The sequence below is a fragment of the Zea mays genome, chromosome 4 (assembly GCF_902167145.1).
Source record: "Zea mays cultivar B73 chromosome 4, Zm-B73-REFERENCE-NAM-5.0, whole genome shotgun sequence".
NCBI lineage: Eukaryota > Viridiplantae > Streptophyta > Magnoliopsida > Poales > Poaceae > Zea > Zea mays.
This window is the reverse complement of record NC_050099.1, coordinates 190,858,715-190,929,565: the sequence shown is the minus strand read 5'-3', so window position 1 is coordinate 190,929,565 and position 70,851 is coordinate 190,858,715. Positions and strand designations below refer to the sequence as shown.

General features: G+C 47.8%; 5 protein-coding genes and 1 long non-coding RNA gene across 8 annotated transcripts in view; 4 read left to right on the top strand and 2 right to left on the bottom strand.

Annotated features, from left to right (window-relative positions):
* Positions 1 to 327, top strand: part of LOC100276760 (uncharacterized) — a 3,606-nt gene extending 3,279 nt beyond the window's left edge. The window contains exon 9 of one of the 2 annotated variants that reach the window (XM_008678755.4): positions 1 to 327. This exon is cut by the window's left edge and continues 186 nt beyond it. The gene's annotated coding sequence lies outside the window, so the exon portion shown is untranslated. The other variant, NM_001150475.2, reaches the window with a different exon arrangement.
* A 7,142-nt stretch (positions 328 to 7,469) lies between these two features.
* LOC100382573 (NAC family member) lies at positions 7,470 to 9,111 on the bottom strand. The gene is made up of 3 exons (NM_001175305.1): positions 8,818 to 9,111; positions 8,327 to 8,676; positions 7,470 to 8,217 (listed from the first exon to the last, which is right to left on the bottom strand). Exons 1-3 carry the CDS (start codon positions 9,017 to 9,019, stop codon positions 7,654 to 7,656), a joined length of 1,116 nt encoding a protein of 371 aa, NP_001168776.1. The 5' UTR covers positions 9,020 to 9,111; the 3' UTR covers positions 7,470 to 7,653.
* A 5,152-nt stretch (positions 9,112 to 14,263) lies between these two features.
* Positions 14,264 to 18,046, top strand: LOC103654307 (putative disease resistance protein At1g50180). The gene is made up of 3 exons (XM_008681141.3): positions 14,264 to 14,703; positions 15,195 to 15,415; positions 15,601 to 18,046. The coding sequence occupies exons 1-3, from the start codon at positions 14,452 to 14,454 to the stop codon at positions 17,840 to 17,842; spliced, it is 2,715 nt and encodes a 904-aa protein (XP_008679363.2). The 5' UTR covers positions 14,264 to 14,451; the 3' UTR covers positions 17,843 to 18,046.
* Positions 18,047 to 21,146: 3,100 nt separating this feature from the next.
* LOC109946078 (uncharacterized) lies at positions 21,147 to 25,606 on the bottom strand. The gene is made up of 2 exons (XR_002269241.3): positions 25,157 to 25,606; positions 21,147 to 21,587 (listed from the first exon to the last, which is right to left on the bottom strand). It is a non-coding gene; the product is annotated as an uncharacterized lncRNA (long non-coding RNA).
* Positions 25,607 to 27,392: 1,786 nt separating this feature from the next.
* On the top strand, positions 27,393 to 28,303 carry LOC103654308 (uncharacterized). 2 transcript variants are annotated; one of them, XM_008681143.2, is made up of 2 exons: positions 27,393 to 27,554; positions 27,637 to 28,303. In XM_008681143.2, exons 1-2 carry the CDS (start codon positions 27,429 to 27,431, stop codon positions 28,177 to 28,179), a joined length of 669 nt encoding a protein of 222 aa, XP_008679365.1. In that variant the 5' UTR covers positions 27,393 to 27,428; the 3' UTR covers positions 28,180 to 28,303. The 2 variants fall into 2 exon arrangements, with proteins under 2 accessions (XP_008679365.1, XP_008679364.1); XM_008681142.2 differs by having other exon boundaries at positions 27,634 to 28,303.
* A 35,315-nt stretch (positions 28,304 to 63,618) lies between these two features.
* Positions 63,619 to 65,772, top strand: LOC103654306 (uncharacterized). Its single transcript, XM_008681140.2, has 2 exons — positions 63,619 to 63,829; positions 63,927 to 65,772. Exons 1-2 carry the CDS (start codon positions 63,662 to 63,664, stop codon positions 65,442 to 65,444), a joined length of 1,686 nt encoding a protein of 561 aa, XP_008679362.2. The 5' UTR covers positions 63,619 to 63,661; the 3' UTR covers positions 65,445 to 65,772.
* The last annotated feature ends 5,079 nt before the right edge of the window (positions 65,773 to 70,851 follow it).

Below are 70,851 nucleotides of genomic sequence, written 5' to 3'. Positions count from 1 at the left end.
GATATATATTGTTTAGCTTCCCATTTGGAAGGGAGTACGCCTTGTGTATTTTTTTTACCGAGCCAACTGTCACTCACGATGTGCTAGAATTTTTTGGTGTAATATTTGCGTTTCGCGCCTATGGACAACTAATAAGCTGAGGCATTGCAGCAGATAAATTCATGTGCTGCGTGAGGCAGGCTTGTGTTGTGTACCAGACGCACAGCATTGTTGCCTCCAGCTAGTGCTTTCTGTGTGAAATAAACCTGAAACCCAGTCCCAGGCCACCGCACCAATAAAGATGGGTACTATGCATCAATCAATTAGAATGAGGTCTTGCTTTTGTTTGATCAGAATCAGATAAGATATTGCTGTGTTGATGATATGTGTGGGCCCGAGCTGGTCGCCGTTTGTTTCCCTGCTAATGGATCAGCAGGCGCTATAGTTCCAGTTGACTCCAACTACAAATATGTTCCCACATACTCCCAATGCTTGCAGCCTCTCCGACAATTTGTGACTAAGCAAAGTTGTTGGAGACTACTAGGCAATGTATACGTATGCATGGTCGGTGGGTGCCGACGACGACGACGGTGACATGCATGCTGTGGCCATACGCAGGCTGCCAGATCAGCGCGTGTTAGGCTCTGACTCTGAGGAACCGCGTGCAGTGTGGCCGGGTATACTCACATCCATAGCAGTTTGTTTCGCCTTACAGATTATATAATCTGAATTACAATCTAAATTATATAATTTAAATTATAATTTAAATAGATTATAATCTATATATAGCTTTTTAGTAGTCTAGATTATATAAATATAGATTATTTATAGAGACAACAGTATCTTTTTTTTTTTTGAGGTGGGGAAAGAAGGATGACATATATTGTAATTTCTATTTACATAACCATTGGTAGTGCGTGTTTTGCCAAAAATAATCTCAAATAAGTTACTCTCAAGGAGATTATGAGATTATCGTAATATAGACTTTAGATTATATAATATAAACCCATAATCTAGATGTTTGTTTACTTGCTAGATTATTTGCGCTGGATTATATAATCTGAAGAGATTATAATCCAAAACAAACAGGGCCTTAGCCTGCATGGTATACTCACATCCATAGCAGAGTGCAGTACGTATATCCCAATGACGACCCAATCCAAAGCCATATGGATGTACGCTGGCATGCACGCTTTTTGCAGCTGCCACACGTATATCACGTCATACATACATAACGTGGACTTGGGCTGCCTGCCTGTCTGGATGGACGATGCGCCGCCGCCGTCCAACATGCCATGCCGGAGCCGGCCGGACGGACGTGCACCGACCTCCGACGACTGGGACGGACCTGCTGGATGCTGCATGCACGTGATCTCCTGACATGATTAGCTGTGTAGCACGCCATGCATATGCATCGATCGATCGGCATCCAGCAAGGTTACAACCCATTATTCCATCCTGACTTGTGCGCCAAGGTTACAACAAAGAGGGCATGTAATTTCGGATGTACCAAGATTGCAACTTTCTATAGTAAAAATTTTTAAAAAAAGAGGGCATGTAAATTAAAGATGTATCTGGTGATGATCGACACCAAATCTACATACAGCACGTACGCTCCAAATAAACTGTATGTGTCACGTATAAAAGTATTTATGTGTTTATATATATATATATATATATATATATATATATATATATATATATATATATATATATATATATATATGTTAGGATTTATGGGCTTGGCCCAATTAAGTTATTCAAATAAATCCCAGGAAAATCTCAAAAGCCCATATAAGTGGATGGCAAAGGGATAGGTGGAACCAATAGCACCATATTGCTAGCTCTTGTGGAGTAGAGCTAACTTAAATATGGAAGCCACACTCACTCACCAAGTCATGGATGAGAGGAGAGAGTGTGGAGAGCCACACGCGCGCGCGCGCTCGCTCGCCTCGCTCGTGATCTGCTGACCTCGTCAACCCATCTGATCCTGGCGCGCGCCAACAATCAGTAAGTCTAATCAGTACGCATCATCTGATTTGGCTTTTATTTCAGTTCTTCTGATTTGGTCATGATTTATATTCGGAATTTAATTTGGAATTTGTCTAATTACTCAACAATCCAAAAACCTTATTGTAGACAATTTCCTAGTTTTTCTATGGCTGCTTTTGCCGACGCGCTGAAGCCAGAAAAGTTTAATGGTATGCACTTTAAGAGATGGCAAGTCAAGGCCACGCTCTGGCTTACTGCTATGAATGTCTTCCATGTTAGTAAAGGCAGACCTGAGGGTCCACTGACTCCTGAACAGGAGAAAGAGTACGACCATGCCAATACTATGTTCACGGGAGCCGTTCTTAGCGCCCTTGTTGACCGTCTGGTTGATGCGAATATGCAGTACACAGACGGGAAACAGTTGTGGGATGCACTTACTACTAAGTATGGTGCATCAGATGCTGGCAGTGACCTGTATATCATGGAGAGCTTTCATGATTATAAGATGGTTGATAATCGCTCTATTGTAGAGCAAGCTCATGAAATACAGTGTATAGCCAAGGAGCTCGACCACCTTAAGATAGTCCTTCCTGACCGATTTGTGGCCGGATGCATTATTGCAAAGTTGCCTTCTACATGGAGGAACTTCGCCACAGCTCTGAAACATAAGAGACAGGAGATATCAGTTGAAAATCTGATAGCGTCTCTGGATGTTGAGGAGAAAGCTCGGGCTAAGGACACGGGATCTAAAGGAGGCGAGGGCCACTCCAGCGCCAACATGGTTCAGAAGAACCACAACAAGGGCAAAGGAAAGCCAAAATCTAACAAGCCCAACAAAACTACCAACTTCAAGAAGAAGAAGAACAAGGCTGAATTGACATGTTTCGCATGTGGCGAGGCGGGTCATTTTGCCAAGGATTGTCCCGATCGAGCGGATCGCCGTGGCAAAAAGGGCAATGTCAACACAGTGGTCGCTAGCAATGAGGAAGACAAAGGGTATGGTAATTTACCTTTCATCTTCTCAGTATTTCAATCACCTAGCTGGTGGCTTGATACTGGTGCTAATGTTCATGTGTGTTCTGACATCAACTTGTTCTCTTCTTATCAGGGCGCCCGGGATTCTTCCGTGCTAATGGGGAATGGGTCACATGCTTCTGTTCATGGCACTGGCACGGTGGATCTGAAGTTTACTTCGGGAAAGATCGTGCAGCTGAAGAACGTGCATCATGTCCCTTCTATACACAAGAATCTCGTTAGCGGAACCCTTCTATGTAGAGATGGGTTCAAGGTAGTTTTAGAGTCCAATAAATTAGTTGTGTCCAAGTCTGGACAATTTATTGGTAAAGGCTATGATTGCGGAGGCTTGTTCCGCTTTTCTTTGTTAGATTTCAATAATAAGTCTGTGAACCATATTTGTGCTAATGTTGATGATCTTGCGAGTATTTGGCATTCTCGTTTGTGTCATATTAATTTTGGCTCTATGTCTCGGCTTGCAACCATGAGTTTAATTCCGAATATCACCATAGTCAAAGGTTCTAAGTGCCATAGTTGTGTGCAGTCGAAGCAACCTCGAAAGCCTCATAAGGCTGCTGAGGAGAGACACCTGGCACCACTAGAACTCATACATTCTGATCTTTGTGAGATGAATGGTGTGTTGACAAAAGGTGGTAAGAGATACTTCATGACATTGATTGATGATGCGTCTAGATTTTGCTATGTATACTTGCTAAAAACTAAAGATGAGGCTTTAGACTACTTTAAAATCTATAAGGCTGAGGTTGAAAACCAACTAGAGAGAAAGATCAAACGTCTTAGATCAGATCGTGGTGGTGAGTTCTTTCCCAAAGTCTTTGACGATTTCTGTGCAGAACATGGCATTATTCATGAGAGGACTCCTCCCTATTCACCCGAGTCAAACGGGATTGCTGAAAGGAAAAACCGTACGTTGACTGACCTGGTGAATGCCATGTTAGACACTTCTGGTTTATCTAAGGCATGGTGGGGGGAGGCAGTCCTGACTTCATGTCATGTTCTGAATAGAATTCCTATGGGCAAAGAAGAGAAAACCCCTTATGAGAAGTGGGTTGGGAGAAAACCATCACTTTCATACTTGCGCACTTGGGGGTGCATGGCGAAAGTCAATGTACCAATTAATAAAAAACGCAAGCTTGGTCCAAGGACAGTGGATTGTGTCTTTCTTGGATATGCTTCGTGTAGCATAGCATATAGATTTTTAGTAGTTAAATCTGAAGTTCCTGATGTGTATGTTGATACTATTATGGAATCACGTGATGCTACTTTCTTTGAGCATATATTTCCAATGAAAGACATTCATAGCAATTCTAGATACTCTTCTGAGATAATTCCTGAACATAATACACCTATTGAGAGTTTTGAACAGCCACATGAAATTGTCCTAGAGGAGGATGACAATGATGCTCCTAAAAGGAGCAAGAGACAAAGGGTTGAAAAATCATTTGGTAATGATTTCATTGTGTACCTTGTGGACGATACTCCTACTACCATTGCAGAAGCATTTGCATCTCCAGATGCAGATGATTGGAAAGAAGCAGTTCATAATGAGATGGACTCTATTCTTTCAAATGGTACGTGGGAAGTCACTGATCGACCCTATGGATGCAAACCCGTGGGTTGTAAGTGGGTGTTTAAAAAGAAGCTCAAGCCTGATGGTACAATTGAAAAGTACAAGGCTAGGCTTGTGGCTAAAGGCTATACTCAGAAAGAAGGAGAAGACTTCTTTGATACTTACTCACCTGTTGCTAGAATGACCACTATTCGAGTACTACTTTCTTTGGCTGCCTCGTATGGTCTCCTTGTTCATCAGATGGATGTAAAGACAGCTTTTCTTAATGGAGAGCTGGACGAGGAAATCTATATGGAACAACCTGATGGATTTGTAGTAAAGGGTCAAGAAAGCAAGGTGTGCAAGTTATTGAAATCTTTGTATGGTCTGAAGCAAGCACCAAAGCAGTGGCATGAGAAGTTTGACACTACTCTAACGTCTGCAGGCTTTGCCATTAATGAGGCAGACAGGTGTGTATATTATCGCTGTGGTGGGGGCGAAGGAGTTATATTGTGCTTATATGTTGATGATATATTGATATTTGGCACAAACATTGATGTGATCAATGAAGTCAAGTCTTTTCTATCAAAGAGTTTTGATATGAAAGATCTGGGAGAAGCTGATGTGATTCTAAACATCAAGCTGATTAAGGCAGATGGTGGGATTACTCTCTCGCAATCTCACTATGTTGAAAAGGTTTTGAAGCGATTTGGCTTCTCTGAGTGCAAACCTTCTTCAACACCTTATGATCCCAGTGTGACACTGCGAAAGAACAAGAGAATTGGTTTAGACCAATTGAGATACTCTCAGATTGTCGGTTCACTCATGTATCTTGCTGGTGCAACAAGGCCCGATATCTCGTTTGCTGTGAGCAAATTGAGTAGGTTCATGTCAAACCCCGGGACTGATCATTGGCATGCACTTGAGCGGGTTATGCGCTACCTGCAAGGTACAATGAGTTATGGAATTCACTATTCTGGTCAGCATGCAGTACTTGAAGGATATAGTGATTCGAACTGGATATCTGATGCAGACGAGCTTTATGCCACCAGTGGTTATGTCTTTACTATTGGTGGAGGTGCGGTATCATGGAGGTCATGCAAGCAGACCATTTTGACGAGGTCAACCATGGAAGCCGAGCTAGCTGCACTTGACACAGCAACCGTTGAGGCAGAATGGTTGCGTGAACTCTTGATGGACTTGCCGGTGGTTGAGAAACCAATACCAGCTATCCTTATGAACTGTGACAATCAGACAGTGATTGCTAAAGTGACGAGTTCTAAGGATAATGGAAAGTCATCAAGACATGTCAAAAGACGATTGAAGTCTGTCAGAAAGTTGAGAAACTCCGGAGTTATAAGTGTGACTTATATTTCAACAGATAAGAATCTGGCAGATCCTTTTACCAAGGGACTACCACGTAATGTGATAGAAATCGCATCGAGAGAGATGGGTATGAGACCCGAATAAAGTTGCCATGGTGGAAACCCAGTCTATGTGATCGGAGATCCCGTGAATTAGGTCCTGGGAAGAACAAGCCATTGGTGAACTGAGGAGAGTAACCTTTGACCCTCTCTAAGTAAAGATGCAATACTCTCAAATGCTGTAAGGCAGGTTGGCTTTGTGCCTTAATGTGTTCTGTTGGCTTGTATTAGCGAAGATGTTGTCCTGCAGAACATTCTTGAAAGAACACACCTATATGAGTTAGACTGTCTAACGTCGCAGTCTATGAGATCTGGGTGATCTCTAGTAAACTCATGAAGAGACCTTGGAGTACGACGTATATGCTCCACCCGAGAAGGGGACTACTGGTAGCCAAGTACTAGTCATGACTTCAAGTGAAACCCATTCACGCAAAACTTGCAATTCAAGGCATAGTCCATTGTCCAAGTTGTGGGTTGGTGTAACTTGGAGTTCTAGGCGGAAGTTCAACTTAACAGTCTCTGCTGAAAAACTAGTATATTAAACAGTAGTGAACAGTGGCGAAAACTGCAGATGGGCATTTGAGATCTGGTGGGGGATTGTTAGGATTTATGGGCTTGGCCCAATTAAGTTATTCAAATAAATCCCAGGAAAATCTCAAAAGCCCATATAAGTGGATGGCAAAGGGATAGGTGGAACCAATAGCACCATATTGCTAGCTCTTGTGGAGTAGAGCTAACTTAAATATGGAAGCCACACTCACTCACCAAGTCATGGATGAGAGGAGAGAGTGTGGAGAGCCACACGCGCGCGCGCGCTCGCTCGCCTCGCCTCGCCTGGCCTGGCCTGGCCGGGCCGGGGCGGGGCGAAGGGTGCGGGCGCACGACATGCGCGTGAATGGTCCGCCGAAATCCGGCCCCTCGCCTTGCGGGGGCGCGGCTACCTTTTGCCGTTTGATTTTTTGGTTTCTTGGCTGTTACGCTTATCCTAACCGATCCCTATAAAATCTCAACTGATTGCGAGATTTTCGTGGGCGGATAAGCACTGGGGTCGCGGACTCGGCCCTATAAAAGGAGCCCGGCAGCCAGCCTCCAAATCATCCCAGATCCTAGTTCGCTTTCGCCTCTCTTCATAGCTGAGCCGCCTTTTAGTTCCCTTCGTCCCGACCGCAGAGGTGCATCTGCGATCAGGAGAGCAGGTCTCCGGAACCCTTCGTCTTCTAGATCCTGCACCGGGAGAGGGCGAATAAGGTTTTTGGGAAGCGTCTTCACGCGACTGCTCGTGATCTGCTGACCTCGTCAACCCATCTGATCCTGGCGCGCGCCAACAATCAGTAAGTCTAATCAGTACGCATCATCTGATTTGGCTTTTATTTCAGTTCTTCTGATTTGGTCATGATTTATATTCGGAATTTAATTTGGAATTTGTCTAATTACTCAACAATATATATATGTGTGTGTATGTATGTATGGGAGACACACAAAAACTAATTAACAAAGAGAACATTATAAAAATCCTCACCAGCAAAGCAAGCAAAACGTCGTACGGAATCCCTAGCTAGCAGACGTACTATAACGAACTACTGAATCGATCAAGCAACCAACAAAACTGCCACGCACAACAGTTAACTGCTAAGCAAGTACTCTCTACTAACACGACTGAAATTCTCAGCAGCATCAGTACTGGCTTGTACGGTAACCTGCAGCGTAGTAGTTTCCCCCGTCGTCGTAGTAGTTGTAGTTCCCGGCGGGAAGCCTCTGCTGCTGCAGCACACCATGCTGCTGGGAACTACGCTGCGCAGCTCCGGCGCCCGCCGCCGACGCACACGCACTCGGCAAACCAGCGGCGGCGGCGAACCTCGTGGGTGCGACCATTTCCTGGTGGTGGTGGTGCAAGCTAGTGTAGTAGTAGCTCCCTCCCACCATTATTGCTTGCTGCTGGTCTGCCGGCGGCGCGTGACGACGGGGCGGCGGCATGCTCCTGCTCCTGCTGGATGAGGTGCAAGCGGTGGGACCGGAGGAGTTGAAGTGGCAGCTGCTGGAGTAATCCAGCAGCACGGAGTCAAGGAGGAACTCGTCGTCGTCGCCGCCGCCGCCGGCCTCGACGGAGCTGACGTTGGGCGTTCCGGCGGCGGACGAGTATTGCTGCTCCTCTCCTCCTCCTCCTCCGCCGCCCTTCTTGGCGGCGCTGGCATCATGTCGGCCCCCTTTGTGGTGCACCTTGCACACGACCCATTCATCCTGAACACAATATATAAAATAAAGCCGGAACAAAAAAAAAAAGACACGGTTTTAGTTTTCAACACGATCGACCAAGTAATTAAGCAAGAGGAATCGTCGTGTTTGTTACCTTGGGGTTGAAGCGTAGTAGTAGGTCGTCGTTGGTGGTGCGGTGCCTGGAGTACTTGCCCTTGCCCTCGATGAGGCGGAACTCGTGCATCACCCAGTTGGTCTTGGTGCCCCTTGGAGCCCTGCCCGTGTAGAACACCAGCGTCTTCTTCATCCCCACCAGCTGCTCACGGCGGTCGACGTCGTCGTGCCCAGCTGCTGGCTTGAAGAAGATCTCCCTGTCCTTGCCCGTGGCCTTCCAGTATCCCTCCTTGGTGGCGCGGTTCGCCCGCGTGCCCGTCGGGTATTTCATGCCCTTGCGGCAGAAGAAGTACCACTCCTTGGAATCCTCCTCCCCCATCTTCGCCTTGCCTATAAACGACGCAATTAATTTACTTGCAAGAACTACGGTACTTCTCATCATCCAGCTTGTATGTTTGTATGCTCAAATCATGCATCTGTATATATGTATGTATGTATGTATGTGTGTACAGTATAGCTATAGCAGCTTACTTGGGAGATCCCATGGTTCGCACTTGTTGAGGTCCACCTCCCCGATGGCGTGCGGCGCGAAGCTAGGGTTGAGGAGCTTCTGCAGGAGGTAGCTGGTGATGACCTCCTCGTCGGTGGGATGGAACCTGAAGCCAGGAGGCAGGAACAGCAGGTCGATTCCTCCTCCACCATGCTCTGAAGATTTCACACTAGGCTCCACCATGGCCGATCGATAATATCTTCAATAATTGATGATGATGATGCCAAGAACTACGGTACTGCTGCTGCTGCTGCTAGCTAGCTTGTGGGAACAAGAAAGATGGAGGGAATCAATAGAAAGGGGAGAAAGGAGAAGGAGGAAGCCAAGTTTTATAGTGCTGCTGCGCGGGTTAGAGTTAGACGACCAGCGGTAGCTGATCCTTCCAGAGGAAGAGGCCGGTGGCCAGCCTAGCTAGCAGCTCCTATGTATGTATGAATAATGTCTTGCCTAGGAAGGAAAGTCTTCACACGGTTTTGGTTATTAGGACAAATGAATTAATACGCTATTAGTGAGCTCTAGGTCGTCTAATTAATTGGCTAGCTTAGGTCTAGTTTAACTAATAAGCTAGGCGTCATGCTACTTGGACATCGGATCGGGATTAAGATGTGTCAATGTGTCATCAGATAGTATGTTGTGATTTACTTTGGCTTTTACAGTTTTTTTTTTGAATAAAATAAAAGCATACTGCAAAGGTGGTGTGATTGTGACAGCGTAATTAATTTACAGCTGGGGGTGTGGGTAGGGAAGTAAGTACTAACCGAGTAATTGTGGCAACAAAGGCTTGTGAGGTAGGCCACTAGCTAGCTTGACCCATATAAAAAACATTACGCATGTAGTGCATGCATGATACATACAAAGTATTTATTGGGCGATTAATTGATTTGTAAACCAAAAATCTATTGATGAATATTCCTCACATCATTGCAATAAATAGATGGTAGCTTATATAATGTATATAGATCTTGTGCCGCGTATCGAATGCCTTTAGGAATTCTTATAGGATGCCCACAGCAGCAGATCGTGTAGAATAGGGAACATATGTGTAGTAGATGATATTGTTTGCGGAGAGGAGCTTGAATTCACACACAGTGGCGTAGCTAGAATTTTCCGTGAGGTATGCCATTAGAATTTTTTATAAATAATTTAATTTAATATATAATAATTTAGTATATAGTTCGAAATATAACACTGTAGATTTAACATTTAAGTCTATAAATGTATATATTAGAATGCAAATATAATATATATCAGTATTTTTTATATGGATCTTGGTGGGCTGGTGGTCCGGTGGGCCGGCTTAGGATATGCCGTGGCCCACCCGGACCACCCATTGTCTACGCCACTGTTCACACATGGTAGAATAGGGAATTCACACACATGGGATAAAGAATGAGATAGGAGAGCGGCCGGAGACAACATGATATATAGCTAAAATGTGTCGGAGGGAAGTTTAAAGTATATCTTCATAGTGAATCTATTTTCTTTGTCGTAAATGCCGACACTTTGCTCTATAAACTTGCGCTCGAGAGCATAATGCCTTTTTTTCTGACTTAAAGGACAATTGACATCGAAACCATATACTCCATCTCCGTCCCAAAATATAGTTCTTTCTATCCCTCTTTTTTTTTCCGTCCACACTCGAATGGATGATAATGAATATATACATGCATGCAAAGTACATTTATATAATTATTAATGAATGTATGTTTAGTCTAAAACGAATTATATTTTTGGACGGAAAAAAGTAGTACTGTAGTCTTTACGTACGAGATGCATGGATGTGTTATCTCTTTATTTATGGGGTTAGTTATTCAGTTTGCAGCTTATTGAGAGGGGTAATGTAACCTTTCGTCGGTATATATACATCGGTAAACTCGACTGAATACCGCATAATCCGAGAGACGACTAAAATATACAACTCCGTTAGTCCCCCCCCTTCCGCCCCTTGAATTTTTCCTATGCACAAAAAAAAACTAGTTTTGCCACGGATGCTGGGTTGAGCTTGTCTAGGTCATTCACGCATAATTTTTAGTCAAGTTATACCGGCCGGTAGGAGATGTTGATTTTTTTGTTATATAAAAAAACATGATTAGATGCATGGTTGGGCATGCAACTGGGGGGTTCGGTTTCTTGGTAATGGCCATCTATTTTGACAAGTCAGCTTATGTAGAGTTTGACAAATACATGCATGGCTGACAGAGTGACGACAGATTGGATCTTTATTTCCCTCGTACTGTATGGTCAGAGAGAGAGAGAGAGAGAGAGAGAGAGAGAGAGAGAGAGAGAGAGAGAGAGAGAGAGAGAGAGAGAGAGAGAGAGAGAGAGAGAGCTAGCTAGCCAGAACGACGGCCCCTGCTGCTGTCGTTCATTCACACCACCATGCACGCATGGAAGAACGTACAGCCTCAGCTCACCGTCGGCGGCGTCTACTACGGCACGTGCATAGCTAGCCAGCTGGTCCAGAGTGCACACAGTGCTTGCACTGTACGCACGCACGCGCCGTCCATCAGCTGCCACGGTGATCTGGCTGGCCCCGGCCAGCCGGACGGCGTGGTGGTGTACCACGCGACACGGCGTGCTAGCTATTGGATAGATTTGGCGGCTAGTAGTAGCTGCGAGCCGGCCGGCGCCGGATCGGAGTCCATAGCCGACCTTGACCGCCGTCCGGCTTTGCTAGCTAGCTAGACACAGACTGAAGAAGGTAGTCCAGGATAAGCTAGCTCATCATCTCCGTACATCTTGTGGAAAAAAAGTAGTTAGTGGTTGTTGGTATATATAGCTTTTGATGACTTGTGTCAAGATGTGAAACGTCTATAGAATAATAGAAACGGGGCAGGTCGTCACGCTACTGCTCTTTTTTTTTATGACAAAAAAGTCCAGTGAACAAAAAAAAAAAAAAACTCCAGCCAGCTCTCTCCCTTGGGCTCCAAGCTTGCGCCGCGCCCACGCCCACGCCCACACTCTCTCGCGCGTAGAGATGGCAATGGGTACCCGCGACCCGATACCCGATGGGTATTTACTCTATTAGAGTATGTATGTGGGCTAAATATTCTACCCGTGGGTCTGTTATTGGGTAAAAATCTTCACCCAATGGGTAAACGGGTATTAGAACGTTCCACCTTAACCCATACTCGTTAACCCGTGGGTATAAAATACCCAATATAAACTTAGCCCAAGCATGAACTTAGACTTTAGTCATCCATCTTTTTTACTATTTAATAACCTTTTAGGCCATTATGTCATAGAAGGCTTAACGACAATTTAATGACCATGTAATGAAACATGTAATTCACCCAATGTGTGTTGAATGGATGGTTAAATGATGCTACAAATTTTGTAATGATATTTAGATGGATATACTTGATATTTGTATAATATAATATTTTGATAGATGTTTAATTTTGTGGGTACGGGTGACCCGATGGGTGACCCATACCCACGTGGGTAAGGGTATGGGGGTAAATTCATATCCACCAGTGTATATGGGTGACCCGGTGGGGTTATTTTTTTGTCGTGGGTATGGGTATGGGGTATTAATACCCGGTGGGTATTTACCCATTGCCATCTCTACTCGCGCGCGCGGCAAGTGCGGCTGAACGCTGATTCTAAGAAGGACTGATTTTTTTTGGGTCCATACAGCCCATTTGTGGCCTAAAACTGAGCCGCTGCTTTACGGGGCCCATACAAGTCAGCCCATTTTTTTAGCATTCGAGTTCAAGGGCAAAGCTGTCTACTATGACTTCCACGCTGGATGCACCAATTACCTTACCATCCTATCTTATCTTATCTGTTTTCTCATTGCTCGTTATCTCTAGTGTCTACTGCACTGCTGCTCGGCAGGCTCGTCTCTGCCTCCCTCCATAGCATGCTGGTCCGGTGGTCCCTAGCCGGCTGGCAGCTGCCTCCTGTGGCCCTGTCCATCGCTCGTCGGCGCGCGAACGTACTGTTTGGTCCAGATGTGATTTCTTACCGGTGATAATGGTTCCTAGTTATAATTGGATAGAGTACCTACTAAAAAAAGCTCAACGACAAAACATAAGTATCGGTATCCATTACCCTATATAATCAGTTTGAGTTAAATTTCGGTGAACCAAACCTCACTGTGGTGAAATCCAACTGGCTGAAAGTTGAAAGCTTGACGAGTGAGCGGAGGAGAAGACGACAGACAGGAGTCACGGGCCGTTACCGGGGGTGTTTCGAGCGTACGACTACGTGAGCTGAAATGACCAAGAGAGGTCGAGAGAGCTGTGCAGAGGGGGTAGCATAGCTGGCACATGGCGTCCACTGCCAGCTACGTCGTACGTACCTGCTGTGCCCACTTGGCTGCCATGCATCATGCATGCACATGCACGCGCGCACCCGTTCACTTTACAAAACCGGATGTAAACGTTATCTTTTAAAGAAAATCTCTTCAATGCCATCCAAACTTATACTAATCCCTTCAATGCCATCAGATTTTATAGCTTCCCTTCAATGCCATCAAATTTAAATTCTAATCCCTTAAATGCCATTGCCGTTAGTTTCAGGTTAACGCCGTTAGTTCTATTTAAAACAAATCTCTTCAATGCCATCAAAATCTATATCAATCCCTTCAATGCCACTAGAAATTGGTTTGATCTATTTGGATTTTAAAAATTCTAGAATAAAAAAATATGGACCAATTCCACACTTTTTAAAAACTTTAGTACATATTTTTTTGTAAACACCAAAAATTACTCCGCTATATCTGTTCGGTCTATTTGATTCCTAATATTTTTTTCAAACTAACAACAAAACACTAATGATAACAGATGGAGATAAATTTTAAAATCAATGTGGTATATTTGCGTTTCAATTTTTTTGGGTTCAAAAAATTTTCTATTCTCAAAATTTTAAAACCCGAATAGATCGAACCAATTTCTAGTGGCATTGAAGGGATCGGTATAGATTTTGATGGCATTGGAGGGATTTGCTTTAAATATAACTAACGGCGTTAACTTGAAACTAACGGTAATGGCATTTAAGGGATTAGAATTTAAATTTGATGGCATTGAAGGGAAGCTATAAAATCTGATGGCATTGAAGGGATTGATATAAGTTTGGATGGCATTGAAGGAATTTTCTCTATCTTTTACGGCTTTTCACGTCCACCATCCACCACTCAAAGGCTCACAAATACAGATCAAAATTTACAAAATAACCCTTTAATAATTTGTTTTTCTTATATTTATATGGACCAACATCTGAATTATGTGAGGGGCTGTAAAATAGATTCTTTACATCCCGTATATGTAAAGAATTTTTTTCCAAGCAAAACGTGCAGGCTGCTGGTCCCTTGCCCGGCCGGGTGCTCACTGCTGCATCTCTCTCTGCATGCAATCGTACGTATACGGTGCGCGTGTTTAATTACTCCCCTGTACCACAAAACACAAAATAAATGTGTTCTCAGCTTCCTATATACACCACTCCTGAGTCCTGCCTCAGACGGACACGGATCACATGCTTTCTCCTATACGTACGGTACGACGGTACGTACACAGTAGTGTACAAGAACACGAGAAGTAGCATGGCTTCCGAGGAGTGCACAGGGCCAGCAGCAAGATAACAGGCGCGTACCAGAGTCCAGAGAGAAGAACATGGCGGAGACGGCCATCGCGGCGGTGCTCTCCAAGTTCGGAGGGCTCGCGGCGAGCGAGGCCAAGGTGCTGCTGGAGGTGGGAGACGACATGATGCTGCTGCGGGACCGCCTCGAGTGGCTGCAGGCCTTCCTCCGCGACGCCGACCACAAGCGCCGCACCGGCGACGACCGCCTCACCCGCGTCTGGGTGCGCCAGATGCGCGACGTCGCCTTCGAGGCGGAGGACGCCGTCGACGAGTTCTTCCGCAAGGTCTCGCTCCTTTAATTAATTTAATTCCGCCCCCTCCTCTGCTTGCTTAGTTGCTTGCATTGCTTGCCGTACGTAGTTCTTACCACCATTAATTTCATCTATTCATCTGAAGAAAAAGGTCGTACGGTAACCTTCACTTACATATATATAGTGGAGAGAAATAAACCAAAGATCACGTGAAATAGTATCGGTTTTGTTTCAAGAATTTGTAGCAAAACGTGTGTACTAGCTAATTAAGTTTATATGCTCAAAATCTTATGTTTCCAACATTATTGTTAAGGAAACTTTATGGGTTTTTTAAGGTGGTGCCCTTGTTTTGGTTGGTGTCCTTATTTTTAACATTAGTCATATTTTTTTTGCTTAATTTTGCTCTTCAAGTGCTATAGACTAGAATACAAAACTGAGCAAAAAAAATACGACTAAAGTTAAAAATAAGGAAGGTGGCAAAACTAAACATCTACATGAATTTCTGGTGAACATCTAATTAACAGGTTGACATGGAAGGCATGGGTTACCAACGCTGGATCACATGGCTCAAGAAATGCTTGCTAGGCTGCTGGGCCGAAATCATTCTCCGGCATGAGTTGTCTGGTCGCCTCGAAAAAATTAACAGCAGGCTCCATCAGATCTCGGAGAACCAAAAGGAGTACAAGGTCGAGCCTACACCATCAGCGACAGTACTCACGTCTTCCACTACAGCCACTTCAGCATGGTATGTATATATGTCCATCTTTAATTTATCACTTCACTTCAGCATGATTTGTCAAACACTTGCTTTAACCTTTTCTTAAGATGCCTAAACTAGAGTCATGGAAAACTTAACTTGCAATTGCATCATGAGGTAGCTAAATGAGCCAGCTTCCATTACTAACAATACTACTCAATGCATGAACACAGGCGGGATGGTTACAAGAACGCCGTGGGTTTTGAGAAAGAAGTGGAGACACTAAAGGAAATGCTGCTTGGTAAAGGTCGCCCTCAGCTGACGTTTATCTCCATACTTGGAGAGAGCGGTGTGGGAAAGCAAACGCTGTCACGTATTCTCTTGCATGACATGGAGAAGAACAAGCAGTTCGACGTCCGAGTCTGGTACAACATGCCGTCGGGTTCCACCACGGAAAACCTCCTCAAGCAAATCTACAAAAAAGCAGGAGGAGGAGGACAGCGGCGGCATCAGCCGTGCGAGTGCGAGTGCGACGACGACGATATCGAAGACGTGCTCCGTCGTCACCTCCTAGCCAACAAGAAGTACCTGCTGATTCTCGTTGGCATATCCTCCAAGACCATGCTCAACTGTGTCAGGGCAAGCCTACCGGACGACAACAATGGAAGCAGGGTAGTGCTCGTATTGGACATCGAGAACGAAGAGGTAGCGTGGCATGCTAATGCCATGAACAAGACGACGGGCATCAGCCACGGATTAATCCACCACTTGAACCGTCTGGACCAAGACAAGAGTGTGGAGTTGTTCTGTATGAGGGCCTTGAGGACAAATCTGTCAGATGAAACCACAGTGAACAGCATGATGAGCAAGTACAGGGAAGTTGTGTACAATATAACTTCCGGCTACCCTCTGGCTATAGTGGTTTTGGCCGGACTCCTACGGTTCAAGGAGAAGCCAGGGCAATGGAACGCGGTGCTGCAGCAGCTCAGGACGACGTCGTCTGGACCAGCAGCAGCAGATCAAGAAGCGCATCAGCAAGACGACCAAGGCGGCCATACCGAGGAGAAGACGATGAGCGCCCCTACAAGTACAACACAAGCAGCCAACAACCAGCTGTCCACAAGAACGTCGATTGAGAGGGTCTTCTGGGCAAGCTTTGAAGACCTTCCCAACGCCCTCAAGTCATGCTTCCTCTACTTGGCTGCTTTCCCCAAGGGCACCTTCCTGTCTACTGGCAGTATAGTGCGGTTGTGGATGGCCGAGGGATTCATTAGGCCACAGAAGGGCAAGACCATCGAGGAGCTGGGCCACGACTATTTCAAGGAGCTGGCCTTGAGATGCCTCGTTCAGGTTTCAGGGATGAACGAGGTTGGCGGCATCACCAATGTCATTGTTCACGGAAGGCTCCATGGGTTCCTGCACTCGGAGGCTCGTGAGGCCGGCTTCATCGACGTCCATGACATGAACGACGTCTTTGTCCCACCATCGGTGCGCCGCCTCTCTTTCATGAGCTTCCAAGACGGATATACCACATTCACTAACAGGTTCTGTAAGTTGCGCTCCTTCATATGCTGGGCCAATGAGAAAGATTCAGACAATAGTATTGGCAGCAGAGGCCGCGTGAACAATGAGGAGGAACGATGGCATGATCTCAACTTCCTGCATGGTTCAGATTTGCTTCGTGTACTCTACATATCAGGACTAAGGATCAAGGAGTTGCCGAATGAAATTGGCAACAAGATCCACTTGCGGTACTTACGTGTAAACACCGAGCACCTCAAGGAGCTCCCGGCCAGCATTGCGAGGCTGCCCAACCTGCAGACACTGGATATAAGGGACACCGAAGTCGAGGAGATCCACCCGTCCTTCTGGGAGATAAAGACGCTGCGGCATGTGATTGCCAAGAAGCTCACGCTCCCGCCATCTATCAAGGAAGAAATGGGCGAGCTGCAAACGCTGCGTGGTGTAAAGCCCAGCGAAGAAGAATGGGATCAAGATAACTGCCCACTGCTCAAGATGTCCAAACTCCGGTCGCTGGAGCTGCACGGACTCATTGGCGCCAGACACGGCGCTGCGCTGATCACTGCCCTCGGGCAAATGCATCTCCTTGGCCACTTGAAGCTCAAAGGCGACAAGATCTCTTGCTGCGTCTTCACCGGAGAACGCCTTCGATATCTTCAGACTGTAGAGCTGGATGGAACTGTGCAATGGCCGCCTGTCGCTGAGTTTAATGATCTTCGCTTCGTCCGTCCAAACCTTGTCCAGCTCAGCCTGACAAATACAAACGATGCGCCGGAAGGCATCCAACAGGAACTGAGAAATGCAGGCTTTGTCCGCTCCTACCAGCAGCTCCAACCTGTTTATCGGCTTTCATACAGACAAGGAGGCGCGCTTGCGACGAAACCGGAGCAGCAGGGTGAAGCAGGGTCCAACAAAATGGAACAGCAGCACCAAGGCGAGGAAGCTGAAGAGTGATATGGTGTCCTGGTTTCTATATCTCTAGTTGAATGTTTCTGTTTCATGAGACAATCTGTTTGTATTTTGTTGTAATGACTTGTTTGCTTCGGATCTGTGTATGTTTTATGTTCTGTTTTGTTGCTGTTGTAATCATGAACTGTTTTGTAAAATAAAATAAAGAATGCTTTTGAAACCTCTAAAGCTAATAGTTAGCTGCTAAAATTAGTTGTAAAGGTTCCAAACATCCCTAGCTAATTGTTAGCTAACACACATCTAACAATTTATTCCTTATCTGGCTCAACCCAGCTAACAATTTATTACTATTAGCTTTAGATGTTCTAGATAACAAAATGGACTCATAAATGCTAGGTTTATATATATATATATATATATATATATATATATATATATATATATATATATATATATATATATATATATATATATATATATATATCTATACTACTCCTTAAGATCCTAACGAGGGCGTACACCGCATCACCGTGCCCCCGCTCGCTCGCCCGTGCCCCGCTCGCGCGATGCCCGCCGGCGTGACAGCCGCCATCCTCCCCGCCCCACACGCGATGTGCCGAGATATCCGCCCCACGACTCGCGAGTCCATCGCCACCGACGCCCGATTCATGGAAGGAAAAGCATCCTCCTCCCACCTTCCTCTGCTCCACCCTCCCTCTCCTCGCCTCCATCGTCGGTACCGGACTCCTTCCCTTCCTCCTCTCCTTCACATCTCTCGCCAATATGCCTGCCGCTACCTCCGCCGTGTCGTCGTCCCCGCGTCCGTTGTCAACCTCCGTCGCGCGCCCCCTCCCCTCGTCGTCATCCGCAACCCCGCTCCCCCTCCCGTGATGGGATCTGGGAGCAGCAAGGCCACAGAGGTAGCGGCAGATCCATTGACCGATCCTCCTGCATCAGATCCGTTGACGAATCCATATGAGCATGCTCTCCCTCGACAGATCCGTTGCCGGCGATGCGGGAGGTCCCGCCGCCGCTGATGTCGTGACCACGCTCTCCCTCGACAGCCTTTTCCGCCTCCATCAATCCATCATCAACATGGACGACCGCTCCCCTGCCGCCATGCTCACCATGGTAAGGGCATCGGCGCCTAGAGCATCCACATGTTCATGATCTTCTCCCCCGCGCGCCCCGACGTGCTCCCCTCCACCGACCTCAGCGCGAGAAAGGGCGTCCACCGTAGTCTCACCATGCCCCCGCCACGGCGGCAGCCCCGACACCTCCTCCCGCGCGCACATCTCGCCATGCCTGCGCGCACCTCCAGCCATGTCCAAGCCGTGTCCACATGACGGGGCTGCGACACCTACCTCCCTCTCCCCCCACCGCACCCGCACGCCCATCCTTCTATCCTCACCTGCGGCCAGGATGGAAGCCGTGGAGATGGACGAAATCCAAGCCGAAACCACTAGCCCTTCCATCCTGCCGCTATCTTACCATCCTCGGTAGTCTCTTCCCATCGACGACGCCCTTCAATCCCCCATCTGGTCGGTGCTATATGTTAATACAAAGGAAAAACACAGGCAAGCACAGAAGGAGGTCTTCTAGGTTGAGCTCAACGACATTCCATTAATCCCCCATCTAGGCAGACATCGAGAACGACGACGAGGATTACTTCGCCACCACCAAAGCGTCGCGCCCCGTCTGGATTTGGTTGAGCTCCTCGCCGCTTTTCAGGAGGTCTGTTTTCCCCCCACCTTCTCTATATGCCTTGTGATTTGGTTGTATGATTTGGTCTATGCGTTCAATATTAGCTACCAGCAAAACAATCCGCCTAAGCCGGTATAGCAGTTCATTCACCAGCATTTTCCCTTGGAGAAACAAGTTCTAGGAGGATCATCATCCTGATTGTTTGGGATGCCAGTATTGTTGACTCCAATCAGGCGCAACATGTCGTCGGGTTCTATAGACTCCAGTGTTTGTTGTTCTAAGGAGCACTTGATTTCCAAAAATCAGTACCAATCAGCAAGTAGATAACCTAAGCAAAACATTTTGAGAGAGACGACTCATTTTCATTCAGCCTCAGCTGTTCTTGTTTCCTTTTCTACTGATTCTATCCACTTAAAAGAATAAAAAAATAAACACAAGCTATTTGCCACGAAATCAACAACAAAAAAGAAAGCTGCAAACTGTACGTTGATGTTTAGTCTATGCGCTTAGTTAGGATGAGCTTAGTTTGGGTTGGCACAAATTGGAAGAGCAACAGATCGGTTTTGTCTTACTGAACTATTGGTCGTGTCGTCAATGTTGAACCACAAAGGCATGCACAGAAGTAGTAGTTTAATGTATCATTACAGTACAAAAGTAGTAGTTTAATGTATTCGCTAGACCAGATTATGCTACAACAGCAGTAACACCAAACTGTCATCCAAATGATCGATCCCCTTCAGATGCTCCCAGGGATGGGGTGAATTCGGTATCACTTCTACTCATTAGTTACTCCATCTTAGATCAATGGTTACTCTGCGCATCTAATAGTCAGCTCCGCACGATGTTGTTCTGGAATGGAACAGCAGGCGGGCAGCATTGGATATGAATTCACTCTCAACTTATTAGGTTCCCATTTTAGTTTGTGTTGTTTATCTGTGTCAAGAGTCTGTCAAGATCATGGTTGACTGTTGTTTGCATTGTAAAATTCACCTAGCAGTATTTTAAAACCTCCTGGAATTGTTCCATGCTCCCAACACATCTGGAACATGTTAAAGCAAGTTGTGGGCTTGTGGCTGAATTTGCAAGTGATGGTAGATGCCTTGATTTTGAGTGTAGTGTTGAAAAACGGGGGCTAATTAATAATGACCAATAAAAACAAACATATTTGTCTCAATGGAAGTTGACATCTCTTATTTTTTTGTGCAGATGAAGCGTGTCTAGCTACTTGGGCTCACAGATTCTGTCAAGATCATGGCTGGCTGCTGAGTTGTTGTTTCTCCGATAGGTGTGCGCAAATGGCTCGTCGGTGCTTCCTGATTGGGAGATGGAGGCCAACATCATGGAGTTCTACGGTAACCCACCCACTTTCTTCCTTGAACAATTGCCCATAAGAGCATCTCCAAGAGAGTGCCTTATAATTATGCCCTTAATTTTAAAACATGTCTAATCTAGAGAAAATAGAGCCGAAACCAAACGGCAACCTCCAACAGTGTGCCCTTTAATTAATCTAATTAGTTGTTTTTGCGCCAGCGTGAGTGTTTTGGCGCATGTTTGCTGGCGCGGACAACTATTTCTCACCATTTGCCGTATGCATCTGCGACAGGAATTGAATGTACACAACAATATTTTAATTGGTAGCACCAACTGAATCTGAACCAAAATATTATTGTTTGCAGCATGAACCTTATTCAAGTGTGTTTCTCTGAAATTGTACAAATGATCCTTATTCCTTTTCTGAACCTTATTCCGTATGTATTGCTTCCGATGTTCCATTATCTTAAATAACAATTCATACTCGCAACAATACAACCAATGACTTAGTTGCGGTAGGAAGAAAAAAGTAAACGAAAAAGCAGACCAACAACATGTTTGGTTCTGCTGCACCTAACGATATCATTCAGTCAAGCACTACTTGCCACAACTATTCATGCTATCAGATTATTCAGCTCAAGCTATCATTTAGAACCAATAGCATCCAGACTCCAGAGCTATTCAGGCTGCTGCATCATTCAGTTCATGGACATTACAATAGTAATTGAAGAAGCTGCCAACAAATACAAAGCACCATATCTCTGCAACCATATCTCTGCAAGACAAATCAAGATAATACACTGTTAAAAAAAGTTGTATAAGACCATTAAAGTATGAGCATTTAGCTAAGAGTTGCTCTGTGTTTTTTTGTTTTACCCATGATAACCGTCAGTACAAGTGTACAACAAATTTTATAGTAGTACTTTGGAGGACAAACTGGTGCCGGCCATTTTAGATATTCGTGCCTCTCAAATACCTTAAGATGGCTTGAATTCTTATTGTTCATATACATTATCGTTTTTAGGCACACAATAATGAACCTATACAGATTGTTTGTGGTTATCATGCTCTTCCTCAACCACCTCGTGGTGGTGAACTTATATTCCACACCCTTGAACATGTCCAACCTGTGAAATACTCCTGGCCTAGATTACCCTTGTTGGGTTTTGCAGAGGCGATTTGGACATTTAAGGTAGATATACTTGACCTATCATGACTCTAGCCTGCAGTATCATTCCTCCGTTTCCGTAATCTTGAAACTTGGAATGTAGATCAATTTACATTTGGCGACTGCAGAAGAAGCTCAACACTCAAGACCTTTTCTTAAGATATAATATTTACAACCAAGATTTTCTTCTGTCTTTATTTTTTTGCTGTTTGTGAAATTCCACAGATAAGACATGTATGCTCTGCCGTGAGTTATTTTTCTCAATCAACAGGAAGAAGTGAAGTGAGAGGTTTCATTAGTTCTTGAACCAACCAAACATTTTTGAACTATAAATATAGCAGGGCACTATAATAAAAGTTTATTAGAACTAAAGAAACAATTGCACAAACAAAACAAAAAAGGAGAGCAAACAAAAAAAGAATGTACAAAGCCTGAGCAGGGTGAGAAACAAAACTTTTTGAAAGGAAGCTGGTCTTTTTGAATCACAAAACACTATATATTTTGCTATGTAAAATATAGGTGATTAAGACCACATTAAATATAGGTCACATCCATGCAATTCTGTTTGTTCAATACGACCATTACTAACCCATTTTAAGATCATACATTTGGTATATGGGGTATAATATAAATGGTAATTGTTGTCTTGACTATTCATTTTTGCATAAAGTTATTTTTTCCTAAAGGTGTTAGGGTTATTCATTGGAGTTCTGCTGGAGAAGCAAATTGTGGTAATATGCCCAAATCTGGTATGTTTTTTTGGAGCACTGTAACAATGTGATTTAGTTCCATGCCATCCTTGTCCCCACTAATCTGAGTGCTTCTTTCAAATGCTTAATTGCAGGGTGTCCTGTCTGCAATTGTTTTGTTAGTTATACTGATGACAAGGTCGTTCCAGTGGCAAAGTCTATTGCTTCTGTAAGTCCTGTAAGATTTAAGTTTATCTTAAAACAAACCATCTTGGGATGATCTAAGTGACTTCATATATAGAGAATAAACAATACCCAAATTTGACTTGATAAGGACACAAACTCATTTCCTCAATTTCTATCATGTACCCATTTTTGGAAAAAATATCACATTTATAACTCCTAATGTTCACTTGTAGTTTCTTTCAGGAAGACGATACTAATATGGATGTTGATGTTGTGGCTCCGATTTCAATCAAACATGGTCTCCTTGAGATTGAAATATATTGCTACTTGCTTGTACTGATTTTTCTTATTGATTAGAAGAAATACGATGAGGTACATCGAAAACGCGGATTTTCCTTATGTTTGACGTGTAAAATAATATTTTGACTGCTTTTGTATTAAGGCTAAAGCATGTGCAAGTGTGAGCATTGCTCGCCTGAAGAACTGTTGATGTCTTGGCATCACGTATGTACTTTTATTACTCTTATGTGTACGAGCTTACTAACAGACTTGCTGAAATCCGTGGGTGAGTCTAATGTTTCATTCTTGCCAACGGTTCACTCCCAGTACCGGTTTAGTAGATTGCATCCTTTACCTTGATGAAAGATTCTGAACAATTAGATCATCCCAAAGAGACTAGTGGAACACGTATTTGAGGATAGATAGAAGGAGAGCTTGAAAATAATGACCAAAACAAGTAGTTTAAAACTTTGAATATCCACAATTCTTAATAAATCTTAACAAATATCAAAGTAACATGTTGAGACGACAATTCCTTACAAGAAGCCAACAAAGGGAAGCAGATTGGTCAAATTGTCTCCACTACTTAGAGGAAAGACTGAGAGAACTTAATGAAGAGAAATAATAATTGAATAAGTACTAGCAGCTAGACAAACATAGAAGATCAACCGAGTATACTATATTGGACCTTGATAACTTAACCTTGGTTTGTGGTGGTAAGACTATCCTTTTTCGTTAGTCAACCTGTTGTTCGTGTAATTTTAACTTGGTTCCATTTCTCTTCCTCTTCAAGAGATGTTGAAGGGCATGCATGAAATGAATAAATGATGGCATCCTGTGATTTACCTGCTATCAACGCTCTGCCACACATCTTGGCTATTCATCAGTCCTATAAATAGAACAAAATAAGGTTCTGGAACCTTCGATCTTATGGCCATCAAACTGATAATCCTTGTATATGCGCTTGTAGTTTTTCTATCCTTTTGATATTCTCAACTTTGCTTGCATTTCTATTTATCCTTTTGTTATATATAAGCATAGGAACTAATCGAGTTTACTTTATCCCTCCAATTTCCTTTCCAAATTGGGGTGTTGACCCTCTTAAATTGTGTCTGTCGATGTGTTATTTGTCCACAATTAAATGTTATTTGTCCACAATTAAACGTGCTAACACGAATAAAGTTTTGTGTCAGGTTCGGTATATTTAACCCTCCAATTATGATCACTTGGGGAGATATACTCTGCTCTTGTTTATGGAAGCTTTATATTATGTATTTTTCTCTACATAAAGGTAAGCTATGTTAAAAACAGTTTTGCTTATGTCATCGTCAAGGACCACATTCTTCTTGAGATTGTACCTGCATTTGATTCTCTTTTGTAGCTTTGTACTACGGGTCACCATAAGAATTGGACTTTAGGTTATGATATTCTGATTGTGAACATGAATTTAGAGTCCCACCAAAGCATGTGTAAATTGATGCTTTATAGTAGAGATTGGTTGTTGACACAATTTGTGAAATTTATGAGATATTGAAGTCGATGATAATATATGTGTTGTTTGCTTTCATGTAATCATTGTGCACAAACATTTTATCAAATAATTTATATGTCGTCGTAACGCACGGGCATCGTACTATAACAATATAATATATATATACATAAGTTATCGTGTTATTATACGGTTCCGTTGCAACGCACGGGCACTCACCTAGTATATATATATATATCAATTCCATTCTTAAATTCACAACATCCCGGATGAAAATATGAAATTGGTAAATAAAAAAAAAACTCAATCGATGGGTTCGCCCCTTGTATCTCATATACTACCATTTTAATGCCATAATGGTCCCCTTCGTTGTATAATTCTACAATACTAAAAAAGTCGACAAAAGACACATACATTTATGACTCAGAAATGTCAAACGACAAGTGACATGATCCAGGATTAAGGAATTCAACGTTGAAATAAACATGAGAACTTGGGATGGGGGATTGGGATTTGGGAAATTTATTTATTACCTTCTGTTGCTGCCTTGCTAGAGATTGGAGTTGGATCTGGCTTAAAGTGGACCTGTCTTGGCCGTGTACTGCATGCTGGCTGACGGCCGCCGAGCTTTAACTTGCTTCTGTTCTGTGTGCGTGTGCCGAGTGCCGACCGGACCTTGCGGCCGCTCCCACGCCATGCCCGGGAGCTCGATTGTCCACCTCCAACAGTAGCGCTGCCATGGGCAAGAGGACGACAACATGCTCCAATCTGATGCTCCACTGCCAGGTCCCTTCTTGATAAGATGCTCCAGCGGCCTGCGGTGCTGCAGGGTTCGAAGCAGTACGACCAGGAGCCAAGAGGAGGAAGGAGAACGATAGACAGAGAGCGCCGCGCCGGGGGGCGGCGGCTTGCGAGTCGCAGACGGCCGGATTACTTTGGGCTTTTTTGTTTTGCCTTAGTGGGCTTTCTGCTTGACAGGAACTAGGGCACTAGATTGGGCCAGGAAATAAAAGGAGGGGTATAGGTGGTTTTCTGGGTCACGCCCAAGGGCCACATGCTCCTATCAATTTTGTTTATCATCTGTTACTCTCTCCTCGGGGACTCGATGCGGAGGTGAGCAGGTGCCAGGTGGCCCTACGTACATACGTGCATATTAGATGTCGTTAACATGATAGATAACTGATAATGTTAGCTAACCGTAATAAAATATTACACTAGGAGCTAATACCAACCTATTCAGACTTGTTACCACGATACTCGAGTGTGAATAATTATCGTTGACATTTATGTTACATTTCGTGAACCAAACAACAACTTTTAAAGCATCTCCAAAAGACTAGCTAAATGACTCATCAAGCCAAATTTTGGTTAATCAACAACAAAATAACTCTCTAACAAACTAGCTATGTGACTCGACAAGCAATCTAACTCTTCAAATTAGCTCCCTCACTAGCTAAATTTGACTAGCCATCCGACTAGCCAAAATAGATAGATAGTCTGTTAGAGTAAAATGTTATATATAAAGTGTAGTTTTTATGAAAAGATAAATAGAGAGTCAAAAGAGAGCTAAAAATAAAGAGTCTTTTAAAGATGTTCTTAGTGGGTGGATACTATATTTTGTTGGGAGCCTACACTCATTTATATGTTAGAAGAAAAATCGTACCACATGTCAGGTGCTTAAGCAAAAGGCCAACTCATACATGTCATTGATGCATGCATGCTAGTGAAGTCTGCTCGATGGACGCTCATCAACCCCCAATTAATTAGCTCGGTTATTAGTTAGTCAAGTGCAGTGCAGTGAAGTTGTAGATATTTATATGACCGACCTCGCTCCAATGCAAGTCTCGTCGTTAACAATTTTAAACTGACTCTATATTATATATATATAACTGTATAATATATATACTGATTCAATATATCACACTTGTGAGTTGTGACTGAGTCGCTACTATATATGAAACCTTGTAGCTTACAAGGGGCGGCATCATCAGCTTTATATATATTTATTTATATACGTCCACTTGGATGCATGGTCTCTGAACTCTGATCATTCATGTGCACACATGCATCACATCACGTGAAGTCTGGTTGACGAATTCAGCGCTCATCAACCACACCCAATTGACATTAATTATATAGGCTTAGTGAAGTGCACTCCTATCAATATAGTATATTTTTAAACGACTCCATTTGCAAGTCTCCATGGTAACAATTTTAGTATGACTCTCTATAACTCTATCTATATACTGTATATAAAAAGACAATATAAGTACTGACCCAATCTTAATTGGATTCATCGCAAATCTATATGCTGTTCGATACTATATCCGGTTTCATATGTAGATGAGTGTTGAAAAAAAAAACGCTCTACCCTATTTTTACATATAAAACTGGCATGACGTACCTCTGATCCGCCCCTTTTTGTCCATGTGTACGTCTTAGTGCCCCTATTTTTACAGCTAATTCACATCATCACATGGACCAAATAATTATCGCCGACCAAAAGTAGCTGACGGGGATTAGCAGTTAATTCCTATGGGCCAGTCATGCCCGATGGAAATTAACGTTTAAATCCCCATAGAGTGAGCCAAGCCGGCAGGAATTATAGAGTCGACATGAATTAATTAATCCTCGTGGGCCGGGCTGCTGTATAGCCGACAAAAATTAAGTAATTCACGTCAGCCGACGACGTGAACTAACTAAACCAAGACTAGTAATTCCCGTTACCTTTAGTGATACGTCTTAGTGCTGGTATATAAGTACTGGCTTGCTGCGTTTGAGTGTGCCAGAACACGTACACTTGACATGAAAATGGCTCTTCTAACAAGCAGATGTGCCCCTCGGCTGCCTCTGCGGATCTGTCACACTGCTAGGGCTAGGGGAGGGCTGCTGGTGCCGCCTCAGCTGCTGCTGCCTCGTCAGGATAACTGGGTTAGTCATACATGCACCGCCCAGTTCTCTGTATTTCCTCGAGATCGCTTAATTGTGCAGTTCCTTGCTTTGTGCAAAGAAGAAGAAGCTGCTACCACTGCAGCGCCCGCCCGCCCCTGCGCACCCGCGGCGGCTGTTCTGCTCGTTCAGCGATTTTCTGAAGGCAGCGGAAGCCGGTCCAGCGCGTCATGGCGCGCTACTGTCGTTCGCCGTGGCCCGGAACAGGCTCCAGGACGCCGTGGCGGGGAACCACCGGGACCGGGCGCTGGAAGCCCTTGCGGAGCTCAAGGCGTTCGCCGGCAGCGAGCACTACTACGGCGACGGCTACAGAGCGACGGAGCTTCTCTTGGCGGCACTGTCGCCTTTGGCTCGGCTGTGCAAGGGCCAAGGACTAGTAGTCGACGACGACGGCGCCGTGGTGACTAAGGAATCACTGGCGGTGGCATGCCTGCTGCTGCGGAACGCTTCTGCGGAGATCGGCGCCACACTGTGCGAGGAAATCTCGCAGGAGGAGGACGTCAAATCCAGCTTGGAGAGGATCCGAGACCGAAGTGGTTGTGATTGTGACGAGGTGCGCGAGCTAGCAAACGAGATTCTCGCACGGCTACCCTCAACTCCAAATTAACTAGGCTCAGTCTGTCTATTGCTTACGCGATTTCACCTCCATCGTGTGCTTCGATCGAGAGCCTCACTTGTATTTTCCCTTTCTTTTTTCTAATAAAAAAGTCGACCATCGTGTGATATATATATATATATATATAAGTATCCTAACAACATAATTATAAAAATACAGCACACCTCTACCATAATAAATGAATTGAAGTATGAGGTCAAATCAGATGAAGAGGACTACGATGACGGTGCAGTGATGAGCAGAGGCGAAAACCTAACTTAGGTTGGGAACCTTTCCGGTAAAAACTGATTTAGCCCATATATTAGGAATAAAGTAACTGTGGACTGACAACGGTAACAAGGAATCCAAGTGACATAGAAGGGACTAGAATGTTTGTGCTAACAAATAAGTTATGAATAAAATTGTACTGAAATACAAGGATCTTTTTCCCGAAGTAATAATATAGAAAAATTAATTAGGACACTGATGGATCAACACCATATACAAGCCAACAGTGATATACCTACGATGACTTAAGTACGTACACTGTCGGTTCAAAAATGAATTAGACGATGATAAATATTCGAAAACGGAGTTAATATTAACATCGAGTGACGAGCATGACATATATACCAACATTATTGGTTTTTGTATAGGATTTTAAGTGATTATAAAGATATCACTGTCGATTATTGAAGAGATTGATATATCTCTACTACTATACCTAATGTCGACGACACAGATATCTCGTGGCTAGCTGCGCGCCGGGACTTGAGTCCAGGTATAAGATTGCCTCAAGCAAATTTTCCATATCTATTCTCTATATTTGTGCTTTATACTCTCTTCTAAAAGATTCTATCCTCTATATCTCCTTCCTCTTTAACGTCCTCTAAATTACGTCGTTTATACGCAAATACCTATATTAGAGTCATTTTTAATTTTTTTTACATACGTTTTTTGTCATACTCTCAAATATATTGTACATTTTTTAGTTTTGCTAAACCGGATGTTTAAATTATTCAAATGGATAGAGGAGAGATAAAGTATATATATAGAGGATCCAGCAGTATCCTCTAAACGACGACGTTGCTGCAGGGAGTAGAGGGCAGAAATCTTCTCCACAATTTAGAGTATAGGACCCTTTGAGTCAGTCTAATTTGGTGAGATCCCGCCCCACCTCTGATCCCACATCTCTCTCAAAACTTTGCCTCGACTATCTCTCTCTCTCCTGGCAGATCCATTGATCCGAGGTGACCCGGTCCGCTCTTAGGACGTCACCCATTTAGGTTGTGTTTGGTTTCTAGAGACTAATTTTTAGTTCTTTCATTTTATTACATTTAAGTCCCTAAATTGCCAATATGGAAACTAAAATACCGTATTTAGCAATTTAGAGACTAAAATAAAATAAAATATAGGGACTAAAAATTAGTCAATAGAAACCAAACACACCCTTATTTGTAAATGCAAGAATAGGCTATTTTGTGTGTTCTTGTCATCGTCAGCCCATGTGATGGATGTGGAGGCTGTTTGGTAATACGCCTAAGCTGCCACGTCGCGCCACAGTTTTGTCGCCGCAGGTGTGGCAGCCGATTCGGACGCCGCAGCTTAGGCGTGGTGTGGCGCATGGCGTCACACACCAAACATGGCTTGTGTGATCACATGTAGCTAGCCACTTAATTAGCCAGATTGCTGGTCAAATAAAGTGCACTTGTCCACATGTAGTCGGTGATACTATGGCCGTGTTTGGTTTCATAGAGATCGAGAAACAGCATATCAGATAAATTTTATCTGCTATATATAGTTCCAAACGATTTGCTTTGTCTACGTACCTTAATAATAATGTGGTGCAAAAGAAAGAATCTTAATTATTAACCTTTTGTTGCATTTTATTGGTTAACTTGCCCATCCTAGGTTCTCATAATAATCCGTTGGTTGCCAAACACAGCCTATACTTTGTAGGGCTCCTGTTAGAATTATAGGCATTTTTCATATTATTTTAATTCCATAAATTAACATTATAGTGATGTCAGGTGCCATAATCAGGGGTACCCCTAGTACTCCTAAACATGGCTGGAGAACATCTTTAAAACAAACCATAAAGACTGGTAAGCACGGTTCAAGTCGAGATCTCATCTACTAAGGGACACGGTCTCGTCTCACCCGAGCCCAGCCTCGGGCAAGAACATTAGTCCCATACGGATTCACAGCTCGCCCGAGGGTCCCCTCAGGCAAAGGGCGCACCCCCGGCTCGCCTGAGGCAAAACTCGGGTCAACTTTGTCGTACAGCGGCCTCAGCCAAACCGCCTTGCCACCGACCGTATCACGTGCGCATTTAATGCAGGGATCACCTGACACCTTATCCCGACACGCGCACCGCGGTTGGCAAGATTGAAATGACCGCAGTCACTTCACCCTTTCAGTGATCGTTCTGACAGGATAACAACACTATTCACCGACCACTGTGCCAACCACCGGGGTAAGACTAACAACAGTAAGTTACCGCCTCTCCCGAGTTCAGCCTCGGGCGCAACAAGGAGTTCTGTCTCGCCCGACCCAGGCCTCGGCCCCAGCCTCGGCCTCGGGAGGAATCATCACCACGCCCGACCTAGGCCTTAGCCTCGGCCTCGGGAGGAGGTCTTCGCCTCGCCCGACCTAGGCCTCGGCTTCGAGAGAAATCACCGCCTCGCCCGAGACGGCCTCGGACCGACTACGCGAACAGGGAATACAACACTATCCTTCCCCTAGCTAGCCACCTCAGGCTACGAAGGAACAAGACTGGTGTCACATCAAATTACTCCAGTAACAGGTAAAGATGATTCCCGGCATGCGCCCATGACGTCGACTGTCCTCAGCTCTCTACAAAGTCGAAGAAACGTCAGCAGGACATAAACTTCAAGGCCACCTCGACGACCAGGCCATACCGCCAGCCACACCTCTACAGGGCTCAAGCACTTCTCCGCCGTCCACGTTAGCGCATAGCTACACCCCCATGTGTACAGCTGGGTCACCTCCTTGTGCCTATAAAAGGAGATGCCCAGAGCCTTCCCAAGGCAAGCTTTTGAAAGCTCAACCAGACGGCTCACCCAACATCAACCTCCTCTCCACAACACTAGACCTCTCAAGAGACCTGGGATCCGTTCCCTCTCTCGCAAAGCTTGTATCTCCTACTACAAGCACCCCGGTGCAAGATAATATAAGCCTCATCCTCCCTCTGCTGGAAGTAGGGCCTTCTTAGCCCGAACCAGGATAAACCTTGTGTTTCATCTTGCATCAATCCATCCGGTCAGGGACACGCGACATAAAATTTACTAGTCGGTTGAGGGTCCCCTGGGTCCAAAACACCGATAGTTGGCGCGCCAGGTAGGGGCTCGCTGCGTGTTGACAATACTTTCCCGTTAAGTTCTAGATGGACAATCTTTAGCAGCCTCTCCAGCCCGGGACGGTACTCCGCTTTGGGAGTCTCGAGTTCATGTCCCTCGACGGCAGCTACGACATGATACTCCTCCCACCGCAGCACGACAGCAACGACGGTCGTCGGCTCGCCCGGCGGAGGCAAACCCGACGACCTCTCCCCAGGGTGGAAGAGGGACACTCGGGTCTACCCCGCCACCCTCCTCGCCGAAGGAGACGGAGACAGGGCAACCATGGCCAGGCAAGAGGCAGCACCTCGTCGGCTGTCGGACCAGAGCGAGTTGACGGCGCCGGCACTCCTGCGGGGGACATGTCGGGCGTTAGCCTCGCACCTGGGACAACGACGGGCATCGCTTCCCGACAACGTGCCAACCCTAGGCGGACTGATGACGCCAGCACCCTTGCGAGGGACTTGTCAGGCATTAGTCTCGTGCCTGAGATAGCGACATGTTTCATCTCCACTGCAACTTCACCACCATCCACCAACCAGGAGGTACCATCGGTTTTCCATACTGTTCCTTTTAGATTCAGCTTCGATCCGCCTGGCAACCCCACTTCGGCGAGCGCTTCCACAAGGTTATATCCTGACCTCCCGGAGTATCATATGTGGTCAACCTGGGACCTACTGACGGTCGCCTCTACCTCCAAACCCGCGGGCCCCGAGGAAGAGGACGACCCCGACTTCAGTATGGATTTCTCCGAACTCCGCGATCCCAGAGCCATGCGAGACTTAATGTCTGCATGTGACCACTGCCTCTCCGGTGACTCTGACGACGGCCACAGCCTTGACGACGAGGGTTACGACCCAACTCGCGAGTGCTTCCACATTGACCAGGAGGGGCACGACGGAGACAACCACCTCAGCATGCCAAGAAACAACGACGCCCCTGCACCTGCGTCTCGCGTCGAGATCTCGCGGGAGCTAGCTAAGGCCCGGACCCCTGTGGGGGGTTAGGACACGCAGCTTGAGCAACTCCGCGAGATGCAGGCCAAGCTCGATGAAGAAACGGAGCGACTTATGCAGCTCCGACAAAACCTCGAGCAAGAGTGGGCAGGCCGAGCACTCGCCGGAGGAGCGCGTCATCAAGCCCGGGACGTCTAGCGCCGTATTATTGACGACGCCAGGGCAGGGCTGCCCCCGACCTTCAACGGGGCCAGCCAGAACCTAGCTGCAGCAGCGATGTTACTCCGAACAATGCCGGAGCCATCCACCACCGAGGGGCGACATGTCTGGGGTGAACTCAAGGGCCTCCTGGAAAACGCTGCAGTCCAACAAGCCAAGAGCTCTGCCTCCTGAAGGCGGGAATGCCCCTCGGAGCATCACGCCGGGCCCTCCCGACACGTGCGAGAAACCTCGGTCCATACCGAGCACACAGAAGACAGGACCCCTGCGGTCCTGGACCGCCTCGTCAACGAGCAACACCGCCGTGACCGTCGAGCCCGCCTCGAGGAAAGGGTGCGCCGAGGCTACCACCCCAGACGCGGAGGACGCTACGACAGTGAGGAGGATCAGAGCCCCTCACCCGAACCACCAGGCCCGCGGGTCTTCAGCCGAGCCATACGACGGGCGCCGTTCCCGGTCCGGTTCCGAGCTCCGACTACCATCACAAAATACCCAGGGGAGACGAATCCAGAGTTATGGCTCGCGGATTACCGGCTGGCGTGCCAGTTGGGAGGGACGGACGACGACAACCTCATCATCCGCAACCTCCCCCTCTTCCTCTCCGACGCTGCCCGAGCCTGGCTGGAGCATCTGTCTCCTGCGCAGATCTCCGACTGGGACGACCTAGTCAGGGCCTTCGCCGGTAATTTCTAAGGTGCATACGTGCGCCCTGGGAACTCATGGGATCTCTGGAGCTGCCGGCAGCAGCCAGGGGAATCCCTGCAAGAATACATCTGACGGTTCTCAAAGCAGCGCACCGAGTTGCCTAACATCACCGACTCGGACGTCATCGGAGCATTCCTTGCTAGGACCACTTGCCGGGATCTGGTAAGCAAGCTGGGACGCAAAACTCCCACCAAGGCAAGCGAATTGATGGACATAGCCACCAAGTTCGCCTCTGATCAAGAGGTCGTCGAAGCCATCTTCCGGAAAGACAAGCAACCTCAGGGAAGGCAGAAGGAAGACGTTACCGAGGCGTCTGTCCAGTGCGGCACAAAGAAAAAGAGCAAGAAGAAGGCACAAGCAAAACGCAACACCGTTGAAGCAGATCTCGTCGCCGCTGCCGAGCGCAGGAACCCTCGGAGACTTCCCGGAGGGGCCAACGTGTTCGACAAGATGCTCAAGGAGTCGTGCCCCTATTACAAGGGTCCCATCAAGCACACCCTTGAAGAATGTGACATGCTCCAGCGTTACTTCAATAAGGCTGGGCCCTCGGTGGAAGATGGCAAGGACCAAGGCAACAACAATAAGGGGGGCAACAAGGAAGAAGAGTTCCCGGAGGTCCACAACTGCTTCATGATCTACGGTGGGCAAGTGGCAAACACCTCGGCTCGACGCCGCAAGCAAGAGCGCCAGGAGGTCTGCTCGGTGAAGGTAGTAACGCCAGTCTACCTAGACTGGTCTGATAAGCCCATTACCTTCGACCAGGATGACCACCCCGACTACATACCAAACCCAGGAAGGTACCCTCTCATCGTCAACACTAGGCTCTCCAAGGTCCTCATGGACGGAGGCAGCAGCCTCAATATCATCTATGCCGAGACCCTAGGGCTCTTGGGGATCGATCGGTCCAAGATCCGAGCCGGTGCAGCACCTTTTCACGGGATTGCCCCTGGCAAGCGTATCCTGCCCCTTGGGCAGATTGACTTGCCCGTCTGCTTCGGAACTCCCTCCAACTTCCGAAAGGAAACCCTCACTTTCGAGGTAGTCAGGTTCCGAGGAACCTATCACGCGGTGTTGGGAAGACCATGCTATGCCAAGTTCATGGCCGTACCCAACTACACATACCTCAAACTCAAGATGCCAGGCCCCAAGGGAGTCATCACCGTCGGATCCACGTACCGCCACGCTTACGAGTGTGACGTAGAATGCGTTGAGTACGCCGAAGCCCTCGTCGAGTCTGAGGCCCTCATCGCCGACCTGGATAGCCTCTCCAAAGAGGCGCCCGACCCAAAGCGGCATGCCGGCAACTTCGAGCCAGCCGAGGCAGTCAAGTCTGTCTCTCTCGACCCCAGCGACGGCGCCGACAAGAAAGTCAGGATCGGCTCCGAGCTCGACCCTAAATAGGAAGCAGTGCTCATCGACTTTCTCCATGCAAACACCGAGGTTTTTGCGTGGAGTCCCTCGGACATGCCAGGCATACCGAGGGATGTCGCCGAGCACTCATTGGACATCTGAGCCGGTGCCCGACCCATGAAACAGCACCTGCGCCGTTTTGATGAAGAAAAGCACAGGGCCATAGGCGAGGAGGTCCACAAGCTGATGGCAGCAGGGTTCATCAAAGAGGTATTCCATCCAGAATGGTTAGCTAACCCTGTACTTATAAAGAAAAAAGGTGAGAAATGGAGGATGTGTGTAGATTACACTGGGTTGAATAAAGCATGTCCAAAAGTTCCCTACCCTCTGCCTCGCATTGATCAAATTGTGGACTCCACTCCTGGGTGTGAAATCCTGTCTTTCTTCGATGCCTATTCAGGCTATCACCAAATCAAGATGAAAGAATCCGACCAGCTCACGACCTCTTTTATCACACCTTTCGGCATGTATTGTTATACTACTATGCCATTTGGCTTGAGGAATGCAGGTGCTACATACCAAAGGTGCATGAACCATGTGTTCAGAGAGCACATCGGCAGAACGGTCGAGGCTTATGTTGATGACATCATTGTCAAAACAAAGAAAGCCTCCGACCTTGAAGTAACATTCGGGTGCCTGCGAGCAAAGGGCGTAAAACTCAATCCCGAGAAGTGTGTCTTCGGAGTCCCCCGAGGCATGCTCCTAGGATTCATCGTCTCCGAACGAGGCATCAAGGCCAACCCGGAGAAAATCGCAGCCATCACCAACATGGGGCCCATCAAAGATTTAAAGGGAGTACAAAGGGTCATGGGATGCCTTGCGGCTCTGAGCCGCTTCATCTCGCGCCTTGGCGAGAAAGGATTACCCTTGTACCGCCTCTTAAGGAAGACCGAACGCTTCACTTGGACTCCCGAGGCTGAAGAAGCCCTCGGAAACCTTAAGGCACTCCTTACTAATGCACCCATCTTGGTGCCCCCCGCTGCGGGAGAAGCCCTCTTGATTTACGTAGCCACAACCACTCAGGTGGTCAGCGTTGCGGTCGTAGTCGAGAGACGAGAAGAAGGGCATGCGCTGCCCATCCAGAGGCCAGTCTACTTCATCAGTGAGGTGCTATCCGAGACTAAAATCCGCTACCCACAAATCCAGAAGCTACTGTATGCAGTGATTCTAACACGGCGAAAGCTGCGACACTACTTCGAGTCTCATCCGGTGACTGTGGTGTCATCCTTCCCCATGGGGGAGATCGTCCAGTGCCGAGAGGCCTCGGGTAGGATAGCAAAATGGGCAGTGGAACTCATGGGGGAAACACTTTCATTTGCCCCTCGGAAGGCCATAAAATCCCAAGTCTTGGCCGACTTCCTAGCTGAATGGACCGACACCCAATTGCCAACAGCTCCAATCCAGGCCGAACTTTGGACCATGTACTTCGATGGGTCACTTATGAAAACCGGAGCAGGCGCTGGCTTGCTCTTCGTCTCACCCCTCGGAGAACATGTGTGTTATGTAATACGCCTCCATTTTCCAGCGTCAAACAACGTGGTCGAATACGAGGCCTTGGTGAATGGGTTGCGCATCACCATCGAGCTAGGGGTTCGGCGCCTCGACGCTCGTGGTGACTCGCAGCTCGTTATTGACCAAGTCATGAAGAACTCTCACTGCCGCGATCAAAAAATGGAGGCCTACTGTGACGAAGTTCGGTGCTTGGAAGATAAGTTCTATGGGTTGGAACTCAACCATGTTGCTCGACGGTACAACGAGACTGCAGATGAGCTGGCTAAGATAGCCTCGGGACGGACAACAGTTCCCCCGAATGTCTTCTCCAGAGACATATATCAACCATCCGTAAAACTCAACGACGCACCCAAACCCGAAGGGACCTCGGCCCAGCGCGAGGTACCATCGGTCGCCGAGGGTGAGGCCCTGCACGTCGAGGTAGAGCGGAATGGGGTCACACCAATCCTAAACTGGCAGACCCTGTACCTGGAATATCTCCTCCGAGGAGAGCTGCCCCTCGACAAGGCTAAAGTCCGGCGACTGGCTCGGCGCGCCAAATCGTTTGTTTTACTGGGTGATGAAAAAGAGTTGTACCACCGCAGCCCCTTAGGCATTCTCCAACGATGCATATCCATCACCCAAGGACAAGAGCTGTTACGTGAAATACACTCTGGGGCTTGCGGTCACCATGCAGCACCTCGGACCCTCGTAGGAAACACTTTCCGTCAAGGCTTCTACTGGCTGACCGCGGTGGCCGACGCCACTAGGATTGTGCGCTCCTGCCGAGGGTGTCAATTCTACGCGAGACGGACACATTTGCCTGCTCAGGCTCTACAGACAATACCTATCACTTGGTTGTTTGCTATGTGGGGTCTGGACCTCGTCGGTCCCTTGCAGAAAGCACCCGAGGGCTTCACACACCTGCTGGTCGCCATCGACAAATTCTCCAAGTCGATCGAAGTCCGACCCTTAACCAGCATCAGGTCCGAGCAGGCGGTGGCGTTCTTTACAAATATCATCCACCGCTTCGGGATCCCAAACTCCATCATCACCGACAACGGCACGCAATTCACTGGGAAAAAGTTCCTAGACTTCTGCGTAGACCACCACATCTGTGTGGACTGGGCCGTCGTAGCTCACCCAATGACAAATGGACAGGTGGAGTGCGCCAATGGCATGGTTTTGCAGGGACTAAAACCAAGGATCTACAACGACCTCAACAAGTTTGGCAAGCGGCGGGTAAAAGAGCTACCCTCGGTGGTTTGGAGTCTGAGGACAACACCGAGCCGAGCCACGGGTTTCTCGCCGTTTTTCCTGGTCTATGGGACCGAGGCCATCCTACCCACAGACTTAGAATACGGTTCCCTGAGGACAAAGGCATACGACGACCAAAACAACCAAACCAGCCGAGAGGATTCATTGGACCAGCTGGAAGAGGCTCGGGACGTAGCCTTACTGCACTCAGCGCGGTATCAACAGTCTCTGCGACGCTATCACGCCCGAAGGATTCGGCCCCGAGGCTTCCAAGTTGGAGACTTGGTGCTTCGGCTACGACAAGACACCCGAGGGCGCCACAAACTTACTCCTCTTTGGGAAGGGCCGCTCATCATCGCCAAAGTATTGAAGCCCGGGACATACAAGCTAGCCAACGATCAAGGCGAGGTCTACAACAACGCTTGGAACATCGAACAGCTACATCGCTTTTACCCTTAAATGTTTCAAGCCGTTCATGTATCTCGATTCCCTTACATGTATAAATAAAGTCTAACCGTCAAGGAAGGATCGGCCTTGCCTCGGCAAAGACCGACCCTCCCTCGGGGGCTAGAAGGGGGGAACCCCCTCTGCGTCAAAATTTCCCTCGGAAAAATTTTCTACCAAAACGACTTTCGTGCCTTTCGACTATATCGATAACGGAATCCTAAAAACAAACGAGAGAGACCTTGAACGACAAGGCCGACCAAGCCAAGGGACTCCTACGCCTCCGGGATACGGATACCTCACTCACCACCTTCCGCGAAAGGTAACTCACGCTCGGATAAGTGATTCTGCTACCGAACAAGTCCTAATGCTCGAAACAAGAGGAAAGAAACGCAAGGAAAACACGACTCAAGAGCAACACAGCTTTAGACTCAAACATCCAAATGTTTAGGCCTCAGCAGCCGCAGAAAACATACACATACTTAAAATAACCATTCTACACAGGCTCAGGCGTCAGCAGGGGGAGGAGCAGCACCCTCGGTGTTGTTTCCACCTGTGGCAGACGAAGCAGCCTCACTGGCAGGGGTGGCAGAATGTGGTCCGGCCTCAGACGGCGACACGGGCGGAAGGATCTCCACCTCAAAAAAGGAAGCCAGCGTCGCGCCTAGACCCTCGGCAACCGCATTAAGCCTTTGGGCCTCGGCCAAGGCGGCATCCTCGTCATCGGGTAGGCAGTAGCCCTCGTTGACCCGCTCCAAATCCATGTCATAGTGGGAAGCGAGGACGGCAAAGGCCCACCTAACACCATGATGCAGCGCCCTGCGGAGTCTGCTGCGCACGTGGCCGCCCAAGGCCCACAAGCAACTCTGGGGGGAGCTGCCCGAGGGGACGTCGTCAAGGCCAAAGGTCCGGCAAAAGGCCGAAATGTCCTCAGACATGGCCGTGCGATCAGCCTCCTTCTGCTCGGCTGCCCGAGCAAGCGCCTTGTAGTTCTTAATGGACTCATTAAGAGCCGTCTCGACCCTGAAGGCAGCCAGACAATATTCAGACATGAGGAAAAGAATTAAGCTAAAGCAAAATCACAAAGCAGGCAAAACATACCTTTGGCCTGTGCACGCTGCTGTGAAGCCATAGCTTGGGCGGACCAGGCTGACCTGACGGCTATGGCGAGGCCCTCCGAAAGGATCCCGGCCCGAGCAGTCGCCTCGGCTAGCCGCTCCATGACCTCAGCCAGCTGTCCCTTAAGGGTCTCATCCCGGCTCGCGGCCTCGGCAGCTTGGCCCCGGAGTTGGTCCCGCTCGCTGGTGACCTGGCCAAGCTCCAGCTGCCGCTGCTGCATCTCCTCGACCTGGGAAGCCACCTGCTCCCGAGTCGACGAAGCCTCCGTCCATGCCGACGCCGCCTCTATTCGCGTCGCCGCTGCCTCCGACTTCAGCTCCTCACAGAGCAGCCGAAGGTCCGCCACCTCGGCGCTCTGTTGGGCGAGGCACTCGTTGGCCTCGGTAAGCGCGGCCCCTGGAGCCGCAGCGATTCCCAAACGCTGCTCTCACGGCGGAGGAACAATGACTTAGCGATGCTCATGTCCGCGAGCTCCTGAAAAAGAAAAATAGAATATCACAAAGAATGCTCTGACCACACGAGGTATGCGTCTAAATCCTTACCTGGAAGACCCTGGGAATGTCCTGGGAAAGGACTTCTGTGGCCGTCTTAAGCGACCTCATCACCACATCGCTATAGTCACGGAAAACTTTCCGCAACCTTTCCTCTCCCTCATCATTAAGGGCAAGGAGAGGCTCTAAGGTATCGTGGCCCCAGAACACAAGCGGCTGCGCTCCCCACTCATTAGGATTGAGCTGCGTGGGGATGAGGCCGATGCTCCCCACGACGGGCCAAGGATCTGCGCGCCCCGCGATCGAGGCTTCGGGTCCCTCTGCAGCCGACGCATCGGGCCTCTCCTCGGTCAAGGCGACATGCCTCTGCTCACCAACCTCGGCAACAACGGCCGCCCCCTCCCCATGGTCGAAAACGAGGGAATCGGGGATGACCAGGACCGAAGGAGCCGGGGGCGGAGGCACCTTAGCCATCTCGACATCGGCGGCGGCGGGCGGCTCCGTGGGCGCACCAGCGGCGGCCCCGGTAGGAATCGACGTCGGCTTCGGCGATGAGGAAGGCGGGCTCGAGGCCGCACCCGCATCAACGGCCTCCCCTGGCACGATGGCCGCTCCAACAGGGGGGTCGACCTGGGAGGCTTGCCCCATGACAGCCCGTGCCTCCTGGGCCCCCCGCCGGAGGGCGCCTTGCGCAGAGGCCAACCAACTAGCATGGCGCGCCGCAGCTCCGGCTGAAGAGGTCGGCCCCGTCTTAAGGGCCTTCGTGGGGGCCAGACCAGCCGAGCTCTGCCTCCGCTTGTTGAAAGGAAGAAAAGACAAAATCAAGATACACAGAAAAATGGCTGAAACAAGGATGCCCTCAGATACTTACCCGCTCCGGGGCAAGGCCAATCGTGCCTGTGGGGAGACCTCTCAGACCCCGGTCTCCGCAGACGCTGCCGAGGGTTGGCCAGCGGTCGGCTTCAACGCCGCCTCCGCCTCGGACGCCCGAGGCACCGAGGGGGCGGCCTGCTCGGGCGATGTCACGACAGTCGAGGGAACAACTTCCCGCACGGCTGGCACGGGCACTTGCTCTCGAGGGGCATGCGGGTCGGCCTGGCCCCCCGGAGTCACCCCAATTATCTCGGCCAAGGGGTCAAGTACCCCCTCAGCCCGCCTCCGCTCCTCGGACCGGGACCCTGGCGTCCCGGCCCTGAACACTGGTGGTGCCAGCCCACCTGGAGGCTGGCTTGACGACCCCTGGCCCAGCCTCGGATTCGGACTGAGGCCAAGTCGGGCCACCATGTCATCGTCTTCATCATCATCATCGTCATCGTCGGGCGTGTCCGGCGACGGCTCCAACAGGAGCCCATCCCTTTCTTGCCTCCGACGACGCTTCTCCAAGGCTTCCCGAGCCCGCATCTTTTTTCTGCTTATCCTTCTCCGCGGCGAGCCTACACGCGGTTCGGCCCGCCGCGTCCTCCGGGACCGGTGGCCGGGAGGTTTTAAAGTTCCTCAACCCTTGGGGACAAACAAAAATCCCAAGGGTAAGGGCTAAAAATGTAAGAAACATGGCACAAAATAGAAGAAGGGTCGGACACTTACCAGGGACACATACCCGTGGTCGGGACGCATCGGGGGCTGGTTAAGGACGCCAGCGTCCAGCCTCCCTACCGTGCCCGCTACCCGTCTGAGGAGGTCGTCGATGGAGAGGGGGGTCGAGGACATCCGTGAACCCTCCAAATCGACCCCCGGCTTCATTTCTGAAAGCCGTAAACGCCGCTCTGCCAATGGGAGCACCCTCCGGCGGTGGATAGCGGTGACGACCCCCGCGGTGGTAAGGCCTTCGACTTGGAGCTTCTACAGGGCACGGAGAATGGGCTGGAGCTTCTCCTGGTTCTCGCGTGTGGCCCCCCAGCGCCAGTTATCGCCGGCAGCGGTCACCACTCATTGAGAAAAGGGCGGCAGCACCTCGTCGTCATTCCGGAGATAAAACCACTGGTTCTGCCACCCCTTGTTCGAAGACACAAGGGAGGCAGGGATGTACTGCTGTGCGCGCCCCGACCTCAGCTGGAGGGTGCAGCCGCCAGCCCGCACCGCCATACGGACCTTCTTCACTTCCGTCGACGTGGCAAAGAACTCCGCGGAGAAGAGATGGGTCCACAGATCCCAGTGGGGGTCAATCCCCAAAAACCCCTCGCAAAACCGCCGCGAAAATGGCCGCCTGCGCGATGGAGTTGGGGTTGAAGTTGTGAAGCTCCATCCCGTAGTAGTGCAGGAGCGCCCGCATGAAGCGGCTCGTCGGCATCCCAAAACCCCGCTCATGAAAGGGGGTGAAGCTGACCACGTACCCCGATGGTGGAGTTGGGTCGGCCTCGCTCCCGGGGGCCAACCACTCAGGCTGCGGCCCGTCGGAGAGAGGATGGAGCAGACCCTCGGCAACGAGGGCCTGCAGATCCTCCGCAGTGACGGTGGAGAAGGGCCACGGGTCGCACGGCGGAATGACGGTCGTCTTGTCAGCCATCGCCGAGCGGAAGCGGTGAAAGCAGAGGGGACGAGGTGCGCAGTTTTTTGTTCTCTCTGTCTACTCTCTCAGGTTGCGAAAGCAAAGGCAGAAGGCAAAGACAGAAGCGCAAATGGCAGGGTAAAGAACCACTGCCGGTCCCTCTCCCAGGTATATAAAGGCTCAGGCAAAAATCCACCCAAAACTTCGCTCGAGCCCCTCATGAATTTTGAATTCAAAATCAAAATGGTTTTTCCGTTCCTCGAATGGCTCGGACACGCGCAATGGACACCCCGCGAGTCGGCCGTCCCGTCGCATTAACTCTCTGGCATGACACGCGTCACCCCTGGCAGGCGAGCAGGCGTCGTTTCGCCTCCGTCATGATGACCGCCTCAAAAAGGTGCGCCACACTGTTTAGTTCATTTCCTTTCTTCCTTTCCTCTCTCTCTCTCTCTCCGTAGGGATCGGGAAAGGAGATATTTCAAAAGAGTCCTTCTCAGCAAAGGAAACGGGCCCCGATCCCTCCTACTGATCAGGGGTTCGAAGGTTGCGCGCTGCAGGGTTCGGCAACCGCCCCAGAACACTTGGGCTCCGAGCCCTCTACTGATCAGGGGTTCGAAGGCTGGCCCCTCAGAAGGGTTCGACAGCCGCCCCAGAGCATGCAGAGTCAGAGATGACCCTAGGTACATCCGTTACATGGCTGAGGCTCGGGCTACGATCCTGAGGTACCCTAGGACATTTCGGAGACCAGCGGGAACGATTTGTAATGGAATCCCACCGGAGGGAGGCACCGAGCCCTCGGACCCTATCAAATGGTTCGGGTCCAGCGAATCACCTGCAACTACTTTTTGGAGTGTGCCTCTGGGCCACTAGCCGACCCTTATCGAACGGGGCTCGGGCGTCCACTCGGATTACCCGTTAGTAACTCACTGGAAACACCGTGTTCGGTGCCCACCGAGGGTAACATGGCGCGTCCCCCCTTCCTCCTTGCGGAAAGGCGACGAAGGGGCATACCATAAAAAGCCGAGACGGTCCTTGATCGTCCTCTCGCTCCGTGCAGAGGCTCGGGGGCTCCTCTCACACCAGGATATGGCTAAATTGTTGACCACGTCGACAAACTAACTTAAAAACTCGGAGCCTGGCTATGCATCCGGGCTGCGGCTAGGCCGCATGAGAGAACAACAAGGCCGACCAAGGAATAACAGGAAGAGCGTTAAGACCTCAGAGGAGTCAAACCACTCCTCCGAGGCCTCGGGGGCTACACCCGATGGGTGCGCTCGCGCGCACCCATCGGAACAAAATACTACTAAAAAAGACCAGTCGCCTTGCAAAAATCCGGTAGAACCTCCAAGCGAGTGCCTACACTCCCTTTGAGGCTCGTAGGCTACTGTCGGGTGCCATAATCAGGGGTACCCCCAGTACTCCTAAACATGGCTGGAGAACATATTTAAAACAAACCGTAAAGACTGGTAAGCACGGTTCAAGTCGAGGTCTCGTCTACCAAGGGACGCGGCCCTGTCTCACCCGAGCCCAGCCTCAGGCAAGAACAGTAGTCCCATACGGATTCACGGCTCGCCCGAGGGTCCCCTCAGGCAGAGGGCGCACCCCCGGCTCGCCCGAGGCAAAACTCGGGTCAACTTTGTCATATAGCGGCCTCGGCCAAACCGCCTTGCCACCGACCATATCACGTGCACATTTAATGCAGGGATCACCTGCAGGGGCGGACCCAGCGGGTGGTCCATATGGTCCACGGCACACCCTAAGATCACATAAGTGTAGTTAGCATAGTGGTGTAAGTGCTATATTTTAAACTTGATGATCAAGGTTCGAGTCTTGTTGATTCTTATTTTTGTTTGTTTTTTTATTTTTTTCTTGGCACACCCTAAACATAGCAGCTAGGTCCGCCACTAATCACCTGACACCTTATCCCGACACGCGCACCGCGGTTGGCAAGATTGAAATGACCTTAGTCACTTCACCCTTTCACTGATCGTTCTGACAGGATAACAACACTATTCACCCCGTTCCGACCACTGTGCCAACCACCGGGGTAAGACTAACAATAGTAAGTTACCGCCTATCCCGAGTTCAGCCTCGGGCGCAACAAGGAGTTCCGCCTTGCCCGACCCAGGCCTCGGTCCCAGCCTCGGCCTCGGGAGGAATCGTCACCACGCCCGACCCAGGCCTCGGCCTCAGCCTCGGCCTCGGGAGGAGGTCTTCGCCTCGCCCAACCTAGGCCTCGGCTTCGGGAGAAATCACCGCCTCGCCCGAGACGGCCTCGGACCGACTACGCGAACAGGGAATACAACACTATCCTTCCCCTAGCTAGCCACCTCAGGCTACAAAGGAACAAGACCGATGTCACATCAAATTACTCCAGTAATAGGTAATGATGATTCTTGGCATGCTCCCATGACATCGGCTGTCCTCAGCTCTCTACAAAGTCGAAGAAACGTCAGCAGGACATAAACTTCAAGGCCACCTCGACGACCAGGCCATATCGCCAGCCACGCTTCTACAGGGCTCAAGCACTTCTCCGCCGTCCACGTTAGCGCATAGCTACACCCCCATGTGTACAGCTAGGTCACCTCCTTGTGCCTATAAAAGGAGATGCCCAGGGCCTTCCCAAGACAAGCTTTTGAATGCTCAACCAGACGGCTCACCCAACATCAACCTCCTCTCCACAACACTAGACCTCTCAAGAGACCTGGGACCCGTTCCCTCTCTCGCAAAGCTTGTATCTCCTACTACAAGCACCCTAGTGCAAGATAATATAAGCCTTATCCTCCCTCTGCTGGAAGTAGGGCCTTCTTAGCCCGAACCAGGATAAACCTTATGTTTTATCTTGCATCAATCCATCCGGGCAGGGACACGCGACATAAAATTTACTAGTCGGTTGAGGGTCCCCTAGGTCCAAAACACCGACAAGTGATGACATATAAAAGATGCTTAATCATAGAAATCAAGATATCAAATATATCCATAACAATATGGATCATGAGAACATAAAGCATATGAAATCATATAAATATAATAAGTATATAAACATGGTACATGTATTATTACGGAACAACTGAAAATAAACAGATAGCAACATAAACAGCATGGCTGTAAAATTAAAACAAACAGATATAACATATTATAATATGACAGAACAGATGAGATAAATTCATGGCTACATATGAAACAGTAGAGATGAATATATGAAACATATATAATCTGTAGAATGCAAAACAGTAAGGAGATGAATTGTTCATACCCTCCCATGCGCTCTGAGGATCCAGATCCTTGTCCAGCTTCTCTTGTCATGTCGCCAGGAAGAAGAAGATGTTTTGGGCAGTCGCGTAGACGCTCCCCAAAAACCTAATTGTCGATCCCCGTGCAAGGTCTCAAACGGCAAGGGCTTCGGAGGCACCTGCCCTCTCGCTGCTCTGTGCGCGCAGAGTCACGAGATGGAAATACCCTCACTTGCGGTTGGGCTGTGACTCTGAAGTGGTTCTACTCTCGTGTACCAAGTGACAGGCGTTCTCCCCTTTTATCATCGCGGAAGGGAAGCCAAAGGAGAAGCGCGAAAGGGAAGCTGAAGGAGAAGAGTCTCGCATGCGGCTGACGAAGAGATGGCCAACTGAAAGGTTTATACCGGAGTTGAAACTCCCGCGGTTAATGAGTGCTTAAAATTAACACAACCACACCACTCCCGCTCGCCGCCTGCCTGCCACGCCACGCCCGGCCCGGCCGGCGGCGGCGCGCGCGCGCGTGTGGCACGCCCTTGTCCATTTCTTGAGTTCTCAAATTAAGTGGAATAATTCCCACCATATAAGTCAAGCTAACGACCCTTGGATTCCAATATGGTACTATTGGTATTCTCCACTATTACACACCATAGAGTTTATTGAATAAATGGGCCAAACCCATAAAAGATCCAACAATCCCCACCAAACTCTAGGGTTTGTAATGATGAAGTATCATAATCACAATCCTTTGATATACCAGTGTTTCGATGGAGACTGTTAAGTTGAACATCCACCTAGAATAAGAGTTTCACTCATTCACAACTCAATAATGGACTAAGCCTTGAATTGACAGTTTTGTGCGAAATGAGATTCGCTCAAATCCTTTGCTGATACTAGGCTGCAAAAGGGCATTCCCGCTGTTTAGAAGCATATAAGTCACACTTCAGTGCCTTTCATGAGTATTTAGGGATTACCCAAGTCCCATAGACTGTCACCAGCAGTCTGACTCATATAGGTGTATTCCTCAGAAGATGTTCTATAGGACAACATCTCACCTTTATAAGACTCTTGGAATACATTAAGGTAAAAACCATCCTGCCTTACAGATAGGAAAGATGTGCATCAGAAATGAGTTAAGGAAGGGATCTTTCCTCACAACCTACTCCTAGCTTGTTTCTCCACTCTACTTCATGGGATCTCCGATCACATAGAGCAGGTTACCACTAGAGTAGATTTCACATGGGTCTCATACCCATTTCTCTCGATGCACTTTCTATCACATCGCGTGATAGACCCTTAGTGAATTGATCTGCTAGATTATTCGATGTGTGGACATAATCCACCGTTATAACTCCGGAGTTTTTAAGCTTTCTGACATATTTCAATCTCCTCTTAACATGCCTTGTAGACTTCATGTTATTCCTAGAACTGTTAACCTTTGTAGTCACCGTTTGGTTGTCACAGTTCATGGAAATAGCCGGTATTGGTTTTTTCAACTACCGGTAAATCCAATAGGAAATCACGAAGCCACTCGGCCTCAGCCCCAACAGTGTCTAATGCTGCGAGTTCTGCTTCCATTGTAGACTTCGTTAAGATGGTCTGCTTGCAAGACTTCTAGGAAACAGCACCACCTCCAAACAGAAACACATATCCGCTTGTGGCATAAAGCTCATCAGCATCAGAAATCCATTTGGCATCACAATAGCCTTCCAGCACTTTTGGGTTTCCAGTATAATGAATACCGTATGTCATAGTACCTTTCAAATACCGCAACACTCTCTCAAGACCACGCTAGTGATCATCTCCTAGTTTTGACACAAACCGACTCAGCTTACTCACGGCATATGAGATGTCCGGCCTTGTTGCACTTGCAAGGTACATGAGTGAGCCAATGATCTGGGAGTATGTCAATTGATCCCTTGCTATTCTCCGATTCTTTCTCAATAGCATGCTAGGGTCATAAGGTGTTGGAGCAGGATCACAGTCACTAAAACCAAAGCGACTCAATACCTTTTCCACATAATGAGATTGTAACAAAGTTACCCCACCATCAGCTTCTCTAACAAGCTTGATGTCTAGAATGACATCAGCTTCTCCCAAATCTTTCATTTCGAAATTGCTCGATAGAAGATTTTTAACTTCCTCAATCACATTGAGATTTGATCCAAAGATCAAAATGTCATCAACATAAAGGCACAACATAACAGACTCACCCCCACCATACCGATAATACACACATGTGTCAGATTCATTTACAGCAAAGCCAACAGCTGTAAGAGTATTATCAAACTTTTCATGCCATTGCTTAGGTGCTTGTTTTAGACCATACAATGATTTTATTAACCTGCACACCTTGTTCTCTTGACCATCTGCAATGAACCCTTCTGGCCGATCCATGTAGATCTCCTCATCCAACTCTGCATTTAGGAAAGCTGTCTTAACATCCATCTGATGAATGATAAGACCATAAGAGGCTGCCACGGCTATTAATGTGTGAATTGTAGTCAATCGAGCAACTGGTTAGTAGGTATCAAAGAAATCTTCACCCTCTTTTTGGGTATATCCTTTGGCCACAAACCTTGCCTTGTACCTCTCGATTGTACCATCTGTTGGGGGCCTTCGTCCTCCGAAGGTCCTCAAAAACGTAATTTAACAACGTCTTCCAAGTATGGCTTATGGACAGGTACCTTCGGACTCAGGGCAAAAGCATACACGATGGGAGGAGCATGGTCAAGATGAAGGATGTTGCTGCTCCGAAGCCATGCTCAAGGAAGCTTTGGCTCAATCGCAGAAAAGGGAACCGACTTAAAGGGGAAAAGGTTGTTTAGTCCTCATAGATTTATCTACAAGTCAATAATAAATGTAAAGGGCATGACTGTAATTTCTCACAGGCTACGTCCTGTGCCTATAAATAGATGAACAGTACCTCCGAACTGTTCACGCTGACTTGTACTCGCCCGTGCGTCACACTTGTACTCTATCAAGCCGAAGGTACTTTTTGTAATTCAATATTGTTCTTATCTTTCCATAATTATATAATGAAGAATGAATAATATGATATAATTATTTGTGTTATTTCTCATATGTCATATGTTTCTTCTTCTATTTTAACATTCACTGTGATCATGAAGGTATGACCTTCATGACCTTCGTCTGAAGATCATTATATCCTAAGGGAAATAATGCTTCAAAGGACGAAGGGCTTTAACCTGTAACATTTTGTGTTGCCTTGTTCTTAATTCATAGCATTTGAGAACAAGTCCCCAACATTGGCGCCCACCTCCGGTGAACCCTTTTTTCGACCACCTTCGGCAAGCACTGACCTTCGTCATGCCGCCGAAGAAAGTTTCAGCGCCAGGGGCTGCCGCATTATAGCCACTGGACCCAAATCAGGAGACCCTTTCTCTTCGAGAGGCCCGAAGCCAGAAGAGCAAGGCCACCAGTCCAACACTCTAGGAGGAGGAGCTGGACCAAGAAATCAGAAACATGGAGATAATCCATCAGCAAGTACAGACGAAGAAGGAGAAGATGGCCCGACTGGCTGATCTTCAAAGACAGATCGACGAAGCCACAGAAGAAGTAAGCCATCTTGCTCAAGACGAACAAGATCGAAGGCCCCAACACAGGGAGCTTCATCAAGAAGGCTTATTCAACGAGGATGGATGGTATGATGATTTTAATCATGATACATTTACCTTTGATGATGCTTCTCCCTTGGCAGCAGAACTGCAGGCTATCCCGTGGCCTCCATCATACAAGCCACCACAGCTCCCCATGTATGATGGGCATTCAGATCCGAAGCAGTTTTTGATGAGTTATGAAGCAACTATATCTTCATATGGAGGCAATGCAGCTATCATGGCCAAGTCCTCTGTCATGGCAGTTCGGAATGTGGCCTAAACATGGTATTCTTCTCTTCGGCCAGGGACTATTACTTCGTGGCAGAAGCTCAAGGATATGCTACTTACAAGTTTTCAATGCTTTCAGACGAAGCCGGTCACATCTCAGGCCCCGTTTCAATGCACGCAAGACCATGAGGAGTATCTTCAGGCATATGTCCGAAGGTTCTTGCGTCTCAGAGCACAAGCGCCTACAATGCCCAATGAAATTGTCATTGAGGCCATGATCAAGGGGCTTCGTCTAGGACCTACTGCCCAATATTTCGCCAGAAAGCCTCCACAGACTCTGGAGAAGCTACTTCAAAAGATGGATGAGTACATCAGGGTCGACAATGACTTTCGCCAAAGAAGGGAGGAAGCTTACAGGTTCTCTGAGATGACCAGGGGCTTTGGAGGAAGAATCCACCCGAGGCATGTCAGGTCAATTCATAACTCCACACAGAATGATGATAGAGGAAGTCAGTTGCAGAGGCCACAATATTCTTCATAATATTCGGGGCAGCAATAAAGCTCTTTTCGGCCGCCAGCTCCAAGAGACAGAGGCGTCAGGGGCTTCGGAGGAAGATATGGGGACCAACCCAGAAAGATTTACTGTCTATTTTGTGGTGAAGACAAGGGCCATACTACAAGAATGTACCAAATCACAATCCAAAAGCAGAAGGAGATCGCAGAAGTCAAAGCCCGGCAAAGTCAACCGAAGCAGGTCCTACACACTGCTTCCTATCACTCACCCTACATACCACAATATGTGGGTAATCATCCTACAGCTTCTGTTGCTTCGGCTAGTCAGCCACAGGCTTCCTGGCCATAGCTTCCACCTCCGCCGCCACTACAACCTGCCTATTCACGAGGTCAGTAGCTAGAAGGGAGCCATCAGACTCATCAGCAGCGAGATCTTAGGGAGGAATCCGAAGCTCGCATAGTCAACAGTACTGTGCCAGAATCAACACACATCTATTGAGAGATATCCTACCTCTGAAGCATTTTTACATTCATTGTCATTTTCTTTTTAAATAAGGAACAATCAATGTAAATCTAGTCTTGTCATTTTTAATTTCTTGTAATAGCTTCGTTCTTGTCATAGTGAAATATATCTTTCCCACAGACTCACGAAGCTCAAAAACTGTCGAAGCTCAAAAGTCGTTCCTAAGGGAATGCAGAGCTAAAAATCGCATTGCAAGTTTTACCGAAGCTACAAAAGTCATTCCTAATGAGCGCAACGTAAGTTTGCCGAAGCTACAGAAAGTCGTTCCCAAGGGAGCGCAATGTAAGTTTTCTGCTCAAAAGTCGTTCCAAAGGGAATGCAGAGCCAAATACCGCCGAAATATAAGGCGAAGCGCGAAAAGTCAACGCGAATACCGCCGAAATAGAAGGCGAAGAAGTTCAAAAGGCGTTCCTAAGGGGATGCAGAACTTACACCGTAAAATAAGCGGTGAAGCCGAAAAATAAACGGCAAAAAGATTTTGATGGTTCCTAAGGGGACACAGAGGATTGTGTTTCAGCGTGGGTATGTGTCTTCGGCATTAGCATCATTCTTTGCATCATATCATCACATCATATCGCATAGCATCACATCATACATCATATCACATCAATGACATCAATTGGAAACAAAGCCGATCTTCGGAGAATGCTTTACAAAAAATGAAAAGATGCTAAGGCACAAAGTAAGCTGAGAATTACAGTTTCATTAGTTCTGATATGGAAAGAGGGATCTATTGTTTACGAAGCATTGATGATTTTACAAAGTGTGGATGATTCTTTCGAAGCATAAAAACTCTTCTTTACGAAGCATGAAAAGAAGGGAAGGTGTTTTTTCGCCGAAGGCTCAAAAACGGTATGTACATATAGTTTCATGCATCGCAAAGAACTGAATTACAAACAATTTACATATTACATCGAAAAATATAAACATCAAACATTACAGACTTAGTTCAGCAAATATTACATTAATATCCTAGAAATGTTTTTACAATAATTGCTATTCTTCCTTCAAAACTTTCTCTGCAACTTCGTTAAGTAGCTTGGTAACAACTTCGTCGACAATAGCTTCGGCCATATTAATAATTTTTATCGCTTCCTTTGTCTCTGGGTCGGCCAGTGGGTTGAATGGCTCTGGGGGAGGAGATAGTTCAGCTGCGGTAGAAGATATCGATTAGTTCGAAGTCACGAAAATAAACAACAAAGTTAAAAGCCATTAAGTAATACCTATCCGTCTTTCAAGTTCCGCAACTTTTTTAGCTTCTTTCGTTGCTTCTCGAGCGTCATGAATATCTTTTTCGCTCTTCTTCATTATTTCATGAGCCATCCCTCGGCCGCCATTTTCCCAGATATCAGTGAAAAAATTTCCGCCTATTAAACTCGCTTCGGCCGAGGGGTCCTTCGTATCGTCAATAGAGAAGGCAGCTTCGGCCTGGGCCAATGTTTTAACATGTTCGCAACCTGCCTTCTCCAAAATGGCTGCAACTCCCCTAGCACCAGAGAATGCACAGACGTCCCCACGGTCACTCAAAATCTCCTCAAAAGCTTCGGCTTCACTACTGATCCACTCGATGACGCCCTCAGGGCCGCCCCGTATGAAGTTGTCTTCGTTTGAGTAGGCTCCCACATTGGCGAAGCTAGTCTTTATCTTTTTTATGCATTCCATAGATTTTTCAAAACATCTTTATTTTGATGCGTGAAGATCCACAACTGTTTTTTCAAAATAATTTTTCCAGTACTCACTGGCATATCGATCAGCTTCGGCAACAGCGCATTTTAATTTGGCCTCAGCTAATTGTTTCCGAAGGTCTTCAATTTCATTATTTTGGGCCTCAGCTTGAACTTTGGAACTAGCTTCGTCTTCTTTTATCTTGTTTACCAATGAAATTAGTATTTTATCCTTTTCAAGGCCTTCGTTCCTCAGTTCAATCACCTCTGAGCGAAGGTTGTTCAGAGCCATTGAGCACCCTTCATCTTCGATATTTTTTGTGCCCTGAGGGCATTGCTAAGAATCAAGCCCTGCAAGAGGAGCATAGTATTAAGTATAAACAAATGAAAAAAATTCGTTTTTAAATACAAAAATTGATTTTCACACCTTTATACTATTATATGCCAAACTGTCGGCCAATTCATCCTTCGACAGTACTGAGAGCCCATCTTCTAATGTTGGGAATCCGAAGCTTCTACATATCTCCCGGCAAAGAGATATCTCTTTGCTATCCGGGAGACAGTACAAAAAATCTTCTTCTCCGCTGCCGTTGAACACTAATGCCCCCTTCGGATATTTCAGCTTATGGGCATAATGTTGAGCTTCTCGTTCTTCTTCTTTAGAGAGTCTTTTTCCTAAAGCGTGACGGATGATATATTCAATACTTTCTTTTAAAGCTTCGGAAGCAGGAGCGGCAATTTTTTCAGGCAAAGTCTGTTCTATAGCCTCTTCCTCTGCTGCCTTCTCTTCAATTTCCGAGGGTTTTTTCTCAGCAGGCTCTGAAGGCTTAGCTTCGGCACTAGCCTGGCTCACTACAGCTTCGACTTCGGTCGGTTTTGTTTCAGCTTCGATTTGCATTTTCGAAGCCTCGGCAATTTTCCCTGGAGTAGAGCTTGAAGCCTTTACTGACTCTAGCACATCTAGTACACTCGCCATTCTTCTTCTTTTGAGAGTTGCCGCAAGACCTTTTTGTATCTTCGGCATTGTTACTTTCGCCGAAGGGCTTAAAATTTCTAACATTTTTGTTCCTTCAGTTTTTAGCTCTTCGACCTTATCTTTACCAGTCTTTGCCTCAGCTTGCTCGGCTGAGGGTGCCTTCGGCAAGATAGCCGGTTCTTCAGCCTTTTGCGTAGGAGGAACTGACTCCTTGGGATTAACAGCTGAAGAAGCCTCCTCGCCAAACTCGGGCACCATGGCCGGCTCAATATAACGTGGCCGGTGGGTGAGGACTTTCAATTTCTTGCTTTTCGGCGCATGCTCATCTGGAATGGCCGAAGCAACAATCTTGGCCGAAGCAGCAACTTTCCTCTTCTTTCCCCGTCCCCGCAGCGGGTAGCTGTAGTCGGGGTAAACAAAACCAATAGCATCAAAAACTCTATTCAATCTCTTTTTTACTTGGCTCCCGAAGGATGTGGATAAGGCATTATCTTCTGCCTTGGAATATGGTCCAAGCAGTTCATCACTTGTAGCTTTAATACATTTCAGCCAGTCATCATTCGGTTCATCAAATTTATCTCTGTATTTGAAGGTGTATTTCAACCGAACCAGCTCACCTTCGCCAGACTTGGTAACAATCTCTTTCGGCATTTCCCAGTTCTCTAAAAGTGGCCACACTCTGAAAGCTATATGCTCTTGGATTAAATCTCTTGTACCAATGAAGAAGCAGACAGTACCAAAGGCCTTCTGGCATGCTTCGGCGGCTTCATCGATTTCAATCTTCGGCCTTCGAAGGCCGAAGCGGGACCAAATGGGGCGCATAATAACCTCCTTAACATCCTCCCTCGCCACTAAGTCGTTCTTCACATAAAACCATTCTTCCATCCAATTCCCTGGCCACCTCTTCCGAAATGTCGGCACTGGGTAGCTTGCGTTGGGATGGCAATGAACCCGTAACAACCGAAGTTGTTGTGATATTGTTCCTTCCCTGTGGCCTTCGTCTCATACATGAGTTCGTGCATGATGCAGAAGCACTTTGCACTCGGTTCTAGCCCCTGACTCCTTACTGCCCAGACAAAGATCCCCATCCTTAATATAGCTTCGGGGGTAATTTGATGAAGGAAGATCTGATAAATTTTTAACACTTTGACCACAAACCTGCTCAGAGGGAACCGAAGCCCAGCTTTAAAGAAGCTTCAAAAAATCACAACTTCATTCTCCTCAGGCGCAGGAACGTTGTTGTCTTCGCCAGCCCTCACAATAGACATGTCCCGAAAATATCTTCCCCTCATATTTTCAAGGTGACTTTGCTTGATGGTTGATTTTCCGAAAATTGCATGACTCGGCCTCCAGGGTCGATCTCGGAGTCTTCGCCTCCACTATCTGCACCATAACTTTCACTTTCACTAGTGTCTTCAGACTGGCCTTCCAGGATTTCCTTGGTAATCTTCTCTATATTTGTCTTCGCCATTGACTCGATAAACCTAGCTATATAAGGATTAACAACCTTCTTCTGCTCAAAGAGCTTCTCCTCTTCAGTGAGCTTCGTCTCAGCAGCAACTTTCTTGTCTTGAGACATCTTTTCTTCAGAAATGACAAAAACGTGTCCTTAAAACTGAAGCTTAGAAAGTCTGAGAAACTAAGCAAGTGTTGGTGAGCAAGAGCTATAAAATTGAACAAACAAAGCAAGTGGCACAGACAGTGTACCAAATCTGGTTAGGGTGAGTTCTTATTTATACGCTCGGCGCGCGCTAAATTGGAGGGTCCCGCCTGTCATTGACTGTTGCTATTCTAGCAAAGGGAAGGTGTTTTTTCGGACCTTCGGCTTAAGGCCTTCGTCCATATCACAGTATGAATTCGTTATTCTAAACAAATTAATACTGCGAGGGGCTACTATTGGGGGCCTTCGTCCTCCGAAGGTCCTCAAAAACGTAATTTAACAACCTCTTCCAAGTATGGCTTATGGACAGGTACCTTCGGACTCAGGGCAAAAGCATACACGACGGGAGGAGCATGGTCAAGACGAAGGATGTTGCTGCTCTGAAGCCATGCTCAAGGAAGCTTTGGCTCAATCACAGAAAAGGGAACCGACTTAAAGGGGAAAAGGTTGTTTAGTCCTCATAGATTTATCTACAAGTCAATAATAAATGTAAAGGGCATGACTGTAATTTCTCACAGGCTACGTCTTGTGCCTATAAATAGATGAACAATACCCCCGTACTGTTCACGCTGACTTGTACTCGCTCGTGCGTCACACTTGTACTCTATCAAGCCGAAGGTACTTTTTGTAATTCAATATTATTCTTATCTTTCCATAATTATATAATGAAGAATGAATAATATGATATAATTATTTGTGTTATTTCTCATATGTCATATGTTTCTTCTTCTATTTTAACATTCACTGCGATCATGAAGGTATGACCTTCATGACCTTCGTCTGAAGATCATTATATCCTAAGAGAAATAATGCTTCGAAGGACGAAGGGCTTTAACCTGTAACATTTTGTGTTGCCTTGTTCTTAATTCATAGCATTTGAGAACAAGTCCCCAACACCATCGGGCCTAAGCTTTTTCTTGAAGATCCATTTGCAGCCTATAGGTTGACAACCATAAGGACGGTTAACGACCTCCCAAGTTCCATTAGACATAATAGATTCCATCTCACTTCTTACTGCTTGCTTCCATAAGTCAGCATCAGGAGAGGAATATGCCTCACTAATGGTAGTTGGTGTGTCTTCCACAAGGTACACTATAAAGTCATTACCAAAGGATTTTGTAACCCTTTGTCTCTTGCTCTTTCGAGTGACTATAGTGTCATCCTCCTCAGGGATGTGCACGTGAAGATCCTCAGCATGATCTATAGGAATAGACAGTTCGTGCTCATGGTGAATTATAGTCTCATGACTTATATCACTAGGTGTATTCTTCATGGGAAACTCATTCTCAAAAAATATTGCGTCTCTTGATTCCATGATAGTATCAACATACATATCAGGCACATCAGATTTTATAATTAAGAACCTATACCCAGTGTTGTGAAAAGAGTACCCAAGGAATATACAATCAACAGTTTTAGGCCCAAGTTTGCGCTTTTTGTTGATTGGCACATTCACTTTAGCCAAGCAACCCCGAGTGCGCAAATATGAGAGATTTAATCTTCTCTTTTCCCATTCCTCAAATGGTGTGATCTCTTTGTTCTTTGTTGGAACTCTATTCCGGACATGACACGTTGTCAAAATCGCCTCACCCACCATGCCTTGGATAATCCCGCTGTACTCAACATGACATTCACCAAATCTATTAGAGTGCGCTTTTTCCTTTCATCAATCCCATTGGATTGTGGTGAGAATGGCGGTGTCCTCTCATGAATAATACCATGTTCCACGCAGAACTCATCGAAAACATTAGAGAAATATTCTCCACCTCGATCAGACCTTAACCGTTTTATTTTCCTCTCAAGTTGGTTCTCAACTTCAGCTTTATAGGTCTTAAAAATAATTAAACGCTTCATCTTTTGTTTTTAAGAGATACACATAGCAAAATCTAGTGGAGTCATCTATAAAAGTGAGAAAGTATCTTTTACCACCTTTTGTCAAAATTCCATTCATCTCGCACAAATCAGAATGAACAAGTTCTAGAGGTGCCAAATTCCTCACCTCAGCAGCCTTGTGAGTCTTGCGGGATTGTTTTGATTCAACACACACATGGCACTTAGACTTTTTGACCAAGTTAAATTTAGGAATTAGATTTAGATTTGCTAACCGCATAAGACAGCCAAAGCTTGCATGATAAAAACGTGAATGCCATAAATCTGACTCATCAGAAAAATTAACAGAATTCACCATTTTATTACACACATCATGCAGTGATAAGCGGAACAAGCCTCCGCAGTCACATCCTTTACCAACAAAAGTACCATGTTTCGATATAACACATTTATTTGACTCAAGAACAACTTGGTATCCATCTCGACATAACATAGAAGCACTAACGAGATTCTTCTTGATAGAGGGCACATGATGCACGCTCTTCAATGGCACCGTCTTTCCCGAAGTAAACTTCAGAATGACTGTACCAACACCAAGAACATGAGCACGCGACCCATTTCCCATTAACAAGGCGCCAGACCTCCCGACCTGGTAGGAAGTGAACATAGAGGCATCAGCACACACATGAATGTTTGCACCACTATCCATCCACCACTCAGGTGAATTACAAACTAAAAGAACAAATGGTAAAGAATTACCATACCCAGATGTTCCATCTCCAGTTTCAGTGGTTACAACATTAGCTGATTTCTTGTCCTGTGTGAACTTGCGATCAGGGCACTCTCTAGCCCAATGTTGATCACTGCCACACAAAAAGCATTCTCCCTTTCCCTTGTTATTGTTGTTGTTCTTCTTTTTAAACTGTGCTGTTTGAACAGGTTTATTTGTATTCTCTTGTTTGTTCTGGTTTTTATTCTTGATGAACTTGTAGAAGTTTCTCTTCTGCACCACATTAGCAGTAGAGGTCTCCACACCTTTTCCATTGTCCGTTGTTCTAGCCCTTTACTCAACATCAAGAGTGCCAATGAGCTCTTCCACATTGAATTCTTGTCTCTTATGTTTGAGAGAGGTAGCAAAGTCCTTCTAAGAATGTGGCAACTTGACGATTATACCGCTAGCCACAAACTTGTCAGGCAAAGGACAAGGAAAAAGTTCGAGTTCCTTAGCTAGTGCCTGAAACTCATGAGCCTGTTCCACTACAGATCGGTTCTCAACCATCTTGTAGTCATACAGCTGCTCCATGAGATACAGCTCGCTACCAGCGTCGGTAACTCCAAACTTTTCAACAAGTGCATCCCACAGCTCTTTCCCTGTAGAAATGATGATATAGCTTTTCTGGAATTTTGTATCAAGTGCGCTAATTACTGCTCCTCGAAAGAGTTTGTCTTCAGCCTTAAACTTAGCCTCATCCTCAGGAGGTAAGTCGACAGGCTTGCCCTCAGCGGCATGAAAACAAGACATTGCAGTAAGCCACAATTCCATTTTAGCTTTCCAAATCAAGAAGTTTTTACCATCAAAAGGATCAGGCTTTAGCACAGCAGCAAAACCTCTGACAGAAAAATGTCTAACATTAGGTTTTTGGATTGTTAGAATTATAGGCATTTTCCATATCATTTTAATTCCATAAATTAACATTATGGTGATGACATATAAAAAGATGATTAATCATAGAAATCATGATATCAAATATATCCATAACAATATGGATCATGAGAACATAAAGCATATGAATCATATAAATATAATAAGTATATAAACATGGTACATGTATTATTACGGAATAACTGAAAATAAACAGATAGCAACATAAACAACATGACTGTAAAATTAAAACAAACAGATATAACATATTATAATATGACAGAACAGATGAGATAAATTCATGGCTACATATGAAACAGCAGAGACGAATATATGAAATATATATAATCTGCAGAATACAAAACAGTAAGGAGATGAGTTGTTCATACCCTCCCATGCGCTCTGAGGATCCAGATTCCAGGAAGAAGAAGATGTTTTGGACGGTCGTGTGGACGCTCCCTAAAAATCTAATTGGCGATCCCCCATGCAAGGCCTCGGAACTTGCGGCTGGGCTATGACTCTGAAGTGGTTCTGCTCTCGTGTACCACCAAGTGACAGGCGTTCTCCCCCCGCCACGCCCGGCCCGTGCCCGGTCGGCGGCGGCACGCGCGTGTGGCACACCATTGTCTGTTTCTTGACTTTTCAAATTAAGTGGAATAATTTCCACCATATAAGTCAATGCAACGATATTTGGACTTCCAATATGGTACTATTGATATTCTCCACTATTACACACCATAGAGTTTATTGAATAAATGGACTTAGCCCATAAAAGATCCAACAGCTCCTCGACTCATATGTATTTTAGGAGAAAAAAAGTACCAGGTCCATTAGACGCGTAAGCAAAAGGCCAAGTATACCAGGTCAGACGACGTACACGTGAAGTCTGCTTGATTAACGCGCGCTCATCAACCAACCACCCAAATTTGCTGGCTGCATGCTAGGTTAGTTTAATTGTTTAAGTGCAGTAGTGCACAGGGGCCAGTGAAGTGCTGTACTGTACTGTATATTTGATTTATATGACCTGCACTGCAAGTCTGAAGTCTCGTCATTAACAAACAATCTTAGACTGACTCTGATAGTCGCGAAACAACTCACACCATTCATGCACATTATTATACCGCGTGAACTTAATTAACATGCTACTTGGGTTCTAAACTTTCATTAGTGTCCTCCAGCATGATCGTGCTACATCATCCGTATCCGGTTTGAGCAAATCCAGTTTTACACAATTTTGCGTAGGTTGTCGACTAAGTTGAATAAGGACTTGTTTCTGATTTTCTAAGTTTAGGGCATAAGAAACGACACAACGTTCTAAGTTTGAGAACCACTGATGCATTTTACTATAAAAATATGTTTCTCGATTGAACGGTTCAAAGACAAGAAAGATTATGATCAACCGTTGGTCGGTAAACTATTGCAATATATATATTTATTATAATATAGTTTATATATTTGGAGCCCTGGCCCAATGGTGTCATCCGGTTCAGCCGCAAACACCCCCAGGCCACCAGGGTTTAGGTTTTAGCGGCGGCGGTACCCTCGGACGTGCGAGTGGCAGCAGTGGTTCCCTTGGACATGCAAGCGACGACAATGGTTCCCTCAGGCGTGCGAGCGGCGGCAGCGGTTCCCTCGGGCATGCGAGCGAAAATAGTAGAGGTTATGATGAGAATCGCCCATGCATGGCACAGAGTCAATGGTATTTGCCTGGGTAATGTGTGGGTCACTTTACAAAAATGATATTGTCTTTACGGAAACAATACAATTATGAGGCCCTGGTTACAGAATGTTCGGAAACAGTTTTCATCCGTAGGTGCGGCCTAGGCCTTGCGAACTGCACACGCCGCCTACATTTAATGCAAGACGCACGCCGTTAGTGACTTGTGCAAATGGGCATGCCTCCTGCCCGTATTAAATTTGGGCACCCCCATGCTAGAGGCTCGGGTCAGGTTATGCCTGGCAGCTTTCACGATGCGCCACAGGTCACGTGGCAACATCGGATCCCTGCCTGAGCAGAGAGCGGGGTTTGGGAGTGCATGCAAACTTGGCAGCCCCGGACCTCCCATGGATGGGCGTCTGGATGGCACTTATGGATATCCGAGTTCCATCCGTATAGTCTCGTAGCGGCAATGGACCTCCTCTGGTTGAAGGTCCGGATGACATACGTAGGGGTCCGAAGCTGCCCTAGAGGGGTCCAACACCAGGGAGTAGTCTCCGAGCAATTCCATTAGCGGACGGGCCTAAACTCCGAGCGGGGTAGACTGTCCGTTATCACGTGGCTATGGATAGCCACAAGGGTCCCGTCTTGACCCAACAGAAGTGGGTACTCCGGTTTTATGGTACCAACAGGTAATATCATACTCATTAATGAGATGCCATATAGGACATTCACTAGTACAGAGAAGCTCTATAGTGCCGGTCGTAAACCTATTTTTAGTGGTGTTTTTCGTAACCGCCAGTGCTAGGGGCCAGTAAAAATCATCATTTTTACAGGCGGGTAACTGAAGACCGCCAGTGAAAATCGATTTTCACTGGCGGTCGGTGTAATAAAACCGCCAATGAAAATCGATTTTCACTGGCGGTCGACGTAATAAAACCGCCAGTGCAAATTGTTTCCATGAAACATAAAACAGATTTTAAAAATAGTAAAAAAATTTACTGGCGGTTTTCTTAAAGAACCGCCACTAAAAATAGCACAGTCGGTTGATAAACGAATCCGTCTGTAAAAATATATCGTCTCGCAGGCTTTAAGCCTTTTTCTACTAGTGATTTTATTGATGTGGCAAAACATTTAATAGGAGGGAGAAAAGGCTATATCTTCTATAAGATATTTCTTTGGCACGACATTTTAGGTTGTGGCATAAAAAATAATGTTCGAGTCCACTCACATAGACACAACATCACACCAATTAATTGTTTAAATATATATGTATGATACTATACATTGTGAAAGGTGTATTTTTCTAGCATTACCATACTTTACATATCATGTTACATCTTTGGATATTGGAGTTTGGTATTTTAGATTAGGAATAGCCTTAGCATTCAGATCCAACTGCAAAATACCTGGCACCGACACACTCAGAGAGTGAGTGAATGCATGACCTCCAACAACTACAGTAGATACGTCTACCGCCTCATGTTGCCGCCATCACCTTACTGGCTAAGAGCAAGTTTAATAATATAGCCCACAACAATCTTTATAATATTATTATATCATATATATAGTCAACTAAAAGTCTAGTCATACGATAACACAAGTTCTACATAAGTACATTTAATAATCGATTCATCTTTTCCTTTCACGATCTGTTTTGGAGTCCGTGAGCAGTCTGCTTTCAGCTGTCTACTAATGACTAATTCGCTTCTATTATCTCTATTTCTCTTTCATCCACATCACCATAAATCCGATGCGACATCTTATAGCCCGCCTACATCACCTTATTATATTTGCTATAAGCGTGTTAGCTACTAGTTACTGATGATGATAAACTAACCTATCTCTATCGTCTCAACTTTGTCTCTATCTCTCTCTCTCTCCTTGCATATCCATAGATGCGAGGTGCCCAGATCCGCTCCTAGGAAGTCACCCATAATTTATTTGTACATGGAAGAATATAGACTATAGTTTTGTGTTATTGTCATCGTCAGCCCATATGATGGACATGGACGTAGTGTGATCACATGTAGCTAGCTACGTACTTAGCCAGATTGCTGGTCAAATAAAGAGAGAGGCAGGTACGGTGAACCTGCACTTGCACATGTAGTCGGTGATACAATATTTTGTAGGACCGGGCTCCTCGACTTATATATATTTTAGGAAAAAATATAGTCAATTAAAAGTCTAGTTATACACGATAACACAAGTTGTGCATAAGTACATTTAATAATCGGTTCATCTTTTTCTCTCACTACAATATGTCTTGTGTAGTCCGTGAGCAGGCTGCTTTCAGCTGTCTACCAATGAATAGCTCGCTTCTATTATCTCCATTTCTCTTTCCTCTATATCACCATCAATCTGACGCGGCATATCTTGCATCGCCCGCCTACGTCACCTTATTATACTATAAGTTGTGTTAGCTTAGCTACTAGTTAATGATGATGATAAACTAACCCATCTCAATCTCTATGTCTCAACTTTGTCTCTCTCTCTCCTTGCAGATCCGTAGATCCGAGGTGCCCCGATCGGCTCCTAGGAAGTCACCCATAATTTATTTGTACATATGGAAGGATATATATAGGCTATAGTTTTGTGTTATTGTCCTCGTTAGCCTATATGATGGATATGGACGTAGTGTGATCACATGTAGCTAGCTACGTTTAGCCAGATTGCTGGTCAAATAGAGAGAGGCAGGTACGGTGAACCTGCACTTCCACATGTAGTCGGTGATACAATATTTTGTAGGGCTCCTCGACTTATATATATTTCAGAAAAAAAATATAGTCGGTGATACCAGGTCGACATGCATGTTAGTACACGTGAAGTCAACCAAACCAACCACCCAACTTAGCTCTACCTGCATGCTTGCTAGGTTAATTAGGGCGTTTAGAAGAGCTCTCACAGCTCCGCTCACAGCGAGAATCACTTCTGCCAAGCCAAACGATAAAAATATAAACTGATTGATGGTAGTAGTGAAGTGAATCTAGTCTCTACTTTATACTAGAAAGTGGGAGCAAAAACCTGCTTCACACCACTCTCAACCTGCTTCCTACTCTTTAACCATTCAGAAATCACTTTACAGCCTATTTGACAAATAATTTTCGTCAAATAGATTCACTTCCTGTAGAGAATCACTCAAAATCACTTCCTGTAAAGAATCAATCAAAATCACTTTATTAGAGAATCAGTTCTCGGACCTAGAGACTCGTACATAGAATAGAGCTCTACCAAACGAGTTATTATAGTTTACTAACTGTTAAGTGCGGTGCATGCCAGTGAAGTGTTGTACTCAAGGCCGGCCCTGAGGGGGTACCGTGGGTGCGGCCGCACCGGGCCTCCAAAAACAGAGGGTCCCGTAGCCACTCGACGCTAGTATTTTTTTGTTAAACCTATCTATTCTGGACACAAATACGCAAAAAGCGATGCGCTATCGAGTTATCGACTAGTCTCGTTTATATTGTTAAACTAATGTCTCAATTACTTATCGAATACTCCATCCGTTTCAAAATAATATTTGGTTTGATGATGATAAATCTACTAAAGAAACAAAACAAATTTTATTTTAATATACAGAGAGTATTATAAACTATACATATGATGGTTGCTTCGGTAGAGAAAAACTTTTTAAAATTAAATTTTTTATGAACTATTTATGGTCAACAATAACTTAAGAGAGGTTAAATGGCTTAGCGATTCTATATATCGAAAAAAGTTGTTGGATGAGATTAATCTCGATGATATAAGCGATGATTTTGTATCACAAAATGTTAGAAGATATTTTTAATAATATCATATAACAAGTAAGTGTTTTTTGCTATATTTTATATCTGTTATCTTATAAACTTTAAAAAGTGCATAATAATTTTTACACATCAAATATTCAGTGATATATGTATAATTATATATATTTGTGTGTGGATGAGCCTCTATATCGAATTTCGCACTGGACATCTGAAAAGACACGAACGGCCCTGACTGTACTGTATATTTATTTTTATATGACCTCCGTCCAATGCAAGTCTCGTCGTCGTCGTTAACAACTCTCATCATTTATAGTTTACTAACTGTTAAGTGCAGTGCATGCTGTGCTGTATATTTATTTTTATATGACCTCCGTCCGATGCAAGTCTCGTCGTCGTCGTTAACAACTCTCATCATCCATGGATGCACACTACACTACGTACCATGCACCTCACCCGAGCGATACCATAAGAACAATCTTTAGACCGACCCAATCTTTACTCGACCTCAAATCTGGAACCTTGTTGTTGTTGTAGCTAGCGATTCCGATGAACAAGGAGGTGCGCGACGCGGTCTACAAGTTCGAGGCCGACTTCGAGTTCAGCAAGATGGAGACGATGATCCACAGGTTCCCTGCCGGAGCAGGGCTAGGCGACGGGCTGCGCACCAGGTACCCGCACATGGTGGCGCCGAGGTTCGTCGCCATCGGCCCGTACCACCACGGCGAGAAGCGCCTCGCGAAGATGGAGGGGGTGAAGAGCGCCGCCGCCTACTACGTCTGCCTGCGCGCCGAACTCGCGCCGGAGATGGCGAGGCAGGCGGTGCTCGCCGTCGCGGACGAGGCCCGCGGCAAGTACTACGACTACGAGCACGACGACGGCAGCAGCGATGGAGGGGGAGGGGAAGAAGGTGGTAAGGCCTGCTTCGCGGCCATGATGTTCCGCGACGCCTGCTTCCTGCTGCTGTACATGGACGCGTACACCCGGTCCTACGGCGACACGGAAGACGACGTGGTGAACAAGTCGATGCGGCGCTTCCTCTTCGCCAACCGCGAGAGCATCAACAGCGACATCATGCTGCTGGAGAACCAGCTGCCGTGGCTGGTGGTCCAGGCTCTTCTGGGCGCCTTCCCGGGGGACGAAGTCAAGACGGACATGCGCCGCGCAGTAGGCACGTTCGTCGCGGCCATGGGGAACTCGTTCAGGATCAGCGAGCCCTGTAAGCTCGTGCGGTACGAGTGGGACGACGAGCGCGACCCGCCCGCGCACCTCCTTGCGCTCCTCCGGCGCCACAAGACCGAGAAGCCGCCAGAGGCTGGCGACGACGGAACGCACGGCAACGGCAACGGCAACCACAACGCGGAGACGATGCGCCATCCACTCATCACCCCACCACCACCAGCAGCAACAGCAGCAGCAGGTCGCCGCAAGGACGACGACGGCGACGAAGAGAACCCCAGGCCGCGCCCCCAAGCGGCCGCGAAGGCTCCCGTTTCCGTCTCAGCGACTTCTCCCGCCGACCTCGAACAGATCGGCATCAAGCTGACGCCCAGCTGGACGGCGTCGTTCTCGGACATGGGCCTGGAGAAAGGGCGGCTCTTCGTGAGCCGCCTCACGCTTGCGCCGCTGTCGCTGAGCGACGCGCGGGCGGCCTGCCTCGTGAACATGGCGGCGCTGGAGGTCTGCTGCGCGTCCAGGTTCGGGGACCGGGCCGGCGCGGCCGCCGTCTGCTCCTACCTCGCGCTGCTCGCGTTCCTCATGGCCGGGCCGGAGGACGTGCGCAGGCTGCGGGCCCTGGGACTCCTTCACGGGCCCCGCGGCGACGGCGACACGCTCGCCTTCTTCAGCGCCGCCGCCGAGCACCTCCCCAGCTACGGCAAGCGGTTCGCGCTCCTCATGGCGGAGGTCCAGGAGTACAAGCGGACGAGGCGCGTCAGGACCGCGCTGTACAGATGGGTTCACAACCACCTGGCCACCGTCGTCAAGGTCGTGTCTATCATTGCTATGCTCGTTGGCCTCTACCAGGGTCTCATCTTCCTCACGCGGAACAGCTAGCACAAGAAAGATAATAGAGCATGAGCAGGACGACGACCTAAACGTACTCTAATCTAATCATGGCTCATGTAATTTACCACGATGGCAGTCGTCGTCGGCCTCATTATTAATGGCCATGTCGTCTAATTTCGTGCCCGTTTGGGAGGGCTCCCGAGCAGCTCTAGCTCCGGCTCTTTGCGGGAGCCCTCCCAAACGACATCAGGAAAACGGCTCCATATACGGAGCGAGAGCCGGTTTACTGGTATGGAGCCGGAGCCAAAAAACTGGCTCTGTACGGCTCCGCTCCTTCGCTCCCACGCGCAGACCTCTGTACTAGGCGCAGTTTGTCGTCGTTTCTCCAGCGATACAGCTCCTCACGGTCCCGGTCTCGGTCCCGACATGGATCTGTGGTAGCCGAGCCCAGATTTGATGGACTGGGGATTGGGGGCTAGCCGTGCCGCCATAGAGCCTTGGCCGGCGCCCATGGAGAAAGAACAGCAGGGCGCCGTTGCAATGATCCAGGATCTGCTCGCGGTGGCGCACCAGTACAAGCTCGAGATGCTAAAGTTCCTGAGATGCTGTGTTAGCACATCGAGTTGGACATGGTGGACGGGACCATGGCTGGCGGTTGCGGGGCAGCATAGTTACGGTGCTCCCATGGGCTCGTGGTAGCGCCTAGGAACCTGAAAGCCATCATGGAGACTGGAAGAGTACCAAGAGATGAAAGCCAGCTCGCTACGGACATTAGCTCATAATCAAAAGAATACACAAGGAGCTATTTTTGCCAAACGATTTAGAAAAAGCACCGCCTCCTATGGAGAAGCTGCTCTTGTAAAGGAGTAGGAGCAAGAGCTATATTCCGAGAAGCCGGAGCTCTCCCAAACGGGCCTTTCATTCTCAATCACACATTCACACATAGTAGCCTCTCGAAGCCCATTGGCCAGTAGAAGGGGCCTGTGTCGGCTACTCGGCCGGCGTGCAGCACGACCTGTCCGGCTCCGTCAACATCACAAGTATAACGAGTGCGCCCACGCCGACCACGAGGCCTTCGTAGATGGCAATGGGTTCCGACCCCATTCCTCGACGCCGACCACGAGGCCTGTGTCGGCTACTTTCTCCTCTCACCGATAAATGGATAGTGTAATTTCCATTGAAAAACTTCAAATCGAACCAACTTTTTGATAAAATGTGCAACGTTTGCCTTGCCCCTCAACAATGGGAAATTTGCAATTTATTTTTTGGCTCCACGCTACTGAATCGTGTATGATATTCTTTCCGAAACAGAGGGCTGGATAGAGACTCTAGCCTACCTTGATAACAATGTCTGATCTTTCCCTAGTGTCAATCAGCTTGTCAGTCAATCAAGCATACATCTGCTCTAGTGCCAATTAATCACTGTCATTCATATATTTTATTTATTATATCTCTACTATACTTAAAGCACAGTTTCAACGGTGGTTCCGCGTCATCTTTTTATAAAAAAGTCACTATATTTTTCCAAATCAACTCAGTGTAAAATATTAAAAAACGATACATCAAGTGGGGTTTGAACCCCACACCCTAATAATGGAAGAAGGGTGGAAGACATTTGACAAAGTTGTTGTCGGCGTTTCGAGACAGGGGGGTCCCTAAGCCGACGAGTGAGTGTGCTGCGTGCCCCAGCCCAGATGGGTCGAGCGCGTGGGCGAGCGCGAAGGGGGGAGAGGCGAGGCGGCCGGAGCCGAGCGTGAGAGAGGTGGAAGTCCCGCGGCCTTCGTGTTCGTCCCGCGCCCAGGTCAGGTGTGCTTGCAGTAGGGGGGTTACAAGCGTCCACGCGGGTGAGGGAAGCGAGCGGCCCCAAGAGAGCGCCTGTCCCGTCCTCGGTCCCGCGCGGCCAACCTCGTCTGAGAAGGCCCTGGTCCTTCCTTTTATAGTCGTAAGGAGAGGATCCAGGTGTACAATGGGGATGTAGCAGAGTGCTACGTGTCTAGCGGAGGGAGAGCTAGCGCCCTAGGTACATGCCAATGTGGCAGCCGGAGAGATCTGGGCACCCTGCTGGCGTGATGTCGTGGCTGTTGGAGGTGCGGCGGAGCCTGATGGAGGGACAGCTGTTGGAGCGGTCGAGTCCCTGCTGACGTTGTCCTGCTTCCGTAAGAGAGCTAGGGGCCGCCGTCGTCATAGAGCTTGTGGAGCGCCATCATTGCCTCTCTGGCGGAGCTGGCCGGATGAGACGCCGGTCTTGTTCTCCGTGACCCGAGTCGATTCGGGGTGGGATGATGATGGCGCCTCCTGTTGACGTGGCGGTCTGTGCCCTAGGCAGGGCGACGTGGGGTTTCCTCCGAAGCCGAGGTTGAGTCTGCCTTCTGTTGCCGTGGCCGAGCCCGAGCCAAGGGGTCGGGCGAGGCGGAAGTCGTTCGGCCGAGGCCAGGGCGGAGTCCGAGCCCTGGGGTCGGGCGAGGCGGAGTTTCGTCGTCTTCCGGGTCTTAGCCCGAGTCCGAGCCCTGGGGTCGGGCGGAGCGGAGTCTCGAGTCCGTGCCCTGGGGTCGGGCGAGGCGGAGTTTCGTCGTCTTCCGGGTCTTAGCCCGAGTCCGAGCCCTGGGGTCGGGCGGAGCGGAGTTTGTCCTCTTCCGGGTCTTAGCCCGAGTCCGAGCCCTGGGGTCGGGCGGAGCGGAGTTCGCCGTCTTCCGGGTCTTAGCCCGAGTCCGAGCCCTGGGGTCGGGCGGAGCGGAGTTCGCCGTCTTCCGGGTCTTAGCCCGAGTCCGAGCCCTGGGGTCGGGCGGAGCGGAGTGCGCCGTCTTCCGGGTCTTAGCCCGAGTCCGAGCCCTGGGGTCGGGCGGAGCGGAGTTCGCCGTGGCGCCTTTGGCGAGGCCTGACTGCCTGTCAGACTTACTCTGTCGAGTGGCGCTGCAGTCGGAGTGGCGTAGGCGGCGCTGTCTTTCTGTCAGACTGGCCAGTGGAGCGGTGGAGTGACGGCGGTCACCTCGGCTCTGCCGGGGGCGCGTGTCAGGATAGAGGTGCCAGGCCACCTTCGCGTTAAATGCCCCTGCAATTTGGTCAGTCGGTGTGGTGATTTAGTCAAGGTTGCTTCTGAGCGAAGCCAAGGCCTTGGGCGAGCCGGTGATGTGTCCGCCATAAAAAGGGGGCCTCGGGCGAGACGGAAGTCTCTCGAGGTCGGCTGCCTTCGGCCGAGGCTAGGCTCGGGTGAAGCGTGATCGAGTCACTCGTGTGGACTGATCCCTGACTTAATCGTGCCCATCAGGCCTTCGCAGCTTTATGCTGATGGGGGTTACCAGCTGAGAATTAGGCGTCTTGAGGGTACCCCTAATTATGGTCCCCGACAGTAGCCCCCGAGCCTCGAAGGGAGTGTTAGCACTCGCTTGGAGGCTTTTGTCGCACTTTTTTGCAAGGGGACCAGCCTTTCTCGGTTGCATTTCGTTCCGGTGGGTGCGCGCGAGCGCACCCGCCGGGTGTAGCCCCCGAGGCCTCGGAGGAGTGGTTACACTCCTTCGAGGTCTTAATACTTCGGCTGGTCTGGTCGTTCCCTCATGCGAACTGGCCGTAGCCCGGGTGCACGGTCGGGGCCCAAGCTCTCGGGCTGGTATGTTGACGCTGTCAACGATTTGGCCGGAGCCGGTTTTTGCGAGAGCAGCCCCCGAGCCTCTGCACAGGGCGAGAGGACGATCAGGGACAGACTCGGCTTTTTACATACGCCCCTACGTCGCCTTTCCGCAAGGAGGAGGGGGGGGTGCGCCATGTTACCCTCGATGGGCACCGAACATGGTGTCTCCGGTGAGCTGCAAGCGGGTAATCCGAGTGGACGTCCGTGCCCCGTTCGTTGGGGGTCGGCTAGGGGCCCAGAGGCACGCCCAAAAGTACCTGCGGGTGATTTGCCGGACCCGGTCCCCTGGCGACGGGGTCCGAGGGCTCGATGCCTCCCTCCGATGGGATTCCGTTACAACATCGTTCCCACTGGTCTCGGAAATGTCCTAGGGTACCTCGGGAGCGCATCCCGAGCCTCGGTTATGTATCGAACGTACCCCTGGTCATCCCTCGCTCGGTGTCTGAGGCGACTGTGAACCCTTCGGGGGCCAGCCTTCGAACCCCTGATCAGTAATGGGCGCGGAGCCCGAGTAGCCTGAGGCGGCCATGAAGCCCTTCGGGGGGCTGGCCTTCGAACCCCTGACCAGTAGTGGGTGTCGGGCCCACGCGATCTGAGGCGACTGTTGAACCCTCGGGGGGCCAGCCTTCGAACCCCTGATCAGTAATGGGGGGCTCGGAGCCCGGTTCCTTCGCGGAGAAGGATCCCTTTCGGGGTATCCCCCTTTCCCGGTCCCTGTTGCAAGAGATAGAGAAAGAGGAAAACGGAAAAGGATACGAAATCGGACGACGTGGCGTACCTTTTCTGATGCGGTTATTACGGCGAAGGTGAAGCGTCGCGCGCTCCTCCTGCCAGAAGCGCCACATGTCTCGCCGCGGAGTTAATGCGACGGGGTGAGTGGTTGGCGGGGCAGCCGTTGCGCGCGTGCGATCCGTTCGAGGAACGGGTCACGGGTGCACCGTCTTCACGCCGTGAGAGGAGGCTCCCTTGCTGTCTCAGGATGGGACGTGAGCCTGGCTGACGACGTGACTGCTGTGCCCGCCCGCCTGCCACCGCTATTACTGCCGGCCCACTTTCGGTCGCTTTGACCGACGCGCCAGTCTGGCGCTGTTGGGTCGCCTCGAGTCGTGGCATAGGCTTCGCAACCGAAGAGGCGCGATGGTGGCACAAGTGGCGGTGCGGTTGCTTGCATGCAGCAACTGGCGCGCCGGTTGCTCGACGCGTGGGCCTGGGTTCCAGGCTGGCGTGTCAGGAGTCGGAGAAGCGCATCCATCTGGCGCGGTTGCATGCCGCCTGCATGGCTGCCTGCCCCTGAGAGCACCTAGAGGGGGGGTGAATAGGTGATCCTGTAAAATCTTAACTTATAGCCACAAAAAACTTGTTAGAGAGGAGTTAAAGCACAATAACCACAAGAAAGCAATCACAGAGTTGACACGGTGGTTATCCCGTGGTTCGGCCAAGTACAAAACTTGCCTACTCCACGTTGTGGCGTCCCAACGGACGAGAGTTGCACTCAACTCCTCTCAAGTGATCCAATGATCAACTTGAATACCACGGTGTTTTTCTTTCCTTTGATCTTTTCCCGTTTGCGAGGAATCTCCACAACTTGGAGTCTCTCGCCCTTACAATTGAGTTCACAAAGAAATACGGAGTAAGGTGGGAATGAGCAACGCACACAAGACTCGAAAATCAGAGCAACAACACGCACACAAGTCGCAACAAGAGCTCGCAATGCAACACAAAGAGTTCACAACTCCACAAGAGCTCTATATGCTATCACAATGAACCGAATGCGTGAGATTGATGTCTTGGTGCTTAGAAGAGTTGTAGGAATGCTTGGTGTTCTCCTCC

Excerpts from the sequence above, each read along its gene's own strand:
- LOC103654306 (XM_008681140.2), top strand. The coding sequence starts at position 63,662 with ATGCAAGTCTCGTCGTCGTCGTTAACAACTCTCATCATTTATAGTTTA. Across the intron at positions 63,830-63,926 it reads ATGGATGCACACTACACTAC|CTAGCGATTCCGATGAACAA; the intron begins GTACCATGCACC and ends TTGTTGTTGTAG.
- LOC103654307 (XM_008681141.3), top strand. The coding sequence starts at position 14,452 with ATGGCGGAGACGGCCATCGCGGCGGTGCTCTCCAAGTTCGGAGGGCTC. Across the intron at positions 14,704-15,194 it reads TCGACGAGTTCTTCCGCAAG|GTTGACATGGAAGGCATGGG; the intron begins GTCTCGCTCCTT and ends TCTAATTAACAG. Across the intron at positions 15,416-15,600 it reads ACTACAGCCACTTCAGCATG|GCGGGATGGTTACAAGAACG; the intron begins GTATGTATATAT and ends GCATGAACACAG.
- LOC103654308 (XM_008681142.2), top strand. The coding sequence starts at position 27,429 with ATGAAAATGGCTCTTCTAACAAGCAGATGTGCCCCTCGGCTGCCTCTG. Across the intron at positions 27,555-27,633 it reads TGCCTCGTCAGGATAACTGG|AAGAAGAAGCTGCTACCACT; the intron begins GTTAGTCATACA and ends CTTTGTGCAAAG.
- LOC100382573 (NM_001175305.1), bottom strand. The coding sequence starts at position 9,019 with ATGGTGGAGCCTAGTGTGAAATCTTCAGAGCATGGTGGAGGAGGAATC. Across the intron at positions 8,677-8,817 it reads CGAACCATGGGATCTCCCAA|GCAAGGCGAAGATGGGGGAG; the intron begins GTAAGCTGCTAT and ends CGTCGTTTATAG. Across the intron at positions 8,218-8,326 it reads TACTACGCTTCAACCCCAAG|GATGAATGGGTCGTGTGCAA; the intron begins GTAACAAACACG and ends TATTGTGTTCAG.